The following is a 72,089-nucleotide window of genomic DNA, read 5'->3' on the forward strand; positions in this document are numbered from 1 at the left end:
GTCTTAAAATTCCATGAGCTTTCTATCAGTTTTCTGCTTGGAAAGGAATTTTAGAGACCTTATTACATGTGAGTTTGAACCTGAGACTCTCCCTCTGCATGCCTGCGATAGGGACTGTTAATTTCAGAACATGAATAGAAACATGAACTAGGAGTGCACATGTCAGGTGAATGCCATTCTGTATCGGTGACAACAGCTTCTTTGGGAAAATTAAGCTGTGTTCCGTGTCAGCAAGCAGAACAACCAATGACCCAGTATCGAGTTAGTTTACATTGTGGACTAGCTAGCCAGGCTTTCTAGCAAGAATCACATTTAGTAACAAAGAAAGAGAAAACATGCTGAGCAAAAGGGAGTGAATTCTAATGCCAGTAACTGATTCTGCATATTATAAATATCTTCCCAATCACTGCTTAGGCAACACTTTCCTATCTAAAAGCGTCCGCTCTGTGTACTGACACAGCTGCCTATCTTTGAAGCTCAACAACATATCATTTTACCATTCCGAAACCAAAACAAGTAAAAGTTATTAAAAAAACCCAAAACAACAAACACACTTGCAGAAATTAGGTCCGATAGAAATGACTGGAACTGAACTGGTATAATTTTTGCATAGAGAGTAAATTTCTAATGTTATTCCTAGTTTCAGTTTTAATTTTATGCCTCGGCATATTTTCCTCAATATCAGTGTACTCAAAATTGAAATTATTTCCAATTTAAGTCAGCCAAGAGGGAAGAAGTCTTAACAAATGTCAGATCTCTCAAGGTGAAGATGAAGTACGTTTTAAAGATCAGTCTAGAAAACCTGAATAAATGAGCAACCTGAAGCACCTACTTATTGCTATTGACTTTACTCTTACTTCTAAATGTATCTTCTTTCCATGAAGGAGGTAGGCTGTGTGAGCATTAATGCAAATAGCGTAAGAAGATGCAGGTACCTGATATCATTCTCCTATTTCCATATCAAATGTGGATACCCATCCGTTTCAAGAACTGACGCAGAGTCTCACCATTTGAAGCATGTTACTTCTGTGCTTGATATCGTGCAGTGACAGCATCTGGCCCAATGGTTTTGATTATAAGGCAAAGAGATTCCTCTCCTTCACAGCACACAGAGAACGGAAGAGGAACTGAACTGACTGCCCTCAAGTTTTCATGACAATAATCACTTCAGAAAGTTTTGACCAGATTTTTCAAAGCAATCTGACATGATTTTGCTTCTAACCTCAGCTCCAAATGAGCTCACCTCAGGAAACTGTGAACAAGTGAACAATAGCAGTTAAAATTCATATAACTGCCTGATAAAGTAATGCATGATTGCCATGAAGAAAGCAGCCAGTCTGAGCATTCATTTTATGTAATTCAGATATACTGTAAAAGTCTTTTTTAAAGGCTCCTTTTCCCCCCTAAAAGTGTATAACTGAGAAAGACTTAAACATGTAGCCTCAAGCATGACATTACATTTTGCTCTGGCTGTACTTAATATATTGCAGAGATTCTTGAAATTTCTAAAATGGGCACATATATACTTTCTGGTACGGATTGCAGAAGCATGCTTGATATTGGAAAAGTTCTTCCAAACAGATACACTTCGATAAAATACATTTTTAAAAGATAATTAAATTTAAAATATTCTTAGGAGTTATTTCCTCATTTTTCAAGTTCTTCTCCTTAGGCAGTAGACTATCATTTACCTCTTCACAATAAAGGCAATATAGCATTTCTATGTATAAGAGTATTTTTCAGTTTTTCAGGACTAAATCTCCTGTCATACCAAAGGAACTATTCATCATAATTGAAACACAGCCATAATCTCACCTATTTTTAATTGCTTATAATTGATTTAGAAAAAATAATTGGACAGCTCCTGAGTAATTGGTTTAGAAAAGTGTAGCAAACTTCTAATTAATGGATGGCTACCTGGAAAAAGACCTGGAATTATCTGCCTTTGGTGCCTGGTCAGCTCTAGGTACATGTAGGAAGCAGTAGTAGTGATACTGCATAATTACATCTGGAAAAAGGCCAAGTATACGTATTTACATACAGGAAATAGCAGAGGGAATTGAAAGCGTGCTCTGTGCCCACTGGGAATACCCTCAGCCTGATGAGCATGTCTGCAGTGCTCCACTCAGGTCTCTCTTGCAGAGCAAAAGCACAGGTGCAGCACACTTTTGGCCCGTTCCCTGTCAAAAATGTAGAAATACAGTTTTTCCACATTGTCGTGGTTTAACTCCAGCCAGCAGCTCAGCACCATGCAGCCACTTGCTCCCCTCCCTCCCCTGCATGGGATGGAGGAGAGAATCAGAAGAGTAAAAGAGAAAACTGGTGGGTTGAGATAAAGACAGTTTAACAGGGAAAGCAAAAGCCACGCACGCAAGCAAAGCAAACCAAGAAATTCATTCACTACTCTCCATCAGCAGACAGGTGTTCAGCCATCCCCAGGAAAGCAGGGCTCCAGCACACATAACGGTTACTTGGGAAGACAAATGCCTTCACTCTGAACATCCCCCCCTTCCTTCCTCTTCCCCCAGCTTTATATGCTGAGCATGACGCCATACGGTATGGGATATCCCTTTGGTCAGGTGGGGTCAGCTGTCCCAGCTGTGTCCCCTCCCAACCCCTCATGCACCCCCAGCCCCTCGCTGGTGGGGTGGTGTGAGGAGCAGCAAAGGCCTTGGCTCTGTGTGAGCACTGCTCAGCAGTAACGAAAACATCCCTGGGTTATCATCAACACTGTTTTCAGCACAAATCCAAAGCATAGCCCCATACTAGCTACTGTGAAGAAAATTAACTCTAGCCCAGCCAAAACCAGCACACACATTCTTGTATAGGGATAAAAAAAAATTGCCTTCATATATTAAAAATCCCTGTAGAGATGTACTATTCATTTTTGCATACCACTGCCTCAGTCCCTTTTTAAGAACTGACTGAGAAGAAAGAAAAAGACCAAGAGACTTTGCCTTTTGCTTCAAGATGACAACAGAAATTACGGGAAGCATTTGAATTTCAGTCACTTTGGCATTACCCTGGAAAAACTTCATTGACTAATGGAATTACAGTGGATTTATATCAGCATAATTGAGTGTAATCTAGTCTTGTGCATTATAATGTAGGCTGATCTTTTTTTTCCTAACTTATAAATTAGGGCTCATCCAATTACACTCTAACAGAATATTGAATATTTTCCTCTTTCTAAAAAGAATTAATGGCAGGTAAACTTGCATACAGTGCAAATCAGCAACAGTTAGTAATAGTTTGCTACAAGAAAGTCATTCAGTGTCTCTTCAGCAAATATTTAGAAGCAGTTGCTAACCCTAATACCGAGTGAAACATGCCCAAGTACAGTCTGGGTGAAAATATTAGGCTATACTGAACAGAATTGTTGGATTTTCCATCATTATGCCCACAGATAGGTTTATTACATTTTGCATATGCTCGTTATGTAGCATTTAGCTGGAAGTTTTCTTTGGGCAGTGCTGAGAATGGGCCCCATATTGCAACAGCCACTTAACCCTCACAGTGCCATACAGAGGTAAGACAAGGGCAGAGCAGGAGGAAGAGAAAGGGCTGGAATTATTTCTGCATGAAGGAGTTCCAAATGTTAAAACTATAATTGTTTGAACTTCACCTGTTCTATTCTAAGAACGTATTAAATACCTTGACTGAATCCTTCGCTGTCTCGCATGTGTAAATTATTGAGTGAACCTTTAATTATTAAAGACCAGCACCTGTTAAGTACTTAAGACAAAACAATATATGCACATAAGGCACATATACAAGGAAACATAAGAAATGTACAGGCACACAGAAATCACTACTTTCACTGAAATTTATGTTGTACAAAAGTATTGGTCAATCATTGTGCACGTTCAAATAATTTTGTTAAAAGACTCCTCTACATCTTTTAGAATAAGGACAAAAAAGATCTGTTTCTGCTCAGGCTTTGGATTTTCTCTGAAGATTTTTTTTTAAGATATTATTTATATCTAACTGAAATCATCAATATGTCATAAAATATTCATCAACCATTCGGGTGTGGCCTAGGCAGCCTGTTATTCACACAGGCGAATGAAACCTTAAGACTACTTAGGTATGTGCAAAGGCAGAGGATCAGATCCTCAAACTTACTATTTTGCTCAATTCCTTAAAATCAGCATTTAAAGACAGGATATGGCACGGTACAAGAACCATTTTGTGCATACTGATCTCAAATGTGCGGACAAATCACACCTTGCTGAAAATGTATCTGCTGAAGATTTTTTTTTTTCACTGCCTGAGCCAAGGCATTAGCCAGTCTGTGCTGCCCAAGAAGACTTTGGAATTTAGTTGGAAAACAAAACCTCCACATGAAAACTCAGACTGAGAAGTGGTAGCCTTTGGATAATTTTCAGCTTCTGTTTCTTTCAACACAAAGTTAAAATACAATGCAGAAAGTCCTCTTGTTTTTCCATCAGTTCCAGTTAGTAGCATGAATAATAGAACTAGTCTTGATTCAACCTGTACCACATCAACAGATATATTCCCAAGAGCATAGGGGAGCCAAAGAGGCAGCGTTATCTATGTCAAAATATGAAAAAAAAATTGTATTTTGCATATTTAACTATACATTTCTGTACTAACATATTCTAGTATACTTCACTACACCCTCTGCACCTGAACTTACAGAAATGTTGTACAGTGCAAACTGCAGGCTGAATTCATTGCACTGAACATTTGAACATGCAACCAGTTGCCTGGCAAACTCCCGTCACAGAACTGGATGCATGAAATCCTAAGGAAACTACTTAAGCTCTCCCAGAAGCAAACCCTAAACCAAGGCTATTTCATGCTACCCATAGGCACTGACATCAAAGGTGCAGGAACTCTCTGTGCCCACGTCATCCAGAGACTGTGAAGAAGTCACTTACATGAGGAGCAGGTTTGATAGCAGATTGCAGTTCCTGGGAGCCCATGCAAAACCTTAAAAATGCAAAATTTGCACCATGTAGGAACTGAAGACAGTATTTATTTATTCACAGTAAGACCTTCTCTTCTTCCACCCCTGCATGAAAAAACGAATAAAAAGAAAGGATTATAATACATTTTAAAAGTGTTTTGAGAGCCCTGTCAAACAAAGCAGTTGCCAAATGGCTTCCTCAGCAGGTGAACCTTCCTGAAGGAACTCCACCTTCAGCTTCCTCTTACAGATGTACATTGAAAGCCTCTGAAACCAGTAAGGGTGTGACCACACACAGACACACACACACACACAGAGATCATTTCAAAACATCCTACAGATGGCAGAGGTGAAGATAAATCATTCTACCACAGTTGGCTCTGCATTGAGGATTACGGTCTGAAACATAAACAGGAGTAACCTGTGTCCCCAAAAATCCTTGACAGACATGTTTATTAAAAAACTTGTTTCCTAACCATCGTTTGTTACACACCAGTGCAATGACTGTAGTGTTTTATACATAATTAATAAAAGAAAATAAATATCTTTTTGGATGCATATTATCTTTTTTACTCTTATTAGGAGTACGTTAAAGAACTATTTCAGTTCTAGTTGATACTATAATATTTCAGATGTAGCTGCGGGAGCCCATGTGTCTGTCCCAGGCTCTTCACTAGTGCTCATTTCTGCAGCTCGCATCACAAGTTCATCTGTTGTGAATCAAAGTGATTTAATTTTTGAAAATACTGCTCTATATAACTGGATACTGATGATCCTGTTTGATTATCCTGTTTAATCAGTGTCCAAATGTTACAGACACAGGATAAATTCTATGAGCTTTTCTAAATGTTATGATTTGATTGAGGGATTTCACTCCTGAGCAGGAGCTATATCAGCAGGCTGGCTAGTAGCTTTGTTAATCTTCTATATCCTGATATGGTTCAGGAATCATCTTGGATTAAGAAAAAGCACACCAACTGTTTTTGCATGTGCAGCCTCCTCAAGACTATTCTATCTGCTCACCTGCTTTGCTCTAGTCCTTTGGTGCCTTTTTTCAGGTCCTTCCCTTAGGTGCATCCAGCTTAGCCATGTAGCCCAGGGAAGCTATTACGAAAAGCCCACAAAAACCTGTATACTTTTTCCTCTATTTAACAGATTCACAGTAATCCCAAGTGAAATTATATGTCAAATATCCTTTTGAAAATTTGAGCTAGAAATTATTTTGATTCAGGTCATGGAGATGGAGCATGGGTAAATTAATAGGAAATAACAACAATTTTCTTATTTCATATCGCATCAAATTAAATGAAAATGATGTCTCCTTCTTGCTCATAATTTTATTCTTCTCTTCTTTTTTCTTTTTCCTCCCTCCCTGCTTTTCACTATAATCACTATAGTTGTCTTCATCTTCCTTTCCCCTAATTCCTCAAAATGCAGTCCTTCTACGTCTCCTTTCCTTCTCTAAAACACTTGTTTAGACTTTACACATCATGCCTCTTCCCCTGCTATGAGCCCTTGTCAACCAGTGATTATACCATGACTGAACACAAAGCTTCACCTCCACAAACTTTGGCTCTGCTGAAGGCTCCACATTTTTGACCCTATAGCCACCTGTCCGAGTCTCTGGGATCTGCCATCCCCCCTTACTTTGATTAAGCAAGACAGACCAGGACAGATGACTACTGGGTTAAAGGGGTTTAGTACAGACCTCTGCTTTCACAGATCATAGTTTCCATGACTTGCTTCATTCACACAGACGGAACTGGTGTCTTGTTGAGCTACAAGAATCTCATGATGCTCAAGATCAGCAGTGGTTAGTGGGGCTTTTGCGATCCATCAGCAATGTCAGGTATCTTGTTTGTTCTTATTCTTTATTTATATATGACATTTTATTCTGTATCTAACCTACAAAAGACTGGATAAATTTATGGGTGACAAAGATTCGCACCAGTGTTAAAGAGAAATGCTAGATGAAATATTTAAATACTTGGAAGAAAATTTCTAAAGCGTTTTTCATGATCTTGTTAAATAGTTCTGATAACACATCAATTTAGAATGTGAGGCATTTACCTTCATCTTGAGCTTCATCTGATTAGGTAACATGTTTGAACTGCTGTAGCTATGAATCACTAAGTGGTATAGCTGTGTTCATTCAAAAATTATCTGTAATGCTGACTCACCTTCTGGACAGTATTTCATAGGCACACTGTAACTGCAAGCCTATTTCAATAGCATGCCTGGGAGCTACAGGAAATGTTTAACAGGCAAATTTCACCATATAATATCTATGATGTGGTTTCAAAGACCAGTGTTAATGCTCTGAGAAGTCCCCAACACACACCAGGTCTGACCTCAGGTGATTAAATGAATCAGGAATTGCAGTTGCCTTTAATATGACAACATAAACAGTTCATCTTGCACGGTCCCGCCTGTCTGTTGCAGACATGGCCTGATCAGCTCATCAGTACAGAGAACCCTGTGATACTTAAAATGCCATTTCTAAGGTTATGGTAGGCTCCAAACCAGGTTCTTGCTAGAAATAATTTTGGTGTAAACAATCTATATAAAATAGCAGCTAACACATGCTCACTGCATAACAATTCCAACTCCAGCCAATGCTGTTGCATGGTACAGCTATTTGAATTTGTTTAAGAAGAAATGCCATAAGACAAATGAGCCACTAGTGGTAATTAACAAGACTTCTGTTAATTAAATTTTGTTTTGCCTGTAACTCATAGTGTCCTTACTGCAAATGGAAATTTTTTTAATAGCTAGACCTGCAGTAAACACCACCATACTTTACTAAATGCCCTGTCTTTGTGGCGAAATGACCCGTATAACTCCTGAGTATTTCAACAGCTTATTGGGCAATTGTTTTTTCAATATAATTTTTTTTGCAGTCATTTGAAGTCTTGAGTTGGAGCAAACCATATACGTGGTTTATGTGGAGGAAGACTTCTGTTTCCAACATATTGTCAGCAAACACGCACTTCCATAGCTTTATCCATTAGCTCAGTTATGGAGCTGATCTTGCATATAAGTGTAGCATACCCTGAATATTTTCTTTTTCATGATTCCATTTCTGGTTCCACAGAACAAATCAAATTCATGGAATTAGTTTCATTTGTAGCCATTCATAAAAGTATGGGCACATTATGAATCTGTTTGAGTCTGCAGACTATTTTGGCTGCATGTGTGTATCCCCCCTGCAATGCTACAGGCTTGGGGCAGAGTGGCTGGAAAGCTGCCCAGAGGAAAAGGACCTGGGGGTGTTGGTCCACAGCCAGCTGAACATGAGCCAGCAGTGGGCCCAGGGGACCAAGAAGGCCAAAAGCGTCCTGGCTTCTATCAGGAATAGTGTGGCCAGCAGGACTAGGGAAGTGATTGTCCCCCAGTACTCTGCACTGAGGCAGCACCTCGAGTCCTGTGTTCAGTTTTGGGCCCCTCACTACAAGAAGGACATTGAGGTGCTGCAGCATGTCCAAAGAAGGGCAACAAAGCTGGTGAAGGGTCTGGAGCACAAGTCTGATGAGGAGCAGCTGAGGGAACTGGGGTTGTTTAGCCTGGAGAAAAGGAGGCTGAGGGGAGACCTTATCACTCTCTACAACTACTTGAAAGGAGGTTGTAGCCAGGTGGGTGTTGGTCTCTTTTCCCAGGTAACAAGCGATAGGACAAGAGGAAATGGCCTTGAGTTGCACCAGGGGAGGTTTAGATTGAATATCAGGAAAAATTTCTTCACCGAAAGGGTTCTCAAGCACTGGAAGAGGCTGTCCAGGGAAGTGGTTGAGTCACCATCCCTGGAGGTATTTAAAAGATGTGTAGATGCAGTGCTTAGGGACATGGTTTCATGGTGGACTTGGTAGTGCTAGGTTAATGGTTGGACTCGATGATCTTACAGGTCCTTTCCAACCCAAATGATTCTATGGTTCTATGATTTTATTTTATCTTATCAGCCATCACAGAGACTAAGACCATTTAAAAAAGACACAGTTGTCTTTTGCGGAGAATTTTTTTACTTGTAATTTCTTCCAGATTGAAGTCAGACTGTTTGCAAATTTTTCATGCAGTGTAAAGTGAAATCAGGCATAAGAAACTGTACTTCCACCTAAATAAATTTTAGATAGGTCAAAGAGAATATTTGATTTAAAGTGCATGAGTCGAGCTTCCTGCCACTCTTAAAGCAATAGAATAATTGCACTGCGCCAAGTGTCAAGAAAGGAAACATCAGCACAAGGTTCAGCAAGCACAGGAGTTCCTACCTTGTTGTAACTGTTCTCTTTCACTTATTTTATTCTGTGCACTTTAGTACTAATGTGTGTCTTAGCAAGGTGATTTCTGAAAAAAAAGGTCTTTCTTTTCATGAACACTGCCTTTTTCCCCAGGCCAGGTAACTCCAAGTCACGGAGCTAACATTAGAGGTGGTTTTAGCAACAATATCTAATATAGCAAAAAAAGTGTAGTGGTTGTCATTAGCAGTGACCAACAACCTTTTTTGTGGAAAGAAGGTAAGAGACTCTTCTTGTGCTCTACAAGGTTGAAAATAGACAAAACTGGTACACACTGATGGTGATGAGAGAGCTTCAAGATACCATAAATGGCTTGTACATTTCCTTCTCTTCTTGGATGAGCATGAGACAGAGTAGGCAAAAAGATAGCCCCTCAAAAGAAGTAGCATTCTGGGACCATTTGACTTCAAGAGGAACACAATCACTGCAGTCACCATTAGCACAAAAGACTTGGACTTGGTATACTTCAGAGACCTCTGGAATATGTGAAGGTTTCTGACATGCTGATAGTCTTCATAGATTATAAGTTTTGATTTTCATAATCCTGGCCAAGTGTCATGAACAGACTCTGTCTTCCAGTATCCCTCACAGACAGCTACTTTCAGTCTTCATCAGCCCTTGTCAGGAACTAATTGTGGCAGTGGACTCGACAGCCAAGGCATACCAGAGGAGCTCTCTATGCAAGTCTTATTCCCCTCAGAGCTCCATCCTCATCTTTCTGCTTGACAGTTTTGTCTCTTTGCAGCTTCTGACACTACCAGTGTTGAAGGACAAGGCTGTATTATTGCTCAGAAATATCCTGCAACCTACTTCTGGTGCAATAAAGGCTACAGTATCAGTGTGATGCTCCACCTCAATATCTTCTCAGCTGGGTTAATTAACCTAGACAGATTGCTGTGTTAATTTTGCTATACTGCTTTTGGTGCCTGAGGTAGCTTGGATATACTTCCAATATATATAATATACTTCCATGTTGTGTGGAGGCATCCAAAGACAAAACCCAAGAAAATATATGAGAGAAAAGAATTATGAGGGATGAAGGAGCATTTTCCTTCCAAATGCCATGATCAATATCACTCAACAGAACAAGGAACAAGAAATATAGTCTTCCATTGTCAAACCTACCATGCTTTTCAGACAGATAAATCACTGTGTCAGTCAACAGAACTGCGAAGAGAGGTAGTTTGGGAGGAAACATTTCAAACTGGTTGAATCAGGTTAAGGACAAGGTATGACCTTCAGGAAAAGGTTTTTAGAAATACTTTTTAACATCTATAAGAAAACAATTTTTTCTTTTATTATATGGGAACTGTAGACTTCTACAGAAAATAAAATTATAAGTTTACACTTCAGGAATTGCAATTAAAAGTTCATTTTTCCCCCCTAAAACTAGCAACTGAATGTGACAATTGGGATTTCTCAAACAAGGAACTAAACTGGTTTTCATCTAATCTCTATTTTTCACTCTAAGTAGAAAGAAATTTGCCCTTCATATGAAACATTTTTTTCAGTGAGAAATAAGCAATGGATAGAAAATGCATTTCACTTACCAAAACTATGTGTTACAGTGAAAGATCATTCAAACTGAGTTTTAAAATGTTATAATCTATCAAAGAATTCAGGGGCCAATGATGCAAGTTCTTACTCATTCTAGCAATGCCATATGCTTTCTCAAGTGAATAAGGATTAGCAGGACATGGGTTTTCACCTGTAGGTTGAGAAGGAGGCTTTTAATTCCTGAAAATGAGAACTGCCATAAAAGAGCTCAGATTTTTTTTTTCTTTACTGGCATTACGCAGGCACAATTATTATTTTTCCTTTCTTAACACGGTCAGATGTGTGATTTGGTAAAGATCTGGAAAGAAACATTTTTCTTTCTGAAGATTTTGCCACTCAAAATGTAAATACTACTTGATTTCATATAGCACTTAGCATTTTCAAGGTATTCATTTTGATACAATAATGAGTCAGATTGTGGCAGGGTAATGTCTGGGTTAGAGCAACTATTATGCATTAAATTACAGATTACATGTATTCTTAGATAATACAGGCTTCCCCTCTTCCCTTTTTTTTTTTAACATTATTTCAGCCCATCTGAAATCCATTTGAAACCTACTTTGGAATCCATTATTTCCACCAACTCATCAGCTGGAGAACTTTATCATATATTTCATAAAACAATTAACTTTCCTCAGAGTCCATTTCCTTTCCATCTTAATACTATCAAAACCTTACTTATGGGACTTACACATCAATTCCTTTTTGCTTAGTGTGATGATTATACTAGTAAATAATGATGACTATTTATTAATACAAATATTTTGCATCTCAATACCAGCTTCCACTCAAAGATATCACTCATGTATTTTAAGGCCAGTATTACAGTTGTCATAGGGAGTAAATGCAAAAAGGGGCTTTCAAGAGCTAATCTGTGCAAAAAAACCCAACCCCCCCCCCCAAAAAAAAAAACCCCAGACCAAAAGCCCAAACCCCAGCAACACAGAAACAGATTTTAGACTGCTTTATTTGCAGTTGTTTGCTTTGAGTTAAGGTGCTTTCATATTGTTTTAAATACACATACATACACTCATTATTATCTTCCTAGTTCCACCTGCTCTGACATATTAAAAGGTAAGAAAAGAAAGATTCTCTATGTGATCTTTAGTCTAAAAATTAATACATGAACCCTTCACCCTGTACAGAACATATTCTGGTTTTCTTTTGGGATTATCCAATTCTTTGTTGGTTTAATTTTCATTTCATGTGCTAAGACTCAAATTTCTAACAACAATACTGCCTTAACCTACTTATCAAGATCATAAGACTTAAAAATACATATTGGCCATTAAACAAACAAATGTATACAAGTTCACTAAGCTTTCCAGGATCATACATAGTTCCACATAATGCGTCAAAAAGATTTGTTCTATTTTTATAAAATTAAGACACATTCAAGATTCACTTAAAATATATTTTAATTCTAGAATTTATTCCTAGGCAGGCTGTTCTGTGTGCCAACATTGACATGCACAGGATTTATTTGAAATGCCTATGGGTGTTGTTACTCAGTTCTTTGGACCTGAAAGTGTTGAATAACTGAAAGCAGCCTGGGAAAACCCAGCAGTCCTAACTGGAATTAATATTGATATTAAAAGATAGTACAATCTAGGAGAGGAAAATTTCTGGCAATAAAAATTTCAGGACAGCAACAAAAATTCCCAGATGAAGCTGCAAAAATTTCCACCAGAATTTTCAAACCATAGCATGGGTTTTTTTCTCATTCTCGTATCCTTAAAAAGCAGTAATAATTATTCTTCTCAAATTAATTTCAAACAGGATATTTAATGAACATATAAAAATACCAGGATGATTTATTTAAGTTTACAACAACAAATTTTTCAACATACAGACTAAATAAAGACCAATCCACATTATTTGTACTGTAGAAAGCAACCTACTGTGGACAATAGCAAGACCCACCCACTTTGTCCAGTACCCATATACAATTAAGAAACTCACTCCTATTTTCAAACATTTTTTGATTTATTGAAAATTTAATCCTAAAATAATTTTTCTCATACTTTCTCCAGGCTACAGAGAGTTTTGCCTGCAATTATTTATTCTCTTAAAATATGGCCCCAGTTATTTCTCTTGGTCTGTTGTTTCTGTCTGTGATTTCTCATAATGGTTCCATGCATTAAAGGAAATCCTGCCTCTGGCAAGAACGGTAAGGAACTTACAAATCACTGTTCTTTGATCCATAACGCCCACAAGAAAAAATGCTGGTCAAATGCATAATTCATAGTCTATGTGCCAATATAAAAACTGAACAGAGGAATAGAATAGATTTATAGTTATAAACAAAAATGTAAAGAAGGTTTGATCACAGATTACCAATCTGTAAGTAACAGAATTAACTATATTAACTATCTGAAAAGATCCTTCAGTGCAGGCATTACAAGCAGCTCTTCACATTAATTCCAGGTGTGAGTCTTAACAGGATTGTGATATGAAATAATTTCTACCTTCCTAAACCTGATACTGTTTACGTTTTACCTATCTATATTTTTTTATTCTACTTATTAGTGTGTTCTTATATCCCTGATTAATTGTTAAGTTACAGGACAAGTATATCAAATTAACTGCAAACCATCTGGCCAAAAATCACACCCAGCGTTCTGTTATTCCTTTGATGATTCCAGGATTTAAATGTTTTCCCAGTGGGTCCATAAAACTTTTTAAAATCAGTTTCTCTGCAATTTTACTGTCTAATTTATCATTCTGACCACAGAAGTTATATCCATTAATCAGAACTTAGATTCATCCCAAGTAGCGAAGTGTCCATGCATATTCAGTCATCCCAAATATTCTGAACACGAACATTCCCTTTGACCACACTGTTTTCAAATGAATTAAAGTCAGTTTACAATGTATTTGTGATCTCTAGGAAAAAATATCTAGGAGTGAGGCCTAGTTTGGTTTTGAAACAATTGCCTAATCAATTGTAGTTTCACAAAGCAATGCACAGTTTATATCAAGTATTTATATAGCAGTGCTATAAAGACATATGCACATATTCAGTGAGAGGTGTGTCAGTAAGAAATAGCATACCAGTCCCCTGAGAAGCATAAATTACAAAACCATAGGAGAAGAAAAAGCCAACAAAACAGGACTAGTGCTGAACATACAAAGAGAGGTAAGCATGGGAGCTTTAAAGTGTATTGTGTAACGTGATACTCAGAAATGTTTTCACAGTGAAGAGGGAATGAAAGAAGTTACTGAAAGGGTGTGTTTAGGCAAAATGGATGGAATGAAAGGAGGTGTAATAAAGCCAAGGCAAAATGAGACACCACATAGGTTATGAGAGGCTCAAAGAGGAATTTGGCACTCATCTGCTATTGGCCTTCAATAGGAGATAGATGTCTTTTTTTAATGCGCTCTTTTTTATTACTCTGAAAATATCCTTACCTTGTCTAGGGTTTCTGGATAAATTACATACGTACATCCAGGTTTCTGCATATGTTCTCTTTTTTACCCCAGAAATGCTATCCACATAAAAAGTGGGCTTTGGCCACTTGTCTAGAATTTCCAAATGTCCAGTAGCCCTGATGAAGGAGTAGCCTTGGCCAGACATCTGCAAATCCCAAATGGACAGACACTTCACACACAGAAACGAATAGCACAGAAGATTTGGAGTTTAGTGTGTCCTGGATGCGCTGAACTCATTGCACAATGTTGTCTGGCACATGCATGTTCATTTATGCTTAGAGAAATACAAAGAGATATGAAAGCACTACTTCTGTATTAATGAAGTATGGTAGAGACTTTAAGGAGGTAATCCTGGGAGTATATAAGCATTTCAGGGAATATATGGTCCTCCACTGAGCAAGAAAAAGCATAAATAAATCTGTGTCGATGTTGTAATTCACTCTAATACTCCTAGTTAAAATTAACTGGATTTCTAAAGCATGGATGAGGAATGAGGATCAGCACACTGCTTTTATTAAAGCCAGAGGACTAGCTGCAGCCCAGGGGACTTGTTGGTACTCCTACTAAAGGAAAAAGAAAAGATCATTTTTTCTGTAAGTTCTGGACTGGTTTTCAGTGATGAAGAAGGAAGATAGGAGAGCTGAGGAAGGCCATACCTTCGCCCATGATTGCTCTGAATATCTGTATTCACCAATACTGTCAATATATCACACAGAAACCTCAGCATTTTCAGCCACAAAGTAAAACATTTGAAAAATGTTGACTTACTTGATTGGGGTGAAGAGTGGGCAGGATGGGGAAGGTGAGAGCACAAAGAGGGCAATCATCTATCAGCACCTGGGATCTGCAAACCAGGAAGACTTGACACCAAGAAGAAGAAAGGTGGAGAATCAAATGGTAAGGCCCACCCCCAGGGAACAGAGAAAATGAGCAGAGAGCAGGTTATTTGCAGGCAGCAGAAGGAAGCTGTGGGAAAGACAAGAAATCACTCAGTGGACGAGAGAGAAACAACACTCAGCCAAGCAGGGGAGTGCATGTTCTCAAAGCTCCAAAATGTTCTTGGCAGGCCTGGAACAAGCCACCTGTTTCCTTTTTTTTTTTTTTAAGTTTCCTTCATATCTAACATTGTTGGGTTTTGTCAGCATAGGGACTGATCCACACTGCTTATTTTCAGTATTCAACTTGCAGAACACATAATTCCTGGGTGGTTCCTTGCAGAAACAGCTACACATATATATGTATATTTTTATTGTAGCCTAGTTTGCTTTTAACATACCTGACTTGCTAACCTAGGAATAGACATAGGGAAAACCTGGAACTTGTTTTTCAAAGTGCTGTTTACCTATCAGGGAGGCTAACTGGACTTTTAAGATTGTTTCAGGTCAGGGGCAGTGAGGACATGGTGCAGAGGTAAAAACAGGCAGAAGACCTCTCATGTGCCATTAGACAATTAGAAATGCAGTTGTAATTTTCTTCCTTGGCTCCTTGTAGAAATGTTCAGTGAAGCATGATGCAGAAATTCAGTGAAGTTTTTAGAAGATTTAATCTCAGATGTGAGAACTGCAAAGGAGAGTAAACTCAAAATCTAATGACAACAAAACCCAAACTAAGAAAAAATACTACTTGGTCTCGACCGCAACCTCCTTTGGCTTCCTCCATAGACTTATTGCATATGCATATTTTTCCAGATCAGTTCACAAGGGGACAATGGCTTTCCACTTCTCATGCTTTTCATTTAATAAACATGTTTGGGGTTCCCAAAATGCCTTCTAAGAAGAAAGAAGAATTTATATAAAAACAATGTGTTTGAGATTGTGCCTCATGTCAGGAAAAGGCAGAATTGCTATATAAACAGTGGGGTGATCTTGGCCACCAGGAGCCCCTGAGTTCAAAACTAGTTTTACCTGCTCTGTGGTTCCAGCTCATTTCCCTGAATCCTTTAATTTACTCTGGCCTCAACTGTTGAGTATAAACTGTTGTGAGAACTTGGGACCTTCAGCCTGTGAAATGTCCATTTTTTCTTCTGCTCTGGATTGTTTATGCTCTGGCCCAGAGCACAGACTCCAGACAAGAAAATGTTCATTGCCTTGCCAAGGAGACAGGGCAGAAGAAGAGGGAAGAAAGTGGAGAGGCCAGGCCCTGAAAGCCCCATGGCATGGGAGGCTGGAAACCATATTCCTTGAGAGACACAGTCCCCCCAGCACTGCCTGAATCCTTCTGGGAGCCCCAGCAGCCCCTGGGGCATCTGAAGAAATGGGAGATGGCTCAGTGGTGCTGCAAGGACCAAGGATATGAAGAAGGCTGAGGTACTCAGTGACTTCTTTGCCTCAGTCTTCACTGGCAAATCCTTGAGCCACACTGCCCAGGTCACAGAAGGCAGGGACTGGGAGAATGCAGAACTGCCCACTGTAGGAGAAGATCAGGTTCGAGAATATCTAAGGAACCTGAGGGTGCACAAGTCCATGGGACCTGATGAGATGCATCCGTGGGTCTTGAGGGAGCTGGCGGATGAAGTGGCCAGGCCACTTGCCATCATATTTGAGAAGTCCTGGCAGTCTGGCGAAGTTCCTGCCGACTAGAAAAGAGGAAACATAACCCCCATTTCTGAGAAGGGAAAAAAGGAAGACCCAGGGAACTACAGGCCAGTCAGTCTCACCTCCGTGCCTGGCAAGATCATGGAGCAGACCCTCCTGGAGACTATGCTCAGGCACATGGAAAATAGGTGATTGGTGACAGCCAACACGACTTCAATAGGGGCAAATCATGCCTGACAAACTTGGTGGCCTTCTATGATGGGGTTACAGCACTGGTGGATAAGGGAAGGGCAACTGACGTCATCTACCTGGACTTGTGCAAGACATTTGACACTGTCCCGCATGACATCCTTGTCTCTCAATTGGAGAGACATGGATTCGATGGATGGACCACTTGGTGGATAAGGAATTGGCTGGATGGTCGCACTCAAAGATTTGCGGTCAATGGCTCAATGTCCAAGAGGAGAACGGTGACGAGTGGCGTTCCTCAGGGGTCAGTACTGGGACCGGCACTGTTTAACATCTTTGTTGGCGACATGGACAGTGAGATCAAGAGCACCCTCAGCAAGTTTGCCAATGACACCAAGCTGTGTGGTGTGGTCGACATGCTGGAGGGAAGGGATGCCATCCAGAGGGACCTTGACAGGCTGGAGAGGTGGGCCCGTGCGAACCACATGAAGTTCAACAAGGCCAAGTGCAAGGTCCTGCACATGGGTCAGTGCAATCCCAAGTACAGCTATAGGCTGGGTGAGGAATGGATTGAAAGCAGCCCCAAGGAGAAGCACTTGGGGGTATTGATTGATGAGAAGCTCAACATGAGCCCGCAGTGTGTGCTTGCAGCCCAGAAAGCCAACTGTGTCCTGGGCTGCATCAAAAGAGGTGTGACCAGCAGGTCGAGGGAGGTGATCCTGCCCCTCTACTCCGCTCTGGTGAGACCCCACCTGCAGTACTGCGTCCAGCTCTGGGGGCCCCAGTACAGGAGAGACATGGAGCTGTTGGAGAGAGTCCAGAGGAGGGCCATGAAGCTGATCAGAGGGCTGGAGCACCTCTCCTATGAGGACAGGCTGAGAGAGTTGGGATTGTTCAGCCTGGAGAAAAAAGGCGGCTCCAGGGAGATCTAATTGCGGCCTTCCAGTACCTGAAGGGGCCTACAGGAAAGCTGGAGAGGGACTGTTTATCAGGGAGTGTAGTGACAGGACAAGGTGTAGTGGGTTTAAGCTGACGGAGGGTCGATTTAGATTAGACATTAGAAAGAAATTCTTTACTGTGAGGGTGGTGAGGCACTGGAACAGGTTGCCCAGAGAGGTTGTGGCTGCCCCCTCCCTGGAAGTGTTTAAGACCAGGTTGGATGGGGCTTTGGGCAATGTGGTCTAGTGGAAGGTGTCCCTGCCCATGGCAGGGGGGTTGGAACTAGATGATCTTTGAGGTCCCTTCCAACCCAAACCATTCTATGATTCTATGATTCTATGATACGTATGGTTTGTGTTCACTGGCGTAGGTAGTTAAGAGCATGTTCAAGATTTGCTTAAACAGTGCAATAAATTAGCACAGCTGTTTGATTTAAAACAATGTTTACTTGCCCACATGTGGCTATATAAAGATTACAGGAAATTAAAACATCTAAAAGTAGAAAGAGTGTCAGGGAAGAAAAGAATTTAAGCATGCCATGTGAGCCAGTGCTGGCCATTTCCATCACCTCCAAACCACACAGGGCTGTTCCCACTTGCATCTTGACACCCTCACTGCTCAGCTGCTCTCAAAGGGAGGAGTCGGCATCAAAATCAGCGTATCTCCTTTCCCCTCTTTTGGTGAGAGCTGCAGAAACAGCCCCGGAGCCTGCCAGTCTGCACTTGCCACGCCGTGCCTCCCTACCACCAAAGCCATCCTGCATGAAGGTGAAGGGCTCGTGCCACCCTGCAGGCATCTGCTCTGCTTTGGGCTCTCATGGGAAGGTTAGCTGAGGCCTGAAGGGTCCTGTGATCACAGGACAGAGCTAAGCTTGTCTTGTTTACCACTGTAGCTCTTCAAGAAACTAAGTTGTTATGAATTCTCAGCAAAGCTATACGTTTGCATCATTTTGCATTGTAGGCAAAAGTGGTGCTGCCGTGTGCTGGTGTTCATGGGTCTTCTCTCCAGTTAGAGGCACGCCTCCTGGGAGGCATCCAGGCACTTGGTGCCTCCAGGTTAGATTCAGTGTCTTTAATCCAGAGAGAAGCACCCTGCCTCCAGGCCCCCAGCACAGGCTGTGGAGAGGCTTTGCTAGGGGATGAGTCTTCCAGCACAAAGTAAGAAAGATGCAAGGCACTCCTAACATAGCCTGGGAGCCAGGAGCTTGGCAGGGACAGGGCAAGAAAGCATGCTGAGGAAGCTTATGGCACGTCTGCTGAGGGAACTTCAAACACTGCTGCTGTTCTTAGACAACCAGTGAATTTCTAGCTTTCTCAGGGCTATCTGGACTTCTCAGGCCTACCTTAATTTCTCAGGCTTTATCTATATGATACCATTTATTCATGTAACAGAGCATTCCCAGATTGGGAGGGTATGAAGGTAGTTTAAAGGCTGTTATAGCTTTTGGGGTGTGAGCTTTGAGCTACATCTCCAATGGTGGGTTTTACAAGCCAGGCAATGTGATGTGTGAACTCCATTTTCTTACTAACTGTACCATTTTTTCTGAGTGAAGTCTGATGCAAAAAGTGATCAAATAAGAAGATATCACAGTTTTTGTGAAAACATTCACATTTCGTATCTGGGACTGGATACTGGAAAAAAAATCTTGTGGAAAATATTTTGTAAACAGTATATTTGGATGTTGACCTTCTCCATAAATACTCGGCATATCCACTGCCCTTCTGAAAAATAACAAAAGCCCCACGAGTACCTTTCTTTTCTTTCCTTTCATTTTAATCACATCTGGTTCCAGCTTATTGGCTTCCCTAGCTCATTAGCACTATAGTCCTGTTGTGCCCTGTATGAATACTTGTTGTAAGAATAATCAGGGAAATCCTTGCAAGAAGCTTGCACCATTATCACTGTAACAGTAACAAAAACTAGGACATCCTCCTTGATCCACTGTTGGAGGGAGAGAGGGACAAAGATGTTAAAGGGTAGTATTTTAGACATTTCAGGGATGTATGATCCACACTGGAATGGTAGCTCTCTCTTTCCGTCAGCTATAGAGGACCTTTGAAAATAAACTGAAATGTAGTCCTTCGATCTAACAAAAGTCTAGATAAGTAACATTTCTTGATTTTTCCTCTTTCCCCTTGACTAACATTGAACTACACTTTAATCTGCTTCCTAACTTGCCTTTTTTATTCTTCATTTTGTCTTCACCAATTGCTCCTCAAACTGCATTCTTCTGTTCCCTACCTTTATGGTTTATTTAACTGTTTAACTGTTTTCAGGAGTTGCCTTAGTACCCCACTCTGCACATGCCAGTTGTAACCTTGGATGCAAGGAAAATATTTTAGTGTTTTTAAACTGGTAGAATCATTGCGAAATTCAGCATAGTGCCTCTATTAATATAATGAGTAATTTTCTACTAAATATCTAAGATGCAGGTGACGCTATTTAGAGACTCATACACTTTACTCGTGTTGCATAAAACTTCTAGTAATACTGCTACGATCTTACTGTGATGTGGACTATGTAAGATGGAGACTATCTGACTAACAAATGAGTAAAATGCAGTATGAGGTACCGATGAGCAAGCTGAGGAGTTAAGTGACATCATTACTCCTATGAGACAACATTCTAATAACCTAGAAACAGCCCCAGTACTGCATTATAATTATGTGTAATTTAAGCTTTTGCTTCCGTAGAACTATTCACGTGCTTACAGTAAGCAACATGCACAAGAGTATTCAGGGTAAGGACCATAGCGGTGGGTGTATGAAGTGGACATCCTAATAATTAACACAGGAGAAAGACAAGTTCAGCAAACAAGAGCAGTGGTTTCTAACCACAGGATACAAGTCGCTTAGATTGTACAGAGGGCAGACTGAACCTCAGGTAATTTTCATTCAATTTAACGGTGCAAGGAAAGTAGCAAAGCCATATAAATACATGACACAATCAACTATGCTAAACCAGGCAAAGCACAGGGACAGCACACACTGTGCTTTGAATATCAGACCCCGCCCAAAGGAAAACACAAGTCAGTCCTCATTAACACTTAAGGAAAAAAAAAAAACCAACAGGGTCAGTGGTAATCAGAGTAAGGGCAAGAGGTGGATAAGGATGACCTTTTCTCTGCCCGAAACAGCAGTCCTCCCCCTCTGATATCTGAGAGAGATGAATCTACACTGCAGGAGGGAGCAGCAGCGAGAAAGACTTGGCAGTGGTATCAAGGGACAACTTCGGCAGCTGACCCAATTTACATTCAAAGCAAAAGCATCTGAGTTCCTTCATGCAGACACTGCACTGCCAGGAACAGCAGTATATTGCTTCCTACGAATTCCTCCACTCTGTTTTTGCACATCTAGGGCAGATGATATTAGCCCTCACCTGTACGTCCAAGCAGATCACCAGACTTTGGAGAAAAGGGACAAAGGTGCTAACACAGCACAAGGCAGTGAAAAAACACTTCATGCACAAATTGTCTTTCAGTGTTAAAACTACATTATTCTAGTTCTGAGATAATATTAGAAAAAGACAAGAAAAGATCAACATTTCTTAAGGTAACAGTATTTTAAGTGAACGTCACTTCAGAGTCCTGAAGTATTTTACAAATACTGATGAACTCAAGTCTTGCATTGTAATTCTGTCAAGTCAGTACTATTCTCATTTTACATATGAGAGAACAAAGGTAGAGGGACTTTGGGAGTGCTGGTTTTTGCCATTCTCAGGGCTGCCTTTGAGATTTTCAGTGGATCTTGAAAGTTTTTGCTATAAACACAAATGCTATAAGTCACTGAATTCTGGCACTTGAGACTTATTTTTAATACAGCAGGTAACTAAATTAACAAAGGCATATGGAGGACTATTTTTGTTGAAAAGAACATTTTAGAGTGGATGTAATTTGCATGTGGTTCCATATAAATGAAGGTGAAATTTGTTTCAGAAGGGGAATTTTAGAAAAGATATTATTTGTGTTTCCATAAGAGGTAATCTCTGTCCCAGACTCTTTAAAACCCAGATAGATGACAAGAGTCTGATGGAAACATACAAATCAGTCAGGAAAAACTGAAGAAATTATAAAGTAATGCTGGTCAGCATGTCAGACAGAGACCTGAGCACACTTTTCCACCCAAATACTGAATCCCCAACTCTTGCGAACTGTGCATGTAACTTGACTTGGGACTCTGTACATAAAGAATTGTGGAAGTCTGGTTGGAAGCACATGATGCTATATTTTTCTTTTTTTTCTCATTTAAAAGAATTAAAGAGTCTGTCTTGTCAGGAAAGAATCCAAACACTACAGCAATCATCCCTTGAAAGCTTCAGATGCTAATCTTGTTTTCATTAACAGTACGTCAGTGATATGGGAATTCAACCAAAATTACTGTGATGGTTTCATGTTAATGGGTATTTAAGTAAAAGGTAAGACATTAATCAAAGATTAGACAAATGTATGCTAAATTATTGTGATATATGTATAACTGAAAAGAAGTGTTGAAAGGGGAAGAAATTTCTTTCTTGGAAGAACAAAGATTAAAACCTAGACCAAGACAGATTCAAGGTAAAATATGTCTGAAGATGCTCTGAATGACTGCTTTTATATTCTTTCTCTGTATTTTTCTTCTCCCTGTGGGAAATAAGCAATTTGTCTTGAACAAGTATTTGGAATCAGCAATTTGATGCTATAAATAGAGGATCCAAATGAAAGTTAGTCAGTCAAGGTAGCCTTGGTAGCTGCTAGGGCAAAAAATATCTTCCAGGTTAGAAGAACCAGTTAAGTTCTCCTTAAGTCCTCCTTAATAAGGCCCCAAACTTGCAAATGTAGCTGTGATGGACAGTAACATTGAAACCTGACTTAAAGTTCAGTTAATGTATAAGTTTTTTTAGGAGCCATGTATAAAGAAATCAGCTGATGCAATGCAAAAGAGTAATTTTGGACGTATTCTGTAGTGCCTTTGGCTGTTTCTGTACCAGGAGAGATCTGACTTAAATTATTCCTCTGTGGATTCAAGTTCTTTCGCTGGAAGGGAGATGAGTGGCAGCCATGGCCCCGTGTCTCACTGATCCCTGAGGGGCAGTGCGGGCTACTGAGGGCTGTAAAAAGAAATCCAAAGCAAAACAAAACAGCTTGAAACTTGTTCTCTCTTGTGTAAGACAACCATAGTCTTTGGATAACAGAGCTGTAAAAATAGTTTCAACCTACTTCTGCCTTTCTTAGCTCTGGTCTTATGACACAGCCTATTTGGGCCCAGACTTAAGTCACTCTGGAAAGGAAAAGCTCTTGCCTGAAAGCTCCCCATAGGCCTGAAATACACTGGGCCTCATGCAGAGGGATGAGCAGATCGGATGGTGAAGCAAAAGCCCTTGGTTTGCAGCCGTCCACCATCCCACTCCCCCCAGCACCAGCACGTGGGGCCATCTCCCTTTTCTGAATGGATGTTTTCTATGAAAAGCCATGATCCATGTCTAGTTTTCTGTCAGGTCTCCTTCCCAACAAACTTATTATCTAAGTAGAACCCCTGGAAACCACCTAGTCACCTGTGTGTCTGCATGTGGTGACCGGCTGACTCTGAAGCCTTCTTAGCAAGTCCATGGCAAGTGGAAAATTGGGGCCTTACTTCCATCTTTGGGAAATGTCTTGAAAAAGCCCAAGATTTGGTGTCACTGCTGAGCACATGGGGTATTTTTCAATGCTTTCTAAATTCCATTGCTAAATTCATGAATCCACTTCAGGCAAATTAATGGTTGCTATTTTGTTTACCAGGCTTGAAAGGACTGAGAGCCTGCAGTGACACACTGGATTATGTCGATCTCATTAGCATTTCATTAGTCCTCTACTTCTTCTCATTAAAATCTCAACCTCATGTAATTTCTCTGCTTCTCTCTGCAGATAAGTTAGAAGGCTCAGATGCAGAGAGTTAATGGAGTCAGGCTTTCTCCCTGTTTCTGAGGTATGTTTGCTACAGGCACTTGCTGAGCCCTGTCAAGCTGATATTTTTAATAATACACTATGTTCTTATTAGTCTTCATGCCTGTGAATCACATTGAGCTGAAAGAAATTTCCAGCAGTTTTAGGCTCCATGCACAGCTTGGTATAACTTCCCTAGCAACAGGGATCTAATGTGACATGGCTTTGTGCAAAATGTATGCCTCAAAAATCTTCCTTGACCTTTTGAAACTCTTGTGTCTCTTGGGGTGATGAGTATAGGGCTACACTGGCTCTCGAGGGTCCCATCCTGCTCGTGCACGTCAAGGGGAGGTTTGCCCTCTGATTCAGCTGTCAGGGAGGTCAGGCACTGCCTACCAGATGACGACAGCTTCTGGGGCTGTTACGATTTCTAGAAGGATACGAGAATCCCCCATTCTCCCAGTGTCCCCCACATCCCACAAGTAAGATATTAAAATGTGAAACACCAGACTATTCAGAAAGGCAGTACAATTCATCCGCTGACTATTGTAAAGTGAGCAATAACTACAGCCCCCCCCCTTAAAAAAAGACACTTCAATAAAAAGAAGATAAACTTTTCCCCAGAAAGAGAAAAGGCACCATGAGGAAAGCAGTATTCTTGTCTTCTGTATGATGCTGTCTGAATATCTGGAAGTTCCAGGCAAAATTTATAAAAGCAAGAATATTTTAGATTCCTTTTGTATCAATGCACAGCGACTGCTGAGACTGGATTTGGGGGGAAAAATTAAAAGGACTTTACTGGGTCTGGTTAGGATAATTTGCTTCACAGCAGCTTATATGGTGCTGTGCTTTAGATTTTTGACCAAAGCAGTACTGATAACACATTAATTTCCTAGCTTTTGCTGAACAGTGTTTGCACAGCGTCAAGGTCCCTTCTGCTTCTCGCTCTGCCTCTCAGTGAATAGATTGGGGGGTTTGCAATACGTTGGGAGGGAACACAACCAGGCAGATGATCCAAACTAACCAAAGAGATGAACTAACCAAAGAGATATTCCATACCATATAATGTCACGCTCAGCAATAGAAAGGAAAAGAGGAGGTTTTAGGGGTGTTAGTCATCTTTTGCTCCGGAACTGGCTGGGCATTGTCCACCCACAGGAGGTGGTGAGTGATTGTGTTTGCATCACTTGTTTTGTTTTCTTCCCGCTTCTTTCACTTATCCATCACTTATTAAACAATTTTGTTTGTTTCATCTTGACTCCCAAGTTTTCTTGCTTTTATTCTTCTCTCCTCCTCCCCTGTCCCACTGAAGGAGGGGAAAGTGAGCAAGTGGCTGTGTGGTGCTTAGCAGCCCACTGGCGTTAACCCATAATGAGGACTTATAAATGCTTCACAGATTTTCTTATTTTGGTAAACATTTCTTATGGCTTATAAGCCTGCCTGCCATCTTTGCTGATTTTTCTCTAAGAAAGAATACTGGGCTATTTTCTAGGCATTGTAATAAATTACAATCTGGTTGGTACTGAACAGTAGGTTTCATGGAGAAGGATGGCTTCAGACTTGTTCTTTGGTTAAGAACCTATAGATCATTATCTAACACATTTCATACCAGAAATAATTTGTGGAGTTAGAAGAACATAATTTTGTGTTAAGCCTCTCAGAGTTATATGCTTTTTAGCCTTTAAGGGGACAGTTAAAAATGACCAGCAAATACTTGATTACAGGCTATTTTTCTTACCTCTTATTTTGATGACCACATGCTTGCAGCCTCCACACTGGGTCTTTCAAATGTGAACTCTCTGGAATAGAAATTGTTTATATCTTGTGAGGACAGATTTCGGTACAAAAAGATCCTGATTTTTAATATGGCTTTAAAGTGCTTCCACAATAACTTTAACAAAACCAATAAACCTCTCATGGTTATGATTGTAAATAATCATTAAAAAGTAGTTATTTACATTACTCAGTAGGGAGTCATATCATAAATGTGTACACGTTTAAAAGACAGGAAACTGCAGGAGAATAATGACTTAACATCACATGATTAAGCATCTATCTGCACTTATGTTTGTTTTCTTTGGTCTGCTCCAAATGAGTTGGAGATAGATATGAAATACAGAAAGATCAGAATCAGTTCGAGCTGTTATCATTTAGAAAATGGTAAACATAATTTCTCTAAGTCTCTGGTGGTTGTTCCATAAATCTTTATAAGGTCATTTTCCCCCGAGTGAGTAATATTTTAATTCATGGACTGACACTGATTTCATATTTCTGTATAAATAAAAGGATGCTACAATATTCTATTGCTGATTGTGGTAATCGAAAGGTAGTTGGAATGTTTTATATAAATATTTTTATTTATGTATGTGCACATATATACATAGAAAATGTGAGTCCTTTGTGGACTCCTAATTATACAAAAGCATTCCTGCGACCTCAAGTACAACAGTGTAGACACTGATAAACTGATGTTCTCTGGAGCCAACTATACTGCCATTTCTTTTGTTAAAAAATGGTTTGTCAAATTAATGCCAGCTGATTTTTAATTCCATAACATTTACAATGTTAATAACCATTATGGCTCTATCTATTTGTTGGATGAGACATTCAAATCCCTTCTCATACAAGATGGTAGTCCCTTACATGGAGTTCTTTCATCTGCTCCAATCAAATTATTTTGCTGTCTAATCCCAAACCCACTGAAGTAATTGAAAAGAATTCTTTTAACTTCAGCGGGATTCAAAACAAGCCTAGAGCAAGTAATCATCTGCAAATGGTTCATCATCTGACCCACAAAATTTGTTTAGTATTCAGCTTAATGGAGTATTTAATCAAAAAGCACCATTAAGGTGCAAAATAAGGAATATTTATTGTTAACTGGCTGGATTTCATCTGAAAAAATGCAAAATCAAGATTTGAAGAGTACTGTCTCTTCTGGTTAATAACTAAGCTTAGAGATCCTCTTTTTCCTTGATTTATGCCTAAAATGTAGTAAGCCTCATCAGACAGTCCAGAAATACTCATCGACATAAATCTTTTAATGTGCTATAATTTTCATGACAGTCCTCAACAATCTATTACGATGCTTTGACTAAAGATCTTACACGCTAAGAAAAAATGAAATATGAAGTTTGAATACCTTCCATTTAGTTTTGCAAGGTTTATAAATTAGTTTTTCTGTCTACAATGAGCTCGAGTGCAAACCCAGGGAGATCCCCTTGGTTTCAGCAGTGCAATAGAGATATAACAGACATACCCATACAAACTGGCCCAGGACCAGCCACCCCTACCAGTACATCTGAGCAGCCCTGCTACTGCCCACTCCAAAGAAAAACAGAAGCAAGTTGAATCAAGGGGGCCAAAGACAGAGTTGGGGCTTGCCACCCCAGCGGTGCAGGTAGCTGAGCTGGCAACACCGGCTCTACTGCCTCTCCCCAGTTTGCTCTGCATGAGGCATATCCAGCTGTAGATCTCAGTGCCCCATGCTCCTAAATGCACCCCAGACCAGGAGGAGCCATGTAGGGTCGCCATCTGCTTTCTGCTAGCCACAAGTCTTTGATAAATTAAACATTCGGTGTAGATATCCTTCTCATTGGCACAAAATGTGGGAAATTCCAGGTCAAATCCTGACTGTTTTGTTCATTTCAGCAGTCTTAATGAAGGCAGTGAGTGAGCTCTGAAAGGAGACAGCTTGTTGTCTGTGGTTTCTGAAGCCTGAAAACTGACAGGACTTACCTTGCTTATTCACTGGAGTTGCTTTACCTGGAAGTGGGATGGCTTTAGCAGTGGTGAAATTAAAAAGTCTGCACTGTCTTTCACTGACCCATGTGCATGCACACTCACATGGAGTCTCTTAGGATCTGATCCATAGATAGAAAGATACAGTGGCCCTGAAAGACTTCGTATCTAACTTCCAGACACTTAGCTCCCTGAATTCTTGGTATCAAGAGAGGCTCCCAAATGAAAAAGGATTCAAAGCAGCCACTGTGCAGGGATTGGCACAGGAGGAAAGGGACCAGCCTCTCAGTCTCAGCATTGATGTATTGGGCACTTCTAGCAAGGGAGCGGTGCTGTGGAAATAGTTTATAATGTGAGACTGAATCGTCTCAGGCTATGGACTTCCCAAGTCATGACTGAGTACCATATACTCTATGCCAATATATAAAAGGGGCCCTGGGCAGGACCATCAGCCTTTCAGGATATATTTTGAATGCAAATGGCTGCAAGTGACAAGCCCTGGGCACAAACGCTATAGATGACTTGTGCTATAAGCCTAACTATTGAATAGGGCTTCAGGACAGGTGGCAACCAAGTTGTCAGCCATAAACTTGCATCTACAAGAAAGGCTGGAAGGAGGATCCAGGGAACTACAGGACTGTCAGTCTGACATCAGTGCTGGGGAAGGTTATGGAGCAGATGATCTTGAGTGCCATCACATGGCACATACCGGACAACAAGGTCATCAGGCCCAATCAGCATGGGTTTATGAAAGGCAGGTCCTGCTTGACCAGCCTGATCTCCTTCTATGACAAGGTGACCCGCTTAGTGGATGAGGGAAAGGCTGTGGATGTTGTCTACCTAGACTTTAGTAAAGTCTTTGACACCATTTCCCACAGCATTCTTCTGGAGAAACTGGCTGCTCATGGCTTGGATAGGTGTATGCTTCGCTGGGTAAAAAACTGGCTGGATGGCCATGCCCAAAGACTCATGGTGAATGGAGTTACATCCAGGTGGCGGTCTGTCACAAGTGGTGGTCCCCAGGGCTCAGTACTGGATCCAGTTCTGTTTAATATCTTTATCAACAAACTGGATGAGGACATCTGAATGAGATCAGTAAGTCTGCAGACAACACCAAGTTGGGCGGGAGTGTTGATTTGCTTGAGGGTAGGAAGGGTCTACAGAGGGATCTGGACAGGCTGGATCCATGGGCCGAGGCCAACTGTATGAGGTTCGAGGAAAAGTGCCAGGTCCTGCACTTAGGTCACAACAACCCCCTGTGACGCTACAGGCTTGGGGAAGAGTGGCTGGAAAGCTGCCCAGAGGAAAAGGACCTGAGGGTGTTGGTCCACAGCCAGCTGAACATGAGCCAGCAGTGGGCCCAGGGGGCCAAGAAGGCCAACAGCATCCTGGCTTCTATCAGGAATAATGTGGCCAGCAGGACTAGGGAAGTGATTGTCCCCCAGTACTCTGCACTGAGGCAGCACCTCGAGTCCTGTGTTCAGTTTTGGGCCCCTCACTACAAGAAGGACATTGAGGTGCTGCAGCATGTCCAAAGAAGGGCAACAAAGCTGGTGAAGGGTCTGGAGCACAAGTCTGATGAGGAGCAGTTGAGGGAACTGGAGTTGTTTAGCCTGGAGAGAAGGAGGCTGAGGGGAGACCTTATCACTCTCTACAACTACTTGAAAGGAGGTTGTAGCCAGGTGGGTGTTGGTCTCTTTTCCCAGGTAACAAGCGATAGGACAAGAGGAAATGGCCTTGAGTTGCACCAGGGGAGGTTTAGATTGAATATCAGGAAAAATTTCTTCACCGAAAGGGTTCTCAAGCACTGGAAGAGGCTGTCCAGGGAAGTGGTTGAGTCACCATCCCTGGAGGTATTTAAAAGATGTGTAGATGCAGTGCTTAGGGACATGGTTTCATGGTGGACTTGGTAGTGCTAGGTTAATGGTTGGACTCGATGATATTAAATGTCCTTTCCAACCTAAATGTTTCTATGATTCTATAAGCATGAAATAAACACCAAGAGATTGTGCAGTACCAGTACCAGCACTGAAAGGCAGTGCTCTGAACTCCCAAGAAAGCCTTCTGGCACTTGCAGGGCTTAGGGAGTGAACCATAAGTTGTGGGGACTGTGTTGCCTACATGTTGGACTCCAACCTCTCCCCACGTCCCACCTGTAGCACTCATGTACCCAAATCAGACCCTAAAAATGAAGAATGAGTCCCGGTTTCAAAGAACAGGGATTTTCCATGTTTCAGGCTATTCTTTCTGTCTGTGCTCTGTTTGATAAGTATAATTGTTCTTTAGCAAAGCTGCTACAAATCACAAAAGGCAGAAAGCCTGACCATTAATGAAACAAGTTCATTGATTTCTGGTGGTACACAGTGTTCCTGAATGCAATTAATTTATATGAACAGTACAATGGATTTGGTTCTCTAATCTTATTCTGTTGTTTCATGAACAGCTAATGTGATAGAATAGATGAGACCAGTGCTAAGTCAAGGAAGAACGCTTCCATTTCTGAGTATTTTAGGTCATCACCACAGACATAATGTAGGTTTTAATAAATGGAAGAGGCTAGGGTCCATTTAAAATGCTTCTTCAGTTCCTGCATCTAAAATAGATGCTCAATTAAGAACTAGCTGCTTGTTTCTGTTAGGATATAGTAGTTAATAATATTCACCAAGGCTCATGTTCCAGCCATACTGAACTGGAAAGCTTGTTCATTTAACCGGAGCTCACATACTCCACTGGGACAGCTCCTGGGAATTGGTTTCCATCTAATGGCAGCAACATGAGAGTGATGGAGGCTTCATTAAGATGTAGCGCAGATTCCACTTAGAGTATCTCTTAAGATGATGTTACCACCATAACTGATGCTTCAGCAGATATGAACACTAAGCTTCAGTCTGCACTGTCGCATAAAGTTTTAGATCTGCCCAAAATAAGAAGATCGCTCAGCAAATGATGATTGCAATTAATGCATTTTTTCTGCTTTTTTATTTACTTAATTCTCATTTTTGACATATTAAGATTTTCAGGTTCTGTTTAAACAATCTCCTTCTTAGGAGATTTAGCACAATAGCAAGTTTTAGAACAATCAACCACTGACTAAGATGACAACAACAAAAAAGCTTATGTTATTGTAGTAAACTGAGACACCTGAGTTCATTGTTATGTGGAGGATTTCACTGTGATTAACTATGAGAGAAACTCACTTGAGTGAGTTTTGGTTTTATTTTGTTAAAGTTCTACACACCAACATGTCTAAAGATACTACAGCTATTACTGATGTAAGATATTACACACTTCCACTGCACAGGGAACCCCTCTCAGATCTGACTGCTCCAGCATGCATGTACAAACAGGCAGGTTCCCAAATCCGCAGTTTATCTCGTCATTCTTGCTGTCAGTATAAGAGCAGGTTGCATGAAAAAAAAAAAGAATGGCTAGCATGATGCTTGTAGCCACTGCAGAAAATTCTTCTACCTTGTGATCCCAATTGGTCTGTAACACTTCCTCCAAAAGTGCACTGACCGATGTCTCATTGAAGTGGGAGGGTTTTTTCTGCTTCTGCATTTGGGGATGCACACATAACCCCTGCAGGCTCTAGGGACTAGATGGAGGGTATTTTTCCAGCCACTCAGCCAACAGCCTCCTTGCATCGTGGCTGGCATGGGAGTCTTCCTGCTGCAAATGCTGCTCCAGCCTGTACGAGCCCACCTGCAGATAGTCCTCCTGTGGGAGCAGATCCTGCGTGAAAGATTCTGCACCAAAAGCAACGCCTCTCTGGGAATCTGCCTGGGCCTGATAAAGAGGGATGAAATCATTTCCCTGTGTTCGCTATGGAGCTGTCTTCTCCAGCATGATCCCAGGCTAACAGAGATCTCAGTGAAACATTTCAGCAAATGCAGCCCTCTTCCACTTTCTGCAACAGTCATAAATACTACGTGAACAGGGAAAGAAAGATGCATGTAATGATCAAAAATTTGCAATCCTCATCCAAATGTAGGAAGGGATCGTTTGTTTTCTAATCCATATAGCTTCCTCAAAGTAAGCTCAGTCACACAAATAATTTGGACAATTGATCATCTAACCTAATTTTATAACCATTATTACTGGAGATTTTATAATTTCACAGTAAATTTCAGGGCTTCATTCTCCTAAAATAAGATTAAAGTTATATTATTATGGCTGTAATAATTCCAGCTCTCTCACCATGCAGCAACAAGTTGTCTAATAACTGGTCCCAGGCTGCAAACCCACCTGAAGAGCTTTCAGTGCAATGGGAATTGTACTTGGAGAGTTCATGTAGAGAATTTTCTTTTCTTGAGGTATTTTGCAATGGACTGATCTAAAATAATCCTCAGGAAAATTACATTTTTTTTCTTTCCCCAGACATTACTTCAGAGATTTGAAATCTCACAAGCTTAATTTCATTTTGTAGCTTAGGTGGGCAAAAGGGTGGAAAGCAAAGGAAAAGAAAACTATGCTGATTTATAGTGTGCGTGCCAAATAAATAACTTCAAATAGAAGTTAAAAGGTAACACTACTTCTTAAGTTTTCTGACCAAAAAAAAAAAAAGAGAATTAATGAGAGAGACATAGAAAAAGACAGGCTCAAAGAATGGGATATAAAAAATGAAAGAAGGGAGAAACAGAACATCACCCCAACAGGAAGTGGGAAAATAAGGGAGGCAAATCAGGTTTTTCAGGAAACTATGAATATGGTCTCCACAATGAAGAAGAGAGGTGAGCACTGAAGGAAGGTGGCAGGTTCATAAAACAGATGGAATTAACTTTTGTGCTTTTGTGTTTTCAAAAGTTTCTCTTACTACTAATGGAATACAAATTTTTTTCAGAAAACAACTTAAGAATCAAGGATAGAAAAACATTCTAAAAATAGCACCTACATGTTTTATATGTAATATATATTTATTTATTATTGCTAAAGAATGCAATGAATTTGAGGCAAAAAGAGATTTAATGGCTTCTCAGGAAATACGTTGCTGTATCACAAACCTCTCAACTCCCAATACTATGTTCCTTCTAAAAGACCAGAACACTATTCCTATTTGGTCAGTAGGCATTCACCCACGAGCTTCAACATGAGACGATGAGATCCTAGGAAGAACACGTGAAAACATAGGGCACATGCCATGCACATGTGTTCCATAAGGTTGGAGATTCAGTGAAATTACTATTAAATGAGAGTAAAATCCCACTGGCAATAGGGCATTGTAATGATCTTTGCAAGCATTACGTGTATCTTTTACCTCCTGGTTTTCTCAGATTGATTATAGGACTCGCATGCCAAACGCTCAAGAGTCCTTTAATTCTCAGTAGGAGACTATCATCTCAAAAATCAAATCATGAGCACCACATATAAAGTGCTGAAGAAAAATGTCGGCAGTGTCTCTACTCAGAATGAACCACTTCAAGACATTTAAGAGGGTCCACATTTGGGATTAACTTCGGCTTCTAGTGCTTATCAGTGATGACATAAATGGCAATTTGAAACTGAAAGAAGGAGAGAAGCATAAGCAGAGGAAAGGGAAAGCACTACCCACATTCAGCTCAAACACAGAAAAAGGATCAGTGCCATGCAGGGCAGTATGAAGAGGGCAGGCAGAGCAGATGTAAAACCAGATATGAAGAGCTTTATATGTTATTAAAACTTGGATGGTAAAAGCTTTTGCTCAGATTAATATGTCTTTGAAAAAGGGTTTATTAGGCATGGGAAACAGTTACTGAAGCAACTTCAGTCAGAGAGAGAGAAAAACTACTAGGAGGGAAAGAGCATCCTTCCTGTGAGTCTGCTCAGTTCCCAGTATTTCCCTGGGGACAAAGGTTTAGCCATGGGGACCAGGTCCCCTCTGCTCTCCATAGGATATTTTTACCTATACCCACTGAGGATATGGCTCACAGTTTTTGCAGCAATTGCCAACTGGTAATTTTTTTTTGGTTTCCACTGATGGCATAGTCACACCTTTTGTTGAGCCCTCAGAAAAATGAGGAATAAAAATTCCAGTAATGCAGCTTCAGTTATTACCTGTTAACTGTTTGTGCTCTTCTTAATTTATAGTAGCTAGCATTAAAGGGTTATCTTTATGTACACAGTTAACTTTATTAGTTACAGAGAATCACTTTGCAGAAAAAAATAATGTAATGAAAAAATTTTTGTTAAAACCACTGTATTAATCTGGAGATCATAGCATGTGGGTCCCAATAGAATTTTGTTCTAAAATATTTTCACACTTTTTTCCTCCTTTCTCATTGCTGGAGACTATCCTGTCTGGGGGGGTTATCTAGGAGCTAGAAGCATACTGTTCACCAAGTTGTTGTCCTTACTGAGGAAACCAGGCTTTCTCCTGTTTTGATTTTCTTTTTTTCTGTATAAGATAAGATAACTGGAGAAGAGTTCGCACAGGAGTCAGAAGGTAAGGTAGGCAAAGTCAAGGTGGGTAGGCAGTTGTCTGATTCCACCAAAAATGCCTTCCATCTACTTGATCATCGCCTTTTGGCAGAACTCCCGTTCACCTCAAAAGTAGAAATGGCTTGGATAACCACAATTGCTGGATGCTATTGGGGCCAGAGTGTCTAGTATGTAAAACACATCCCCCGAGCCAAAAAAGCTATTAACTTTTTAATTTTTAAGGGATTTTTACTGTGTCAGGATTGATATAATTGTCTTCAGTAGTTTTATAAACCAGCTGTAAAAAGAAAACCTGGAAAGTCCTCACCACTATAACGTGTCTAAAATATCATTTCCATGCTTTTACCCAACATAGGAGTTGGCTACAAAGGCAGTTTGGTGCTCTCCTGCAGGTACCCTGCTCTGCCAGAGCTCTGTGGCATGTGCCACACGCCAAAGGCAATGGTGAGGAGAGGCTTCTCCACCTCCCTCTGACACCTGTACATGCTCACCGGTGGGATGGGCTGAGCATGCAGTAAGGAGGCACCAACAAGGGGCCCAGGAACTGTGCCACTGGCACATGGAGGGGTCCTGACAGTATCTGGTCTCACATTAGGGTTTTTTCTTATTATTTTCCTTTGTTGAAAGTTATATATAAAATTAGACCAAGACATTAACTAAAAAACGAGTGAAGTGAACTAATAACCGAAGAAAATACTTTTGTAATAAAAGCTGAGACTAAATTGCTGGCATGGCTCTAAAGAGCTTAGCTTGAGTCTGCACCACCGACAGTGACACAGGCGAAGTGAATTGCTAAAATGGATCACTTGAGGTAGTCAAGGGAATAGGCTGCACTGACTATATATATTACCCTCCTACCATTCCTTGGCTCAGTCTTTGTTAGAATAGCTGACGCCTAGTTTGGAGAGGCTTGACTAAGTATGATGAAGAATGAAAAATCAATATTAGAATAGCAGATACTATTTATTTCCCGGGGAGCAATGAACATGAGGCTCTCAGAGAACATTACCATTTTCTGCAGACTGCTCAAGCATACTTTTTCTTTTCTTTTGTAATATTTGCAAGCTTAAATAAATGTTTGATATCTTTGTCTCCTGACATATATATGAGAAACAGATCGTCTACCTGAATGAGGTCAGTTCATTCTTCCACCCAAATATTTAAAATATAGAAGAATTGCAGATGTAGGCCAGACAGAACAGCCGTAAATCAGTATGATCTCACTAATATGAAGAACAGTGCCCTTACATCAACCGATATAAATTACCTTAACTCAGCAGATGTCACTCCTTGGCCCCATTTCATATTTTCCCAGCCTGCCAATACTCCAGTCTCCACGTTAGGGAATGCTCTGCTGGTTGCTACTTTTCCGTGCTAGCCGTTCTGAGTTGATGAGTACAGACCTGTGATCAAGCAAACACACCATATGCATTACCACACACACTTGACTAATGAAATGGATTTCTTAAATGGCTACAATCACAGAGTGTTTACACTTGTTTAGACTGGACAAGTTTTGTTTGCCTTTGCCTTTGCATAGAGGAGGCCTACAGGAATACCATGTGCTCGGCCAGAGGAGCCGTACTGAAGTGTAGCTCAGAGAGGCTGCCAGTCTCCCTGGAACGTTAGTGCTTTGCTGCCGTGGAGGCTTGCCAAACCATTGACCCAACTGTGCGGTGTTGTCAGAGTCATAAGCAAGGAAGACAATATGATCACGATAAGGCTGGAATAACAGCATCGAGGACAGGATAGCCTGTAAACAAAAATTCAGATGGAATGTAATATTCTGTGTTGTTTGATCCTACTATAAAAGAGGACTGAGACATGGCAATGACTGTAGTGTGTTAAAGGAACACCATTAGACGTTAGGTAAACCACTTTGTCACAGGAACACGGGCTTCAACTCCTGACCTGATAATTACTAGGCTAAACGTACTGATCTGAGTTTGATGAAATAATCCTTAACAAAGCCTGTGGCCATTTAGAGCAGTTTAAATGTTGAGATCTCTTCAACATACATTTTCTAACACTGGAGTTCTTGATAACTCTATACTGAGGCCTGAGCAGCACCTGACAAGGACACCAACAGTGCTGGGGACCACAGCAATCTCTGTCCTTGGTGACCATTGACAGTATGTCTGTTACAGGTGAGTGTTCTCTGGTATGTAACATTGCACAGCAGCACGCATGGATATGGCTGTGGATACATTTGAAGGAAATCATGATCTTGTCACTGATATTCCAGTAGCAGACAAGCAGAATAAATGTTGAAATATTTGCTGACACCTAAACCTCTTCTACCTTGCCTCAGCAATTCTCACAGTATTATTAAAGACAAGAAGACATTTCCTTTATATCAGGTATGTTATATGGGGGTCATATTTTCATTTTTAAGTACCTCTGAGACAAACATTTCCTTGCGTTACCCCCTAAGAAAAATTCTTGACTAGATGGCCCATAAGCCTCACTTAGTCTAGCATTTTTCACGGCATTTAGCTACGCAGCTCTCCTTCTGGGCTAGCTGCCTGTGTTGTCAGCTAAATTGAAAGCCATGGCAACATGCCCACTTAAGTCATGAAGCCAGCCCTATACAGAAGAAACGTGCAACTCAAAAGGAGCCCAAAGTATAGGTGAGGAAATACCTGAAACTGTTTTTTCCAAAACATTTTTAAGTTTAAGCATGCTCACAGACATTGTGATGTTAAAATCAAAAGTCAGTGTTGTAAAAGAAACATACCTGCTAAGTGCTACCATTTTGATGTCGCTCTCAAAAAAATTGCAGACCAAAATAACTTCTCATAGGTATGCTCATTTTGTGCTCTATTACATTTTCTTCTTCAGTCTGATTTGTTTTAATAATTATGCTTTGTTTTGACATTTTGAATCATTTCCATGACATTCAGCATATTATCTGATCTGTGTTACAAGCTGTCACTGAAAATGTGCTGTGCAGTAAAGTTAGATCTGAGGTGACAAGCAACTGAGCTTTTTTTTTTTAACCTACAAAATTCAGTTTTATGAAAACCTCATTTCTCACTGCATAAAGCTCTTGACAACATACTGCTGCTGTGAATGCATGGCAAATCTTTGAGTTTTCCCATGGCCTATAATGGTTACTCACATAAAAAAAGTGTTAGTCAGAGGTAGCTTTTACTTTCCACTAAATATCCAAGATCACCACTGGGTTTTCCTTTCAGTCTTCAATTTGGAAATGTAAAGTGCAGAAGTGTTTGCCCATCCTTTTGGTATGTAACGAACACTTAAATGCCTTCCTTGGGTTTTAGCATTAATAGTGTATAAACTTTGTCTCTTGAGACACAAGGCTTGATCCAAGGCTTGTTCAAATGGATGAAAAGACTCATTACTTTCAGATGGCTTTGGATTAGACTGTGGGATAACATTTGGGCGGCTGTGAGGCAGCTATCAGTCTTTGATCATGAATCTGGGAATCAAGGTCTTTCTTTCATACTTGGCAATCAAGTGCCTTTCCTCTAAACAGCATACATAATTGCCACAAGATAGTGTATCCACTTTTACTGCTCCTTTGGGTTTCTTGGAGGGTCCTATTGTCCATAGCGCACTGTGCGGACGTTGTACAGATATAAACCCTGCAAGCCACCAGCACACGGGTTCTGTTCCATGCCCCTCACCACTCTTATCTCAGATACCTCCTTGAAAAATCAGTTTAAATTTGCAATGGTGAGGCTTAATACAGTAAGAATTTGGATGGATAGGAGTTTTCACAGCTGTAAATTTTGCATTTGCAGTTTGTCAGTTTGATCATTCCTATGTCATTTTTATAATTCCTGTTGTTTCTGTTAACAGTATGCCATATCTCTCTCAGGAAGTTTTGCACCTTGCTTGAAAGACCCTTTTTCACTTCCAAAAAAATTAACCCAATCTCTGTTTGAATCATTTCATGAAGTTTATTCATTTACCTCTCTTGTCTAACAAACAAACTGGGCTCCATTTTCTATGTAATTACTTTCTGTGATTGAAGCCTATTCCTTCTCAATTTTCCTCTCTCTATTTCAAGGCGAGACTTTCCCAGTACAGCTATCTTTCCATCAGGCTAACAGATCTGACTATCCAAATCTTTTATCACGTTTGTCATTCTCCTGTCAACTGTCAACTTGTCATTCTTCAATCTACCTGTCATTTAATAAAAGCAGACACTTGGGTTTGGGTAGCTCATAATAAAAGAGCTGATTAAAGAATACAACTACGTCAGACAGGAAACACTTCTTCCAATGTTTTCAAGGTTCAAGAAGAAGAAAATCCTATTGTGAATCCAAAGGAAACCAAGGAGAACTAAAATGCTAGGAAAAAGAGGTTGCTTCATGTTCAAAGGGCTTTGGAGGCATGTGAGGGACCCATGTTGATGCCTGTCTGTCTCAGATGAAGACTTTCCTAGGTAATTTCCTGAAGCTTAGACCATCAGTCTTTTGTCAGGATTTTACTAAGTTTCCAAATAAAATAATCAGATACATTTTCGCAAAATATCTTGACACTTTAGTACTAAAATATGAACAACAGCAACAGAGTCAGACTGCCTATAATGCTAATGTTCAGGTTATTTCTGTGAAATACCTACAGTTCTAATTCAAATAAATATTATTAGAAGAAAAAATAAGATAACTTGCAATGAAATTTCCTTTCATAAAGATGTCTTCTAAACCACAACCTTTGCCCTCATTTCCCAACTTGCAAGAGATTTAAGATGCTAGAAAAAGAGCCAGCATTGCCTGTCTTATTTCATTGCTGAAGAGAAGATGGAATGCAGCTGTTTGAGAAGCAGATTTGCATAAAGAACTCAAAGTACCATATTTTGGCAGCTAGAGGTCAACAGCTGGCTGCAGCTGGCACAAGGGAGCTAGAGAGTTGCAGAGGGGGCAGTCCTCCCTCCTCCTTTCCTGTGTTCCTGCTCCCAGTAGCAGCAGCAACTCCACAGTCCGTAGCAGAAAGGCACATTCAGAGGCTCCTCTTAGCGAGGTTTCCACTGCCGCAGGGACAATCGTGTACCCCTAGATCCAGCTACTGCTGATGCTGAGCCAAACAGTGGTACCTTCAGGACTTCGTGAGCAGGTTTCTGCAACTAGGTGAATGTCATCATTTATAGATCCTGCTGAGATTTTTCTTTCAGAGTCCAGATGCCTGCCTGTTTCTTTTTTATCTGTTCTTCATAAGATAAGATGAATTCTTTAGTGGAAGTATTTGTGGTCCAAATTGCTCTCCTACTAAAACATAAAATTTCACACTGATTTGATGAAAAAACCTGAACATCTTGCATTAACAAAAGTCTACTAACTGAGTCTTCCATTTCATGACAGTTAAATTACAAATCCAAAGCATCAAAGGGGCAGGGGGAAAAAGACAGGGGGAATATATGAGAGAGACTCAAAGAGGCCATGGAGCATTGCGCTGCCCTGCAGAGCTAACTCATGAAATACAAGCAGCATATTTATCCAAGCAATGGCATACTTCTGCTCTTTCCTAAATGGCAAAAAAAGTTTGCCCTTTGTTCATCAGGCAATCTCCCAGAAATACAGCCAGGCTTCTATAAGCAATGCCTACTTGAAGTGGAGCTGGTGGGTGGCAAAGAAGACCACGGCCGTCACCGGTAGGACAGCTGGAACTGGGGGTGGCTCCTGTGTTCATTTAAACCCTGATTGCCCTCAGTTCCCCCCTCCTCCATGTCAGTTGCTGCCACTGATGGCCTTTGACTCTAAATGTAAAAATAAGTACAAGTATAATGTGAAACACCTGTCATAAGAAAAGGCTTTTTGAAAAACAGCAAAAAAATCTTGGCCTGATACTTGGATAAATGTGGTACATGAATGTCACCATTGTGAAATTAATTGATGCATAAAAAGGAAAAAATAAATGAGTAATTATGCATAAAAGATATACCCAAAAGATTATGATGGAAACCGAGTTTATTTTAAGAACAGAATTTGCTTGTGATCTTCCTGAGTTATTATTAGGTCTAGCCACAGAAAGAAAATGCAGTTCAGAAGTGGTGTAATTGGGTACATATGAGTAGTTACACAGTCAATAGCTGCAAACCTAAATCAGTTTTCTTAGTAACCCGAAGTAATTAGTGTAATTAAGCATGCAATTTATTTATGAAAGTGGGATCCAATGGCTGTTCCTAGTAGATTTTGAAGGAGAGGTTGTAAATTAAAAGGAAATATCCCAGGTTAGATTAATATCTATTTGTAATGCACTATATTAATTTTTATTTTTATTTGATTTCTTTTATCTGAGAAAGGATATTCATGGGGTGACAGAGGTAACATTTTCTGTAATCAAGATAAATGTGATCATTCTCATTAAAGTATCAATCATTCAGAAGAAATCACAAAATCTAGTCTTATTCTTTCACATGCTTTACCTTATATCCCCAAGATTATGTCAAGTCTGGACAAAAGCTGTGCAATAGAACCTTTTCAGTAAGGAAACTTCTACTGTTATTTAATTAGTACAACATATGACACAGCTCTTTTTCGTGCAGAATACTGTCTCATCACAACTTTTCTTCCTTTTTTCCAGTTGCCAAAGAGCTTTATTTTCAGTTCAATAATCACTTTCATAATTGGCAACATCAGTGATTTCCACAGATTTTCCCCTTAGTACATCTGGTTGCCCCACACAAACGAATCAAACATGATTATAAGAGCAAGTTTCCAAGAAAAAAATATTCCTATGAGCACTGGGAGACAAAGGAAAAGTAAATTAAGCATCCCTGTTGTAACACATTGTAGGGATTAGATTACACTGATCAGATTTTGACAAGTCCATATATATGGTAGACACATCAGTCCCTGGGGCTTTTACAAACTCCTTTGCTCTAGAAAGCAAAATTAATTAAATAATAGAAAATCTAAACAGCTTTTGTTTGTTTATTTTTCTTCAGCAACATTCACAGTTGGCTGGTGGAGAAGTACTGATTATCCTAGGTCATTTGGGATAATTTTTACTGCTGGTGAAACACCCCCTGATGAAGCATCCTTCAGCTTCTCACCTTTTTCAGACCAGGGTTTCCCTAAGACTTTTGCAGTTTGTCTCTTTGGTCACCTGCAATCCAGAGTCCCTGTAACCTTCTCACCCACACATCCATTGGCAGGGCTGCAACCTGCTGAATGAGAAACTTGTATTTTTCAGTTTTGAATCTGCTTCTGGCTGAATTCATGTGATGGCCCCCAGTTCTACTGGAAAAAAAAGGGAACGATTGACCCCTATCTTTGTTCTCCATGGCACTCATAATTTTGCAGACATCTGTCATGTCCTCCTCAAATTTGTCCTCCTTTTCTTCCTAAATGACTCAATCATTTCTAATGTGGAAAATGTTTAGTTCCTCTGATCATGCCTGCGGCCTTTCTCCAAAACTTGTCTAGTTCTTCTGTACCTTTTCAGGGTGAGGCAACCAGAGCCGCCTACTTTATCCATGATGTGAGAGAACCACTGATTTATGCAACGGTAGAATGACATTTTCTTCTTTGTTCTCTATTTCTGTCCCAATAATTCCTAATGCTTGAATAACTTTTCAGACTTCTGTCTTTCAACACCAACCCAATGTTGTCATAGATCAGTTGATCCTAATTACCAAGTTTTTCAGCTCAGAGTCCTTTTGATCCCCCATGAAGTTATGGTTGAGGCCTGCAAGGCTATCCTAACTGTTTCTGGACAACTGCTAACCCTTTCCTTTCTGGCAGATATTGCCTGAGGTCTATTGCATTGGAGCAAGAGAGATGGAGATTTTGCAGTCATGTGAATCTGAGCGAAAGTTGTGTGTGTGGACTGGACTGTTCTGCCAGAAACTTATATCTTCATGCTAATACAGAGAACTGAATTCCATATTTTTCTCACTGTTCTTTGTAAATCGTTTCTTTTTTTATCAGCTATAAAATCAGCTATAATTATATGACTTCTATTCTCATTCCACTTTTACCTGCAATTTAAGGTAATGCCAGAGGAGCTAAGGAAGTATCCTATCACTTGTCTTGTATTACTCAGCCATCAGGACATGAAGATCTAAATTCCTTAGAAAAGGCCAGTTTTCCCTCTAAGACGTAAAAGCTAAATCCTCATGAATACATCCTAGAGCAGAATCAGCTGAAAGTATCTATATTGCCAAGAGTAGAAAGGGAAGGTACTGCTGTACTTGGCAGTCAGTTTTAGTTTCATCCTCCAAGCTGCTTTAAGGCATCCCTATCTCTTTTCATAGTGGTTAATGCAGGTAAAAAACACTATTCCTCATTTGCAATCATTAATAAATATATTGCAGCTGATTCAGTGATGGCATTTCTAGTTCATCATTTCTGTAAATTTCCCTTGTAGCACTTCATGTGAGTAGTTCCCTTTTAGATAGATGCAATGATCATTTATATTCCTTAAAGAATTAAGGAGAGATTAAAACCCTTCAACTTAAACATATATTTTATACTAATGTCATGCTTCTCAGCAAAAGAACAGTAGCAGCATCGCTAATCTATGTGGACAGCGTTTTCTAAAAAAAATGCAATAGCAATACATGCAATTTATGCCGTGCTCATTACTAAGGATCTTTAACTCAAATGTTCACTTTTCAGTTAAGCTAATTGATAAACTAGTTAAAAACAAAGACAGACAGACAATGTTTCCAACATCATCTACCAGTTGTGGCTACTTCAGATACCTGCTTTCAGCTGAAATATGAAGCAAACAGTGTATTGTTTTTGTTTCTGTGATGAGGTCTCCCATCCAAAATAAGTATATCCTGCTGGATCTCTTCATGCCAACAGATTACAGCTATTTGTTAAAAAAATCAAGCTCTAAGAAGCTTTAGAGGTCAGCAGAAATGCCCTGAAATTGAATTCCTTCTTTCAAATGAAACTCAGAACGTTGTTGTGGGCAAACTGGGTCATTTAGTATCAAAGCTCTCACTTAGTCTAATCCTCCCAGCCTGCTTGAAGCCCAGTGAAGAGATGAACTGCCAAAATACCAGGTTTGGTATTTTCACTGCCAATGGAGTTCTACAGCTTCATTAAATTGAACATAAACAGCATCATCTTTCAGATCACTCAAAATTTAACAATGATTCTTATGAAGGAACAGTACATCTAAGCTAGGCTTTAAACAGGAAGAAAAACCTGTGGAACAATTTGTCTCTTTTATGATATCCCTTGCTATCAAAACTGTCTGCCTGCATGGATAAAGAAGTTTCAAAATTATCAAAATTCATAGCTTAGACCAATTTCTATGAGTTATGTAATGAATAATTTAAATCAAAGTCTCCCTGACTTCATTAGATTTTTTTTTATTTAGTCTTCTCAGAAACAAACAACTGATTATCTCAGTCATCTAATTATGTTTGCAAGATAACAGAAACAAGACATATTAATTTTCAGCAGCCAGATGCTGACTCACTGCTACAAGTGGCCAAAGCAACAGTCCGTACATTTTCACAGCACCTAAGAAATCTGAAGAAACCATTGTGTCATCTACTCTGGCCACATTGGCATCAAATCTCATTACATTTCACTCAGTGATCATTTTGCCAAGCCTCATAATCAGTGTTTGTCTTGGCCTCTCTACCTGAGAGGCACTGAAACACCAATATACCTTCAGCTTCTGACAAGTGGTTCTTATTAAGCTTTTCCTCGTTGAATAACATAAACCTCTGGCACCCACAATTTTCTCATAAGAGTAAACACTACTTCACTCTACTTAAATTAGGGGAGTTCTGTGTATTTTATATTTCAATTATTTTTCTGAAGGCAGCCTCGCTTGCCGTTACAGGCTCTCATAGTGTGTTTGCTAGCAATGCAACAGCAAGTTGTCCTTAAATTTCCTGTCCTAAAACTCGTACAAAAACAAGAGCTAAAAATATGTACTGCAGGGAAGGATTAGCAAACCATTCACTGCTTATCCCGATTCTTTCCCCGTGCAGTATATAACTTTGCCATCTCAGCCAATGGAGGCATCTGAGGGACCGATGCATGAGGGTGCTCGTCTTGCATCCATAGAGTCAACGGAGCCACTGGTGGAGCTCAGTGGAAGAATCCCTGCAGTGTTTTACACAGAAGCTTGTAAATCACATAAAGTCATGTGTTTCTGTTGTAGCTAAATCATTATAAATCAGAATGGCAACTTTTCCTTGCAGTGAGGCTCCCTATCTGCCCGTGTCACAGCCAATGTCACCTTCTAGCAAGATAACTGTCTCCAACAATAAGATTCAGAAAAAACCTCAGTTTTCAAGCACATTGCAGAATTAATGTGAGGCAAAAATGTCTCCTTCCACATGGGTTTTCAGAGTGATATGCTGATTAGCATGAGCATGGCTTTCTTTTAAGTGGGAAGCCTGATGTTTCCCTCATTCACAGAATTTGCATTAAATAGATGTGTCCAACAGTAGATAAAAAGGGGAAAAAACAGTCAGCTTAAGACATTTGCAAAATGTGGAACAAATACTTGACAGATCCATTTGAAGGACAAGGAATGGAAAGGCAGCTTTATAGATAAATTTCTTGATGTGTTTTATTTTTGAAACAGTTTAGAAGGAAATATCATCATCTGTAATTTATAACATTTCATTATGAAATATTTCTGAGTGCATAATGAGTATCTGCCATGCCTAAATATCTTCAGAGTGTCACTCCACAGTCCTCCCACACATACCATTTCAATTCAAGGCAACAGCTTGCCAAAATTCCTATCAGCTCCAGTAGGAAAGTAGCTTGCATAAGAATAGAGGATTTGACCGCTGGAATATAAGTATTGTGGAGACCCAAATGGTCTCTCTCATATTCCTGGACACGGCAAGTAGTCTGTAAGGACAGATTCCTATTATTTGCACCAAGTCCGTTAAAAAAGGGAACAAAGTAAATGCTAGAGATTATTTTATGCCATGGGTTTCATTTTGTCTTTAGACACACTGAAATTAATTTTGGTATGGGACTACAATTTTGAACTCTTTCCTCCATTTTGCAAAAGGACCTCATATTTTGATGGGATTCAGGATTTTTTTTGTTTTGGTCTTCTGTCAACACACACTGCAGGAGTGGGCCTATATGCAAATTATTGCAGGGAAAATGCACTCTTTAGGCACCACTGGAGGTGGTAAAGGAAATAAGGATGAGGGAAAACAGGAGATAGGGAGATAGGAGTAAAAAATAGGCTGTTTTTTTCTAAGTGGGGTTGAGAGAAAGTCAGTGTTGTGACTCTGAGACTTTTTTTTCTTGTTTCTTCATCTGCAAAGACTGGGGAGATGAAGCACATGTGCCTTGTATCTGAAGATAAAAAATGTATAGTGACGCGTGGTGGGGAAACGTGTAACATCAAGATAAAAGACAATAAGGAAGAATCCAGGCTTCAAATTCCTTTGCCGACTTTTACATAGTTTCAGATTATTTTGATTCAATAATTTCATCTGTTTTGCTGCAATGTAAATTGAGAATACTCAGTAACTCCTTGCATCTGCTGGTTTGGTTTTTGTTCCTTTCCAACACAGACACACTGAAGACTAAAAAGCAAAGAACTTAAACATTGGTTTTAGCAATGCCCAGAAATAAAGGTTCACGTGTCAGCTGTAACGATCCATCAGTATGATACACACATACATGCAAGATAACTGCAAGTGTGTCTCATGGTAATAATTGCTCTCTAACAAGGGATTTAGCATAATGCAAGGCACAAATAAATAGTTAAAGAGTCTACACTATAGCACAAATCATGGGATGTGAATGTTACCTTCAGTTAGAGAAAAAACCTTTCTGTAAATGGGAGGCAAATGCTAAATTTTCAAGTTGTCTAAAATGCAGGTTCTTCAAAGTATTTTAAACTCAAAGCCGAAATCTACAGTGCCCTGTATCTTCAGTGACAGATATGCTAGCTACATTATGAGCTAACAAAAGTGGCAAAGAATAAAAATTTGAGCAGGGTTAGTCCAAGCCTAAAAAAGGATGCAACAGCAAGGTTGTCTTGGGCATTATAAAAAGAGATATATAACTGTCAACTGGAATTTCAAGGTTTTAACAGCAAAAAATATTGAAACCACAGTCCTGGAAATGGCAAATACCTGAGGAGTAAGGCAGCAATTACAGAATAGTGTAATTTCCATTCCTGCAAATCCTTAGTGCATGATACCCTAAGCCTAAGATTATGAGAGATGAAAACAAATACAGGTTTCATTTCTCTCTAGAAAAGTTGTTTCTCTTACCATCTAGATGTATAACATTTCTTAGAAAAACCAAACCAAACAAAAATACCCCAAACCACCAAGAAATACCAACACAAAGTTTGATACCAGCTACTCACCCTGCAGTGAGTGGAAATGACCACAGAGAAAATGCAACCTGAAGAAGATTTCCAAGGCAAATAAACAGAAGTCAGGATTATTGGCTACTCTCAGTTTTGCAAAAAATTGGCACGTTCTTGGCTAAAATACAGATTCCGGACCCTGTGAGTGTCCCTGATGTTGCAGTTCAAGGTCTGCCTATAGCCTGTTGTCAAACGGAGGATACTGAGGGAAGCAGCATATGATTAGAGAAAGATGACAAGAACAGGCTGAATATGTAGTGATGTATCCACCACTTCTAGCCCCCTGCTAGCCCCTGTTCAGAGGCTTCCAGAGTTGGAGCATGTATCGTGGTTATTGAGTTTACAGCCTGACAAACTTCCTTCCGTCAATTTGACTAATAACTTTTCTGAGTCTATTTAATCTCTTGGCTTCCAAAGCTGCCTGTGCCAATGAGTTCAGCAATTGACTAACATCATATGAAAAATATTTCCTTCTCTTTCTTTTAAATTTGCTTCCAAACTATTTAATTTAGTGTGTGTCTTTGTGCTGTGATGAAAGGTGTATAGTTTTCTGATCATATTCTTCAGACCAATCTTGTTTTAATAAATCTCTGATCTATTCTTTCTCTGGGAGAATCTTTTAAGATGAAGAGATTAAATCTTGGCATCCACAGAAAAAATTCCTTACCTCTAATCACAGTTATACCCTACTCTATGTTTTTTCACCATCTTCTCAGAAGTGAAAGTAACTAGAATTGTATGCAACACTCAAGATGTGAGAAATACATGGGATTTCTATACTGGCATAGAGGTATTTTCTATTTCTGCCTCTCTTCCTAACAACTAATTGGACTACTAATTTTGGCTACTGCTGAGTGATGAGCTGATGTTTTCAGAAGCTTCTACAATGACGACAAGATCTCTTTTCTGACTGGTAATAGCTAACAAAGTCTGTCATCACAAATGCATCATTTCCCCCTCCATCTGTATCACTTTATGTTTCATCTGGCTTTTTTTTTACCCAGTCATTCAGTATTGCATGACTTTTCTGAGGCAGTTTGCAATCAATTTTAGTTTGGATTACTCTAATTTTTCCATAGTCAAAATGTCATAATGTCTCTCTCTATTCGCTCCCTCTTAAAGAACATTTACCACACGGGTTGCGGCATATACTCACAGTAAACTCTTGACGTTATTATATTATTCTTCTATGCCCCTGCAAAAATCTATTCATTATATTATTATGGTTTCATCTAGCTTTGCTAGTATGGAAGTTAGACTTACTGATCTCTACTTCCTTGGATTAGTGGCTGTTTCAAAATATTGTCATACTTGCCACCTTCCATTCCTTTCATATTGAAGTTTCTGGTACCTTGGAACCAGTGGCATACAGTTTTGGGTATGAGCAGGATCAGGATGTTAAGTTCTTAATTTTTCATCTGTTAATTGGATGCTCTGTAGAGAATGATGTGAGGTATAATTAACGTTTGTAAGTTCACAACAATTACCTATAGCATTTGCTGAGAGCTGATTTTAGCATTAACCTTTACATGGCTGTCAATTAGCTGGAAAAAAAAGTATCTTACGTTAATGTGTTTCCTATAGTAATTCTGTCTGGAGACTGCTCCATCATTTCTGGTGACCATTATAAAGAAGGGCTGTGCCTGTTCCCACCTCTTGTTTGACCAGCTATGTTGGAGCGAGGGTGACCGTCCTTAGTTTCTGACAATGATACCCTGGTGCTGATACCTATTGTGGATAATGATGGATTTGGGCTGCAGCAGAGTAGATGTAAACCTGTAGTTTATCTTGTAATTCTTGACATTTTTAGGAGGCAGTTTCCATCATCATTAATAAAAAGGAGGAAGGGAGTTTGTACAGCAAGCATTGTTTTTTTGGTGGTTTATTTGCTATTTTTGTATGATCACACAGTGATGTGAACTTCTCCAACATACAAAAAAATGTCTGTTTTGAAGTTTACACAAAGGCAGTTCACACATTTGATTTCCCACGTAAATGAGAGGTAAATCAAATGTAAACAAGAAGCAAGTCACTGGAGAAAGTCACAGCCCAAGTATGCAAGATGAAATTTCATGCTCAGGGAGCATCAAATGTTAGAAAGTTTTCAAATTTATTTTTTTTTTTTTAATGGAAGATATTGCCAAGTAACTGTTGCCTTGAATGGCTGGCTGCTTTAAAGAGGAATGTGTCATTTTAATGAGAGTCCTCCTGCTGTTTCACTGCTTTTGACTATTAAAGAAAGTTTGTGCTATTAACGTGGTTCTTGGCAAAGTGATTGCCTCAGCTTTTGTTTATGACCAGGTAAACCTGCTACTGCATGAGTGTGATAGAGGAATACCTTTCAGCAATTTTGCTTTTGCTGAGAGAATAATTCTAATGGATATTTTTGTCTGGCTTTTGTTTTTGAAGTGTGATTTTTTAATGATATGTTGGTTACTTTTCATATTGTCAGCAGTCAGCAGTAAACTTAACCTCTTAAAGGCCCTTTTTTAAAGGTCTTTTCTTACTGATGTTTGCTGCTGACAGTGATATAGCCTATTGTGGTAAAACTCAAAAAATGAGTTTCTGATAATATTTAGGAGCCAGACACTGAAACACCAGAAATGTACACAGGAGTCATAACTTCATGTCTATATTTCATTCATATGACTGTCTGTCTGACATGATATTTGTTATTGGTATTGTCAGTTATGGTGGGCTATGTAAAAACCACAAATCAATAAATGAATAAAGTGATTAATAAATGAATAAAGTGATTAAATCTCACCAAGACTGAGGAGCTCTTGCAAGAATTCTTTTCACTCAGTTATTGCTTGTTAGAAGAATATTATGGATCTGATTGTTTTTATTTAGCCTCAAATGTCTATATTGTAAAAACTATAAGCTGCCAGGGGTGAGGTTCCAGCTTGCCAGGTGCTGTACAAACCAGATGATAATGGCTGTTCCTGCGGAGACTCATTTGGGCCTCCACTCAAAGAGATTATTTTTGTTACTTTTGGGTCATCTCTGTTTTGAGCTTAAGTGGTTCTGTGCAGATACAGCTTTTCCTGGCCATGCATTTATCCATCAGGGTGGAAGTTCCCCCAGCTTTCAAGCTTGGGATGGCAAAAACTGATTTCTCTGGTTTAACTTTCCATCCATCTTCTCACCCCCTCCTTAACTCTTTTCACCCATTACCATGACATCTGTCCCTGCCCTTCCTTGAGTTTGTCAACTCTACAGTCTCATCTCTGACTCTTCCAATTTCCAAGTAGTTTTCCAGGATATCCAAAACACAAAAATCTGCTTCCTAGCATGGGCTGGGGCACTGCCAGAGCACTTGCTACGCATTACATGGGCACCATCCTCCTGGATTAACTCAGCAAGACACTCACTTACGTGTTGGTTCTAACTTCCAGTCACCACAGATAGGTTTAAGTCACTGATGAAGAATAATTTCTGTCGTTAATAAACTCCCAGGCCAGCCTACTTCATTATCCTCGCTAACATATTGTGATAGCAGCAATTTACAATTCCATTGTGTCGCCCACAGCCTGAGAGGCGCGACGGGGAATTTGGCTCTCGTCTCAGAAAACAGAAGCAGTTTTGTTCAGCTTGGGAGGCCGCATATGTGACAAATGTCCCAGGGATCTTCACTTGCCGGCCTTCCATTCACGTCGCTGAGCATCACGGGAGGGCAGGGACTGGATGCCTCCCGAACCAAAGCTACCTGCAAGGTGTGCTCCAGCCTCCACGGCTGCTCCTTCCACAGGACAGAGCAGAACCTGAATTTACACCCTGTGAAAGGTATGTGGGGTGCACACCAAATCCTCAGCACCAACTCCTTTGCTCTATAAATCTGCTTATATTTGACCTTCCTACTTAACAGCATAAACATAACCTTAATTCTAGAAATACAGGGAAATTAAATAAGGACACTGCTTTTCAGATGCCTGTTCCCTTTTTGTTGCAAGAATCTTTTCCACTCTGAAAACTTCTCCCTGTTTAAAAGGCTAGGACTAATCATCGTACTTTTTTTTTTTAATAGGAACTTCAATGGGACTAAAAGACACACTACAAGGAGCATTGACAGAAAAAAAAATCAGACAGAAAAACAGCGCTCAGTTCCAAATAAATAATGCCAGCAAGAAAAACCTTGTGCAAGGGGAAAGAGAAAAACAATATTTCAGTTCAGATCTGAAAGAAGAGCTGCACAAGGGAGAGAAAATGTAACCACAAATGAAATCAGTTCCTAGGGCACTTGACCTTTACTGGGTATTATCGACCAAGATGCGAAAGAACCTGGATAAATGCTAGGTCCAGTTCTTTCATTTTCTGTACTAGCAGTGGTTGTAAGTCAGTAAAATCATACACACACACACACACACACACACACACACACACCCTGGAGCGAGTTTATTCCTTACATGGCTTTGCTGTGCCTCTTCTAACCAAACAGGCAATAATATTTACACTGAGGGGCTCCCCAGGGAGTTTCATGCAAATCTCCTTGTCCAAGAGAAACTCTCCAGCAGTGCCTGAACTAAGGTACTGGAAACAAAGGCTTTGCGCCTTCCTCCTCCTCCACTTCCAGCAAACCCCCTCCTAGGTAGGTACCGCTGATTCTTAAGTAGCATTAAATTTAAGAGGAGTACAGAACCTCTGGCGGCAGAGCCAGTGGCGAGGGAAGGGACTTGCTGAGCACGTCCGAGCGCAGCAGCAGCGTCCCACCTGTGCTGTACTAACATCTACAACAAGCGAAGCGGCTGTGGGATTTCTGCTCACTTGATGCCGTCCTTTTGGAGGGCCACCGGGCTCCGTTATCACCAGCCACCTGGCCATGTTTTACCGCCCGTTTTCAAGGGCAGTTGTGTTATTTCTTAGTGCCACCAAGTGGCAGAATTTAATAGCACTATTTTCGATCGTCACTTTCGACCAATGAAGAAACCAGGGTAGACATTACCGGTGCCAGCAGGAGAGCAAAAAGCCCTCGAAAAGGTTAAGGCACCAAGATTTTGCAAATTAAAATAAGAATGAGTGTTATCTGTTTCAAATGCTAAATAATGCAAGTAGGGGACAAGTTCTCAAAAGCAAAACTTTAAATGTGTAAATCCACAAGTCTCTATTCACTGTAACATCAAATACGTGCTAAAAATAACTGAAAGGAGAAAGGGTTTAAGCATATATTTAATTTCAAGACCATCTGCTTGCAATGTCTTGCTCAACAAGTGTGGCTTGCTGAGCCACCAACGATACCGGTAATTAACTCAGAGAATCAGTGGGTGGAAGCTGAAATTTCCAATAGGCTGATGCTACTTTCTGTTATAATTTAATGGGAGGAAAAATAGTCACCACTTCCTGGTACAATGTAATTATGAAATAGTGCAAGTCTTAAACTGCATTAAACCATGGCTGCAGTTTTGTAAAGCCCTGAATTCTGTTTGTAAGCATATGAACTTCACCAGGCCCCAGGAGGTCGCTATGGGAGACACTGAAAAACAACAGTACGATGTATCAATCTGAAACAAGTATTTTCCTAACTTTTTCAGGTTTCTTTTAAATTTGCCTGTAAACAAATGGACAGAGGTACAGAACCTAGTACTACATCAAACATAATTTTCTGGGCTGATTTTCCTTCTGTTTTTCTCTAGATCTGTGGAGAAATAAACACAGATACATTTCTGGAACATGAATTTATATTTGGAGTATTCTCCAGATGGAATTACCTAAAGTATAAAATAGCTGCTTGCATTCTTTAAAAAAAAATAAAAAACATGGTAGTGCGAATGCATTACATCCATCAAGGTAACTGAAAATGTTGTTAGGATCAGAGAAGGAATATCCTAATATAAATATTGCAGTGAAGTCTTTCTCTATTGGAAATGCCTAAGTAACCTTTGGGAACAGGAGGGCTTCTGTATAATCTATTTTGAGAAAGAAAGAGCAATGCAGCTAGGTCATCTGTAGCTGCAGTGAGGGCTGGGAATGTGGGTGCAAACAGGTAGCCTGTTCTCAGTGGAAAAAAAAAGCTTTTGCTCATTTCTGGGTAACAGGGTTTTCTCTCAAAGCCATTCTTTATGTAAAGTGTTGGAAAATTGCACACTCAGTCCGACTGTTTATTCAGAGAGCTTGGGGGCAGCTCACTCTTCATAAATAACGGTATAAAATGAAAGCTAAAAATAGGTTAACTATCTTCCTGTTTACTAACATGACAATAAAATGTATCACCATATAAAACCAGCACATAAGCACCATTTAAGGATAGGTCACTGTGCTAAGAGCAGCCTGAGCACTTGCCCACAGCTCCTGGTGCTAGTCAGCATCTCAGGCTCTGAGAGCGATGCCCTTGGCTAACGGGTCCAGCGAGAGGGCACAGTCATCCTCCCCACTTCAAAGGTCAGCAGCAAGTACTGCCCCTGCCTCCCCCTGCCTCTCTAGGCCATTTTTCTTCTCCCATTCTTAGAAGACTATGCAAGATTTGTTCCCAGTGGATATTGCAGCTCCACTGCTAAGCTAGGGCGCTGTGCAGGCATCAGCAATAACAGATTCTTGTGCTGGATATGGCCTTTAAAAGAGCCGGTCGTATCGGAGACCAGTGAGCAGCTGAGACCTCTCAAGCCAAAGGTCCACATCAATGCCACCATTTTTATGCTTTAAAGGTATTTAGATACCCACTATTAAAAGATTAAACTATATGGTTATTATGATAACATGTTAAAGACATGTTTGGGAGGAAAAAAGAAGATGTTTGAGTTTAATTTAAATAAGGACATATTAACATTAGAAGCAGTTCATTATCTTCTCTAGGAATTTAGTCAAGAATTGCACACTGTGTTCATATACTCAGTCTAGCATTGGATATTTTTTCAGCAAGTTGATGGTAGAAAGAAGCCTTCCCAGCTTTGCAGCCATAACAGCGAGGGATAATAGATGGAGAATGTATCTTCTTTTGCCTGTTATACCTCTGTTACTTCAGTGGTGATACAAGAAACCATTCAAATTCCCTGTCTAGAGTGCAGCAGAGCTAAAGAGGAGTGGTAATAAGATGAAAAAGAAACCGTGAAAGCCTCAATAACCTACAGGGAATTAATCTATTTAGTATTTTATATATTCTAGATTAAAAGACCCATTGTAAATACATAGCAGCCTTACACATTTCCCAAAAATGTATATTCCTACCCTCTTCCTCATGTATCCATGCACAGTTCATAAACCGTGCAAACTTATCCTGAGGAAATTTTTCTACTGAAGTGCAATCTATCCAGCTAAATCTCTGTTAACCTGACAGCTTCTTCCAATTAGTCCTTCCTATTTAAGCACATGCCCTGTGTGCTACTGCACACACATTCAGTTAAGATGAAGAAAAAAGTGCAGTAGACAAGCTTGACATTAATATAAATAAATGAGTGTCTTTTCTTCATGCACAAAGATATCACAGTTCAGCTTTCAATCAAGCTTTCAGTTCAAGGGGATTTAAATACAGATAAACTTGCACTGGTACAATGTCTGTTTTCAGTAAGTAGAAGAAAGGTGACTAACAAGTACAAATGTCTTCAAACATCATATACCTTTATCTGGATCACTAGGACAATAAAATTAAGAGTGATTTCAGTGTCTTCTAATGACACTGAATTTTTTATACTGACAACACTGTAAAAAAAAGATAACCAATTTGAAAATAAGCATGGATTGCATTCTTGTTCAGAGAAACACAAAGCTATAGTGAGCTTGGTCTTCTGCAAGATCAGAGAGGTGTTGCCTGCTCTCCTTCACCCCCTGAGAGCACTGTGCACCATCAATCCAGCTCTGTGTAAAACAAACAAACACAAAAAAACCCAACCCCCGGTTTTGTACATAAAATTCTATTAGGATAGATTCTTCTCAGCCATCTACTGTGAGTGCCTCTGCCATTTATTTATCTCTGTGCTAATCTCTCACACTGTTGTATAGTATCAACTAGCTTCTTTCTCAGGTGGTCCAAGAGATGATGTACTCAAGTTGAACCTGCAGCAATTTGTCCTCAAATAGTACTAAAACAATCACCACGTCCACTTCTGATCTGGAGAGGGCTTCTCTCACTCTGAGCTTTTATAGTCTTTTGTTTGATGAAATGATACGGCTGGGTAAAAAAACCCCAAAACATTTCTCTCACAAACTTCATCTGAGATGTCTAAAACATGAGAGACTATACAAAAGCACATAGAAATGTTAAACCCCATATATAATTATAGAGTAGATTATCTGTAATTTATCTAAATATTGCAATGATTTGGCTGTTTATAAAACATGGATTTCCTCAGCTAAAGTAGTGCTTCCCAGTGTGAAGCATTTGCTTCACATCAAAATCCTTGGTTGACCAGCAGAGTTCAGCTGAGGGGCCAATCACTTCAGCAACAGTAATTATAACCATTTCTGAGAAGGCTACTTATGGTCCCTGTTAATTAGAATCTAGTCAGTAAGACATGCCTCATAGGTCTTCATCAAGGATAAGGTACATAACATGAAATATTATTCCAAAGATAGTAGTGGGCTGCTATTAGACTATTAGAAGAATGGTTGTTCAGACCTCAGTCAAGAAAAATGTATTTCTACCTTAAGATCATCAGGAACATTCAGGATATTAGAAGCTGGCCATGTACTTCCACACTTCACCATACATGAACAAGACAGGAAAATATTGGCTTTACACAAGCAAGAAAGAACATCAAACTTACTTTGCACGTTACTGTATCATAACCTAACATATCAAAACCTGGAAAAAATTGAAGACACATGTAAGAAGCATTATGAGTCATGTAAACATAGGAGCCAAAACCAGTAAGTTGAAAGTGTCTAGAAAAGGCATCTTAATAGTTTCAGAGCAAATCATGCGTGTTCTGATTTAAATCAAGCATTGACCTGCTTTTTATAAACACACACATCGGTTATGCTTTTTGCCATATGCTTACTTAGCTAATTATATCAAAATCTACTTATGCATTTGTAAAAAAATGGACTGTGGACAGTTGAGTGCCGTGATAACACAAAAAGCAAGAGTTAAATCCTTTTCTGTTTACCCACGCAAGTAACAGAAAACATGTTGAAAATGGCAAAGCCAGTATAAAATTTATTTGGACCCACAAAAAAATCCAGAAAACCAAGGACACAAGCTATCCATGACTAGAAATATGCTAACATGGGGTTTGGAAGAATTTCCACCACACTGAAAATGTAAAAAAATATGACAAACTACCGCTCTTGTTTGGGAGCAGAAAGGGAAGACCTGCATTCATGGCTGTAATTCATGTTTTGAGTAATTTGCCCTACTCTCAGCAAAAATGGGCATTCAGCGAAGGACTGATCTCACTGCTAAGCATGTAGTTAATCTGATTTTCACCGGGGCTGTATCCTAAAATGTCTCAAGCACACGTTGAGTGTTGCTAGTGCCTGAAACAACAGTGCCTATAAGAACAGTGGTGGCCCCTTTGCAACAACCAGGCCAGGAGATGGATAGCTAGAGCAAAGCACACTTCACAGCTTTATCATTTTCTGGTGCCTTTCTTCACTTTGAGATGCTCTGAATTTCAGAAATAAACTTGACCTCTTTGAAGGCTGTCTGAAAAACCACAAAGTTAAACACCACAACAGCAACAACAGCAACCATCCCATCTCTTGACATCCTGGTATCTAGCACTCTTGTAGTGTTCAGAAGTTTAATACAGACCAACTTTATTTGGACTTATTCAAATTAGGAGGTCATGCTCAAAAAACAAGAAAATTGGCTAGATTGTCAACATTTTTGCTTTGCTGGCTAGGTAAACGTAGACTGGAGTGCACTAAGGGAGGTGTGATTTAGAGATAGAATTAAAGCATTAGCAATTTGAATATTTTTCTTGGGAGACAACTGTTGAGTGTCACTTGGTTTGTGCAACGTTTGCTTTAAAACTTAAGGCTTACTCAAAACCAACACACAGTAAGTGTAATTCACCCCTTGACAGTGAAGCCAGACTTGGATGATTTCAGCTGACCTGTTTTACTTCACGGCTGAGTCATACGGAGTCTGATATCACAGCTCAGCTGATACTGGGGAGGCAATTTTAACTCAGTCATTTATGACTCTGAGAAAGCACTTGCCTTCTGCACTGGCTTAGACACACTGACATCTGGAAAGGTGGACTGAATTGCAATCGGTGCTGCCCAGTCTGAGCAGAGCTGCAGGTCGCTTGGGGCAGAAGACTGCAAATCACTGCAGATCTAGTTCAAAGCATAATGTAAATGTGCGTAAAGCAAAATAACTAGGTTGGCTTCTTGGACAGCTGCATGAATTCTAGCAGAATTACCGCCTGGACATTTTAACTACTGCAAATGTCTCCCTGAGGATTTGAGCTTGGGCAGGTTCGGTCTGGGGGCATTTTCAACCTGGAGTGGGTTTTATGCATGAATCAGAGCTGAAATTGAGGAGACACGTCAGTCTGCCTCACCCTTCATGCAGGATTTTAACTAGGGTAACAACAGGAGGAAGGAAACTTTTTTGGTTGGTTGTGTTTGCCTGAGCCGCCTTCCCACTCTGGCCACCATGTCCATCTGCATACGGACCCATAACTTGAAGTTGCACTGGGAGAGTTTTAGGTGGTTTTAAAAACAGCTTGGAAAATATAAACTCTCTTGTTTGTGTTTTTCTCTGGCTGAGCTCCTGTCCAGACACCTGCACACAAAGAAGTGGCTTAAATTGCATTTTTCCTCATGTCATTTAAATAATTTAGAAACACCGAGCAGAGGGAGTGAATATTAAGTATTTTAAAGCTCTCTCAAGGGTCCCTGAGAAAGAATTACAGAATACTGCTTGCAATCAAAGTGGAGCTGGCACTTTCCTTTCTCAAAACTCAGAGGAGGTAGTGCTTGAGAACAAATGTTCCAGTAACAAAATATTTAAAATAACTGCACTCTTCACTGAAAATATATTTCCTGTTTTCCACAAGTACAAAAAGAAAGACCATGTTTTCTTGGTCTTGTATAATAAAATGTTTTTCTGTATTTCTTCTTGTATACCATTCACATATAAGACACTCCATGCTGTAGAGGTTTCTATAGCAACGGAATAAAATCTTTTACAATAGTAGCTGTTCTTTTCCCAGGTATACTTATCAGCTGGTCACAGTTTAGCCTTTGAAATTAAGCTTCTTGTCTTTATGGAGCCACACATCTAGAGTGAGAAACTGTATTTTCCACTTAGCTTACATGAGTATATAGTGATGCCTTTCCAATTAGCAAATGGAGAAATGAATACAGGAATTTTAGTGGCAGAGAGCACATTACTGTGTCTGAGTGCTTCATAAGCTTTGAAGCATGTATACACATGTCCCTTTCCTACCCTCAGGAATTTATTACTCTCATGTCACAGGAGACAGGGAGAAGGCAGAAACACGTGTCTTGCCAGAATCATACAAAAGGGTTGTGGCAGAGTGGATGAAGGTTTACAACTATGCAGCTTTTGCCCTGTCTGGCATACCATCTTGTGCACCACCAATGAGATGGAAATGATTGTTTCTGCTCAGTTTAATCCCCCTTCCAAACTACACTAACGTTAAAATTAACGTTGTTTCCTGCTCCTTCATTTGATGGCTCCTTGGGCCTTGTTTCTGAGCATCAAGCCTTTCCTTCAGCATTGATTTTAAAGAATCAGTGTAATCCCATCCCCACCTCTGCTGTTGCCACAGTTCGTTTCTGAGCCCTTTCACTTTGTACTTCCTTAGACTCATGTCTCTGCCCAGCGCTCTGCAGGAAGGACAGTGCTGAACGTGCTAAGTGTCTTCAACCTCCATCTTCCAAAGACTTTGTAAACAGCTACTTTTGCCTAAGATTTCACTCATCAATAAAGCTTCTTTTTTATCTTTTGCTCAAACTCTTATTTTGTCTTGATTCACATAGTATCTCTTCAGGACAAAGAGCATTTCACATTGCATCTGTTAACTGCAGTGTATATTTATGCTACTAGAACAGTACAAAAGCATAAAGGATCTGGATTTCATCGTTCTTATTTTGGGGAATGAATGCAAAACCACAAAAATCTCACAAGTCAAAAAAAAAAAAAAAGGAGGGGGTGGCTGTTCTTTGCCCTTCATCAATTTATTCTGAGTTCAGGCTATTATTTAAACTAAGACTTTCAATCATACAAGAAAGCAATCTTGCTGTCAAATCAGTCCTTAGGAGGCAAGAGGCACAACTTCTGCTTGTTGTAAGATGCTGTTTTCCCAGTGCCTGGGAAGCCATGTACAGACAAGCCCCACCGCCTGGCATCCAGCAAGCAGAGCTGGTCCAACTGGAGGGAGGAAGACCTCCTCCCAGAGAGCCATGGCACTATGGTTCTCCTGGAGACTCTCCTAAAGAAGGCGACTCTGCTAGGACCTACCCAGCCTGGCCCAGAGAACTTAAACTGACAATTTTTTTCCAATTTTAACTGACTTCTCTGTTTAAAAGTACCTTTTCCAAAGCTGCTCATGTAACATTAAGTGTCGGTGGTTTCGAAGCAACCCAGTCTGTGCTGTGTAACATATTTGGTCCTTGAGCTGTAAATCGGGTTAGAGACTCCCAGCTTCAGTTCAGCAGCTGAGCTGCAGCGCTCCTTCGCTTCCCTGAAAACCACAGCAAAATCAACCACAGACCCTGGAGGGGCATGATGAATCTGGAAGTATATCGATTTTATTTTGTGGGCTATCAGAGCAGATACTTTCACATTAATGTTTTCACCACAAATATTCACTCTAATTTAACTCTGTTGCTCTTCTCTAATTCAATAGAAGATCAGTCACTCCGCAGAACAAGGCAACGAGGCAATGAATAAATAAAGGAGACAGGTTCTGCTGCTGTCACGTTACTTCTGTTTTGTCATGCTGCATGTGTCACCAGGGAGCAAGGATTACTTTAATTACCAACTGCTTTAATTTCAAATAGTTATTATGGAAAATTGTGAATCATGTTAATTTACTTTGGCAGCATGACAATGGGATCACTTTCAATCCTTGGCGGTGGCTTGGGGAGACCGGTGCAGAAGGAGGCAGGAATGGAAGATTTAAATTTCAGAGGGAGTGTTGTCATTCAAAAGAAAGTATGCGCTGGCTTTCACATTGCTGTTAAGCTGGAAATGTGCTGGGTCCCCCGGCGCAGTCTATCAGAATTTCTACACTGGTAATCAACAGTCCAGAAATGTTCATTATCTTCCATTTCAGCAGTTTATAACTGATGCAGCTGGCAGGAAAGGTTTGTTCCTTTGACTTCTGCTTTTTCAAATGCTACTGTGAACTTTCAAAATCCTCTGATCGGTTCTAATGGAAAGTGTACACTGCCCAAGCCCAGTCACCTGGGAATTCCATGGAGAGGTATAGCTAGATGCACTTAGTGATTAGAGTCTTGTTGAGACTTCTGAGTTTGATACCCCTTGGGCACAAGCTACTGAGCCTAGATGAGCTTAAAAGGTGTGACTCAGTACCACAGCACTATGTTCTGTTGCACACCTCTCTTCCCTCCCACTCCGGTGTCTCTCTTTAAAGGTCAAGGGAAGGTCTAAATTCAGGCAGTTTTAGGTGCCTTCTCTTTGCCTGCAAAACTTCCTGCCTCCTCTCTGTTCCTTGCTGCCCAAAGCTAAACACTAATTGTTCCATCTCCATCATAGAGAAAACCAAAATAAAACTCAATTTGACTTATTTAAACTAACTTTTGAAGTTCAGTTTCATAGAGAGCTGAATCAGCTCAAGTGAAGAAACTGTGAATAATGATTGAGGGCAATACTTCTTAACTGCGTTTCTGTGCCCAAGATAATGCAGGGTGCTGTATGATAACCCATAAATTGCGAATTAATATCTCTTGTAATTACAGAGCATTCAGTGCCTTTCTTGATTGATACAAGTAGCATTTATCCAGGCTAAAAAAACCTCAAACAAGAGAAGTTGCTAGTAAGGATGTTTTTTATCTTTCGGACCTTGAAGAAATACAGTCCAAATTTCATCCCCTATAATCCCTCTGAGTTAACGGTTATTTCCAGCTAATTCAAACATACACTGAAGCTGCTGGAGACTGGGGGAAGGTCAGCCACCAGAAGCACTCTCTAGCTTTCTTTTTTATTCCTGGCTGGAAATGGGAATACATGAGGGCACATGCTAATAGTTATTCCAGGACACTTTAGTCACATTCCCTGAGGTAAGAACAGGACACTGACTGCCAGGTCTCCTTTGCCTGAGGCACCAGAAACACCTTTCTGTTCACCCAGGGCTCTGACGAAATGCAGGTGAAGCACTGAGGGCAGATGGTGTGTATTTTGGTTGTGTGTTCCCAGCTCTTCCCTTAGGAAGAGGAGCGGTGTTTTGTGAAATCCCCTGAGAGAAGGGGGTTGATCATCTTCCAAGAGGCAACTGAGCTGCACAAAGACCTAACAGTGCCGTAGAGAAGGTAGCAGCGAGGCAGTGAGAGACATGGGTTTAGCAGGGAGGTTGCTTAGAGGAACACAGATAAGATCCCACCTTGGAGGTGACAGGAACAACCTTCCCAGGGACCACAGAGGACTGCACAGTTTGCTACAATCAGAAATTCATTGAGATGGCTGAAATGAAACAGAAAGCATCAGTCCTGCAGAGAGCAGGGAGAGGGTGGCTTATAAACCTTTTATTTCTCTTATCCCTTCCCTAGCTGCCAAGTTTTCTCTAAACAAAATGTTAACAATCATGGCTTGTTTTCTAATAGCACCTGGCTTGTTAAAGCTTGAAAACTTTTTGATCTTTTAGGGATGCTCACAGCACAGGGAGGTGCAGGCAGTTTCAGTGCAAAGCGCTGGCCAGCCCCTCCCAGATCTGCTAAAAATTCAACCCCTTCAAGTGAATTATACCAGCAATATATATTGAATACCGTCTTCACAACACTCAGGAGGTATTTGCATTTAAGCACTTCAGCAAGGCAAAGCTGGTGATCCTCTCAGCATCCTGTTTCTCTGCGTGGATGCTCCGGGCAGCTGTGGGCACTTCACGGGACGGTACCCCGGCAGCAGGTCTGCGTGGCAAAGGTGAGGGAGGGGGTAGTGCCTTGCAGAGGCCCGGGCCCACTTGTGCTTAGTGTATGCCAGAAAACGGAGTGCAGTGCTGGCGCATGGTTGCTGATCTGGTCCAGGGAACCAGTCCCTGTCAGCTGGCTCTATTTTAGTATGAGAGCTGCTGTAGTTTTACAGCATATTTAAAAAAAAAAAAAAAAAAGTCCATATCTCTTAAAAGTCTCCAAAATTTGCCATTTCTGAAGAGCTACTATGACAATTACTTCAACTCCATGGTCATGAAAAAGTTTCCTGGTTGGCTGGTTTCTTTCTTTCTTGAACTGTTGCTGTAAGGGCAATGAATGTGTTTGTTTTCTGTAGGGTTTTGTGTTGTTTTTTCAAAGGAGAAATATCAAAAAGATCAAAAGAATTTCAGAAATGATAACAAAATGCATCTCAGAAAACACATTTGCATTTTAAGGCACCACTTTGCAGAGAAAATGCTCCCCTGAGATTTCAAAACCGGAGGCAATGTAAGTTAGATAATAACAAACAACGTAAGTGCAAGCCACAGGTATGGTTAACATTTTCTGTGTCATTTCTGAGACAGCGTTGAAGACTGGCTATTCTTTTATTTGGATTCCTCAAAACAGCTTCAGGCCATCGTAAATGTAAATTGAACTCTGACTTCCAAGAAAACTAGTTGGAATTGTTAACTTAAAATACTACTTTTGCTTCAAGCAAAGGTGGATTGCAAGGAAATGTGCCCCATACGCTGCATTTGTTCTCTACATCTATTGCCTTCTGAAGATTTTTCAAGATTATATTAACCAGAAATACACCCCTGGAAAGCATTTATCTTTTAATAAACACTGCAATATCCGAACGATGTTCATTTTCCCTTTTTTTCTCCCAAGTATCCAGATGCTTTTGTATACAAGAGTCCTAGAAATAATTTAATTTCAAGAATGCCTTTTTATGCTCTGACTGCCAGATACCACAGGGAAAACTGGATTACAAACAGCCTAAGCAGCTGTGTGTATTTAATCCAAGAGCAGCTTTTTTTAGCTCTGAAATTTATGCTAATTTAATAATTTATTTTTAAAACTTGTTAGGAAGGTTGACATCTTAGGTTTGTTGAGTATCTGTGGTTGCACTGTGATATCTTGAAAATAAGTCTTAAATAGAAGGAAAGCAGTTTGAGACAGAGTTGTACCGTGACTGTGCCTGACATCATTCCACCAAGAACGCAACTGTAATGGAGCCAAAGTGGCCTAATGCGGGCAGCTCCCTTAGACTCTTTAATGGCGACAGGAGCTTCTCTATCGCTGCACGTGCTTGTGCCTTGACTCAAATTTAGGGACCACTGTACATTCAAACTGTTCCTTCAGTCCTTCTTGTTGAGTCAGCACACAAGACTACTGGCACATGACTGGTTCATAATTGGTTTTGTAATAGACACCCCAGCCAGAGACGCCCTCTGTGGAGATGTTCCCTTCCAGATATCAGTACTGTCATCTCCTGATCCAAAACCAGGTTTTACATTACTTTGTGACTGCATTTGATCACATACATACACATGGTAAATTGCCCAACTGCTGTGAGACTTTCTTTAAAGCATAACAGCAATTATTAAAGCTTTCTAAATTGCTCTAGGCATTATGACTTGTTTGCCCAGAAGTACTAGAAGAAAATTTGCAATGTGATCATTGCAAGGAAACTATAACACTACTTAACCCTTTTAGTATTTCCTATACTGCTTAACATTGACAAATCACACAAACCCCTGAAGCCACCATACCCAACAGCATGCCTGGAAGACATATTGCATTGCATATTGCATGCAATATTTGCCTGCAAGGCAAAACTTGGCAAGTCAGAGTGCAAACATGCTGGAAATACACAGTAGCTTTTTAAAAATGGGGCCCTACATTCTCTGTGGAAAAAGTTAGTTATTCTCACCAGTTCAAGTGTCTGTTGCTATTTTTGGCACTCACCAGTGACAGCAGCAGAATAAATTCCCCTTCCTCAATTTTCAGAGCACAGCGTGAGACTCATCTCTTCACTAAGACAATATCCTGATGGATTTGTAAGGTCACTTGGACTCCTCTTGGGGGTCTAATCCTTCTGAGCAAGAGCTTCTGAAAGAGAGCAGAGAGTTATTGCTCGCATATTGCCCCCCACACATACCATGCCACACAGTGTCTCTGGCCTGTAAAGAGACCACAGAGATCGCAGAGATGAGCTGTTCCATTTTTTGTGGCAGTAAATATGTCAAGATCTCCTGTCCTTATGCATACACCACAACTATCTGCTGTACAGAAATGTATCTTAAAAGCTGAGAGCAGCTGGGGGAACTAAAGTGAAACAAATGGGTAAATTAAGAGCAGCTTTTCCTCCAGGCAATTAAGATGCCAAGAGGAGGATAGCCAAGGAAGGGGATGCAAGGGAACCTCCAGGAGCGCAGCTGCCACTGAAGAGGTGGGGGACAAGTTCATTTGTACGGTGAGATGTTGGATATGTTGACTTTGCTCTCGGTTTTCAGCTTGGGTCTGGAAAAAGCCAAAGCAAGCACCTTTTCAGGGATCTCCTTGTGGGAGGAAGAGGTATGAAATAAGGGCAGAGTGAGAGGAAAGCTTTCCCATAAAAGCCATGGATTCAGAGCAGGATCAAGCATGGGTGGTGGAGGACTCCCTTTGCATCCAGCTCCCAGGCACTGCCTTCTCAGGTTGAAAATATTTCCCTCAGCAACTCTAAAGGGCTGATCGCCAAGATCGTCTGCCATTTTTCCCCTGTATGCTGTCATATTAAGACGCAGACTGGGTGGGCAGGGGAACAAAGAAGGTACACAAAGCAAGCAAGGCCTTAGATGATAATGGGTAAAGTGGAATTAGCACACAGGAAATCACATTTCCTGTGCAACAGAACCTCCTCGCTTCAGCCCTATTTCTCAGTACATTTAGCAGGCTAAGTAAGAACTATCAGCACCACTTTGAGTTCTGATAGGTACCTGAAACACATTCAAAGGATAACATGAATATATTTAATTACCATGGTCTAAATATGAAGCTTTGTGCTGCATTCCTAGCTTATAACTTGTCAAGGAAACTTGTTCCACAATAGTATTTCAATGGTTCATTAAGTTGGAATTGTCTTTCACATAATTATCCTGCCTTCTTGTCAGCCTGCATTTCTAATACTGATGCAAATCCCAAAAAATTAAATAGAAGCTGGAGGAACATTTAATAAGAAATTATTTCTGCAGATATGGACATAATACGCTACTCACTAGCAATAAATATAGTTTCGAGGCCTTGATCATATGGTCTTGCCAAGGTGTGTGATTTCAAAGACTAACTTTCCAAGTAGTTCAGGTGACAACTGTTAGATCAGAGGACAGAGGAAGGAGCTTCTCTCTTGGATAGGGCAACACATAGCTGTGGACACAGCTCCTCTTAGGAAGCTGACACTGTAATTGTGGACTTTTTAGTAGAGCAGATCTCTGCAAGCCTACGATTTATCTAGGGCTGATGAGCTTCAGCATTCACTGCAGTCATGACAAAATCAAAGGGATTATTCACTGATTCAGGAGGCATCTGTCTAATAGCAACTTATTAAGCAAAATAAATCTCTTTTATAGATGAACTCCAGTCCTTGACTACTTAATTGTCCATGAATAACCTTGCTTGCTCTTCAGGACACATACCAGAAGAATGAGATATGCTAATAGTAATGGTTAACACCTGTCTGAGGCAAAGAATATTAATTAAGCACTGAAAATTTTTTTTTTTTTTACATGTAAAAAATGAAAAGGTGATAGAGGTGAGAAAGGTTCTGCAGCAGTTACATTATTGCTAAAAAGGGTTGTATTTCGTAGAATCATCATAGAATCATAGAATGGTTTGGGTTGGAAGGGACCTTAAAGATCATCTCGTTCCAACCCCCCTGCCCATGCGCAGGGACACTCTCCACTAGACCAGGCTGCCCAAAGCCCCATCCAACCTGGCCTTGGACACTTCCAGGGAGGGGGCATCCACAGCTTCTCTGGGCAACCTGTTCCAGTGCCTCACCACTCTAACAGTAAAGAATTTCTTCCCAATATCTAATCTAAATCTAACCTCCTTCATCTTAAGACCATTACCCCTTGTGGTGGGTTGACCCTGTCTGGGGGCCAGGTGCCCACCAGAGCTGCTCTATCACTCCCCTCATTCACTAGACAGGGGAGAAAAAGTACAACGAAAAGCTTGTGGGTCGAGATAAGGACAGGGAGAGATCACTCACTAATTATCGTCACGAGTAAAACAGACTGAACTGACAGAGGGAATTCATCTAATTTATTACCAAGCAAAACAGAGTAGAGGAATGAGAAATAAAATCAACTCTTAAAACACCTCCCCCCACCTCTCCCATCTTCCCAGGCTCAACTTCACTCCCGGCTTCAACCTCCTCCCCCCTCAGCGGCACAGGGGGACAGGGAATGGGGGTTACGGTCAGTTCATCACATGTTGTTTCTGCTGCTTCTTCATCCTCAGGAGGAGGACTCCTCTCATCGTTCCCCTGCTCCAGCATGGAGTCTCTCTTATGGGAGACAGTCCTTCACAAATTTCTCCAACGTGAGTCTCTCCCATGGGCTACAGTCCTTCACGAACTGCTCCAGCGTGGGTCTCTTCCATGGGGTGCAGACCTTCAGGAGCAGACTGCTCCAGCGTGGGTCCCCCACGGGGTCACAAGTCCTGCCAGCAAACCTGCTCTGGTGTGGGCTCCTCTCTCCACGGGGCCACAGGTCCTGCCAGGAGCTTGCTCCAGCATGGGCTTCCCACAGGGCCACAGCCTCCTTCAGGTGCCTCCACCTGCTCTGGCGTGGGCTCATGTTGAGCTTCTCATCAATCAATACCCCCAAGTCCTTCTCCTCAGGGCTGCTCTCAATCCATTCTCCACCCAGCCTGTAGTTGTGCTTGGGATTGCACTGACCCATGTGCAAGACCTTGCACTTGGCCTTGTTGAACTTCATGCAGTTCACACGGGCCCACTTCTCAAGTCTGTGAAGGTCCCTCTGGATGGCATCCCTTCCCTCCAGCATGTCAACAACACCACACAGCTTGGTGCTGTCAGCAAACTTGCTGAGGGTGCACTCGATCCCACTGTCCGTGTCGCCGACAAAGATGTTAAACAGTGCCGGTCCCAGTACTGACCCCTGACGAACACCACTGCTCTCCACTTGGACATTGAACCATTGACCGCAAATCTTTGAGTGCAACCATCCAGCCAATTCCTTATCCACCAAGTGGTCCATCCATTGAATCCATGTCTCTCCAATTTAGGGACAAGGATGTCCTATGGGAGGGTGTCAGATGCTTTGCACACAGGTAGATTACATCAATTGCTCTTCCTTTATCCACCAACACTGTAACCCCTGCCAAAATTTTCAGGCATGATTTGCCCTTAGTGAAGCTATGTTGGCTGTCACTGATCACCTCCTTATTTTGCATGTACCTTAGCATAGTTTCCAGGATGATGTGCTCCATGATCTTTCCTGATACAAGCCCCTGTTAAGAAGCACATCTGTTTAGAGAGTGTGTTAGGTCAGCAAATGGGTGCCTCTGTACCTCTCAGAATAGAGTCACCTACTACTATCACACATCGCGTTTTCTTAGTTGCACTGGTTGTTATACAAGGATCACATCAAGCTGCCTTACTCAGCTCCAGCATCTGTCCTGATGTGATGGGTCTTTCATCTTCAGTCTGCAGAGCAGTGAAGTGGTTCTGCATTGGCACCTCAGGCTTCGGGGGAAGCCTCTTCCTTCTGCTGGTCCTTACCCTTGCAAGCTTCCATTCTGCATTATTGGCCTCCCTCCCTTCTGTGTGTGTTTGTGGCGGAGTTTTTGGCTGTTTGGCCATTGGGTCCACTGCAGACTGCACTAGGAACCAGCTATCTAACTCCTTCTCAGCCTCCCTGGTGTTACGCAGCCTTCTCACCGCCTCCTGCAGCTCAGCCACCTGCTGACCTGGGCAAACCTTTTGCACACAGGTCTACCGCCCATCCCTGCCCTTGGAGGAAGCTCTGGGCACTTCCTGCAGCCTGAGGTCTGCACTGCAGCCTCTTCCTTCAGCAGCTCCATCTGGGTGGAGACATTGGCCACTGCTGGGGTAGATGGAGGAGAACCCCCAGCCAGAGCTGCAGCCTTTGCTCTCAGAATGCCCACCATTCTGCCTGGAGGGTCAGGTAGGATGGGTGCCCTTGACCTGTGCAGACGGCCACAGAACGGTGCCTGGTTGCTGGGTTACATGCACTTCACGTCTCCCACTCGGTCGGTGGAATGTCCCCCCTTTGAAGAGGCGCCCACTCGCGTGAACTCCTGCACCACACTCGAGCTGAGGCACCACCCCTGACTGAGGCACCACGCCAGGCCGCTCACGCTCCCTGGGCTGTCTTGTGTGGGTGTGGGGTGGCCACCATGGCTCCAGCAATGCCTAGGCAGCGTCAGTGTCTCCCGTGAGAGCTGCCGGCTCCTGGCAGGTCTCTCCACTGCCCTGGCATTTCCCGGCCTCAGGAAAACCCCTGTGCGACAAGGCCTGCTGCTCCCCTGCTGGTCAGGCCGGCTCTGGAGCAGCTCCCCTTTGGCGACTGACTCCCTTTAAATAGCCACGTATAAACAATATTTATACAAATGTCAGTGGCATGAATTTATGGTTTTATTAATCTAAATCTGATTGTATTTCAGTAACCTATGGGACCACAGACCCAGAACATTTAACACCTCACAAGTCTGTACCCAGAAATGTGACTGTGAAATAAATAAGATATTTCAGAGACAATGAAGGGAGATCTTGGCATTCAAAGGACAGAAAAGGTAAGAAAGTCATAGAAAGACATGATAAAGACAAAGGTGTGAGACACTTTTCACACAAGTCTTGATGTTAGTGTTAGGGCCAACGCCCAGCATTAATAGTAAAAACAAAGCAACCATTAAAGCACATCTCAGTTCTAGATACTGAAAGGCTTTGTGGAGGAAGGTTCTTGTTCTGTACATATAGAAACTATACCTGACCAAGGCATTTTCCCTAAGATAGGTCTGCAGACAAAAATATCTCAAAGTCTCATCCCTACCCAGGAAACCGCACAGCCTTCCACTAGCTATCACATAATACGATGCAAAAGGTGAAGCGTGGTTGAAGAGGAAGAGTTCTATAAAAACTGGACAAAACCCAGAAGAAGACAGGAAAGTTTCAGGGCTAATGTTAACCCAAAACCACAGAGTGATATCCACTTCTTGAAGTTTGGCTGTGAGGGAAGAAATGCAATGCTGTCATGCTCCAGCCCTTAGGGAGGTCCTGCCAGGAACAGCTCAGCTGAAAAGGATCAACAGGAATGGTAAAAGAATATTGGATGGTAGCCTTTCACAGCAGACACTGCTCACAAACATACCAACTCATCTGTACATCTCTCTCATAATTGGCTTTTTGCCCTTATCTTGTCCCTCTGGAAAAGCAGTCTGCCTTGAAATTACTTTCCAGACTTGCTATGATATTTCTGATGTCTAACAAGCGGGGTGATGGTGTTTTGAGACAAGGTAGGAAAGCTGAGCCAACAAGCTAGGAGGTATTGCTTTGTCCTGGGACAGCATAAAACAGGTTCAGCAAATAATGGTCTTTGGTTGCTGCATCCTTCAGCAGGATCTGCTTGCTAGCTCACGCTGGCCTGAAACAGAATTTATTGGGATGAAATAACCCTTTCTCCCTCAGACTGTCAGGATGCCTTGGACAACAGCAGTCAGTACTTCTTAACAAGCCAAGGAGGGCAACAGCTCACGGAAGAGGTTCTGGGCTATCTGGGGAAGTGCTCAAGATTTTGGCTGGGCTATCATCTCCTTTAGGGAAAAGAACTAGGTGAAAGAGTCACACAGCCAAACGTTTGACCATACTTAAGGACTGAAAGGGTTTCAAGAGGCAGAGTAGAGTCCAAATTTCTCTGTGCAGATTCCTTTTTCTCTGCTTTGCCACTGCTTTATGGGTACAAGTTGGAGAGAAGCTGAGCGCACACATCGTAAAACACAGAAATTGAAGCTTACTTAAAGGATTTGCCTGGCACCAGGGCAAATTTGCTGGTGTACCAACCTCTGTAGCACAAAAAATATTTTCCAAATGAACTTGAACTGGCATTAGATCTTCCTCTAATATATGCATTCCTTTTCTGTGTGTGATGTGAAGATGTATCCTTTGAAGCCCCAACAGTTCTTGCAGTTATCCAAACTGTTTCATGTCAAAGCTCCAGAAACATTTAAAAGTTTCTAGCTGCTCTAACTTCTGAAGAAGAAAGCCTAATTAAATCTCACTGGGGCTCTCACTTCTTCTTCTTATGTTGCCATAACTCCAGTCCTTGGAGGCCAAGGCCAAGAATGGGGGTAGTTAGTAACACAGAAACTCAGAGATGTCTAACATTTTAGTCTTTTCAAAAATCTCAAAAATACTAAAAAAATAAAAAGTATTACAACACCAAGCAGATTTTCTGCAGAGCTTCCACAAATTTCTTCCCCCTTTTCATAAGGTCTCTGCTGTTGTGCTCTGACACTGAATTCATAAATCTAAGTTGTGGACAAATGTTTGGCACCATTTAGAAATCAGCAATCACTATTTAACCACATGGAAACATCAAAGACCCCCCAGCAACAGCTTTTCCTTACATTACATAAGGATTATGATAAATATTTATTTCCATTTGACAAACAATCTCAACACCTTTTTTTCATAGAGGCACATTGATTAATTCATTGTCTTAGATAAGTAAAATAGTAATTTTCCTTAAAATTTCAGTGAAGGAATTTCGAGGAAATTGCACTTACAAGCTCACAACAAGAGATTGTTGCAAGTACTAATGAAGCTATAACTAGGATCAAACCAAGATATATTTAAGTTCGACCACACTAGATGTCAGTACCCAACAATAGCCCTGTATATACACACATAATATGCATGCACACAGAACAGGAAAGTTGTCAAAACTGAAGAGAGAATCTGGATCTGCTGAAATTATGGATTCATGTACTGCTCAGAACTGCTCTTGAATAAGTCCAGATTTGTTCCACCTAAATAAATGGGACTACTTTGGATTCCCACGAATTTAATCAAGAGCCAAACAGCTGAAATTATTTTATCTGTAAAAAATTTATCTGCAGGAGATAGTGGTTTTGGTTAATGAGAGCAGTATAACAATTTTTGGGGGAGGGAATGTAGCGAGGAAACAGAAGCAGACAACTAACTCTAAATAAAAAGCATTGAGGATTACATTCTTGGCATGGTCTGAATAGTGGATTATTTGCAGCTCTAGTAAGAAAGGACTGCCAAGAGCCCTTGTGAATGTAATTCCCTAAATCTTGGTTTGATAGTAAAATATTCTGTAAAGATAAAAAAATAATTAAAAATTTAAAAATAATTAAAAAATTGCAAAAACTTTTGTATTAGTAAAAATACTGTTTGAAAGTCTGACAGTTTCACCAGCTAAACTATTAAGGTGCATTTAAATACCATATGCGGTACAAAAGAATAATTTTAAAACATTCTTGGACAGAGTAAAGTTATTATTAATAAAATGAAACAATGCCTGAAGTGATCCATGGTAATAGAAAGATGCCAGAAGCCTTGAAACCACCTTAGAAACCTGGCTAATTCCCCTCTAAAGTCCATTTTGTTCAGAAATTAGATCGGTGTTCTGTATGATCTAATTTACCAGTAAATAACACTTTATCTCAAAATTTTTCAATTTTTTTTTTTCCATAACCTTAAAAAAATTATATAGGTGTTCTTACCCTCAGCAATGGTGTAATTTGCATTGACATATTGTATGCATAGACTTGGCACATGAACCTACATTTAAAAAACAATGTGTGTATATTACTTTACTTTCATTTTGAAGTTCTCCAGTACAACATATTTGCCCCGAGAGAAATTCTAAGATAAGAAGTACCTTTGCACTGCTTTTATCAAGCTCAGGAAGATTCAGAATTGTAGTAATTAAAGATTATTATAATGGACACACAGGAACTAATTAAAATTCCATGGACATCTTCATTCTTGTACATTAGGTTTTGTAACTATATTCTGTGTACGGGTTGTACATTCATGTAGGGCAACTAAATGTTATCCCCCATTTTTTAAAAATGAGCTGAAATGTGGAGCTGCAATCTAACTTCCAAGTGGCCATTGTATGGGCAGGTTACCACATGCAGAACTCATTCTGCTACTTGAACTAATGAGGAGTCTAATGGGAATAGACATTTAGCCACACAGAGGGATACTAAGCCAGGCTATGGCTCAAATAGCTGCGGACCGGGAATCTCAGGTTTCATTCCAGCTGTGGGAGAGGACAGTTCAGGTGGGCAGAGGTTCTTCCACTTCTTCTTCTGAAGTCCAACTCTTGCCGCCTGACCCCCTCCAGACCTCTTGAATATTTTTATGCTCTCCATATGCTATTCCATTTGAGACTGACATCTATGGCCCAAACCATTTCAGGTTTGTGAAGTTTAAGCAAGTGAAAACAGGGTCTGTGTAATGGGAAGTTCTCAGTGACATTAGCATTGAGTAGTAGCACCATCCTGCTACAACTTATCATGGAGACAGATTGCAAATACCTGCACTGAACTTCTAAGCACATCCAATATAAAATAAATCTTCCCAGAAGCCACAGCCAGATCAGACTGAACTAAGACTGTGTTGCTAACAAAAGTGCTGTGTCTTTTCTACTGCCAGACCCAATCTCAGTGCTTATTAAACATTACACACGATTTACTATATCTATTATCATAAACATACCATTTTAAATGGCTTTATAACAAACAAGCACTTCAGTTGCTTCAGAGATTATGGGGACTGGTGCTTTTTGCCAGCAGTTTTTTTAGGCACA

Source organism: Grus americana, chromosome 3 (genome assembly GCF_028858705.1).
Source record: "Grus americana isolate bGruAme1 chromosome 3, bGruAme1.mat, whole genome shotgun sequence".
NCBI lineage: Eukaryota > Metazoa > Chordata > Aves > Gruiformes > Gruidae > Grus > Grus americana.